At 32.8% G+C, this 72,089-nt stretch overlaps 3 protein-coding genes across 8 annotated transcripts; 1 reads left to right on the top strand and 2 right to left on the bottom strand.

Moving 5' to 3' along the window:
* The first annotated feature begins 17,759 nt into the window (after window positions 1–17,759).
* LOC130961608 (uncharacterized) lies at window positions 17,760–20,861 on the top strand. Its single transcript, XM_057887572.1, has 5 exons — window positions 17,760–18,018; window positions 19,225–19,369; window positions 19,472–19,579; window positions 20,017–20,091; window positions 20,359–20,861. The coding sequence occupies exons 2-5, from the start codon at window positions 19,236–19,238 to the stop codon at window positions 20,588–20,590; spliced, it is 549 nt and encodes a 182-aa protein (XP_057743555.1). The 5' UTR covers window positions 17,760–18,018; window positions 19,225–19,235; the 3' UTR covers window positions 20,591–20,861.
* A 552-nt stretch (window positions 20,862–21,413) lies between these two features.
* LOC130962034 (1-aminocyclopropane-1-carboxylate oxidase homolog 1-like) lies at window positions 21,414–25,212 on the bottom strand. The gene is made up of 3 exons (XM_057888121.1): window positions 24,625–25,212; window positions 22,715–23,036; window positions 21,414–21,769 (listed from the first exon to the last, which is right to left on the bottom strand). Exons 1-3 carry the CDS (start codon window positions 25,164–25,166, stop codon window positions 21,518–21,520), a joined length of 1,116 nt encoding a protein of 371 aa, XP_057744104.1. The 5' UTR covers window positions 25,167–25,212; the 3' UTR covers window positions 21,414–21,517.
* A 3,606-nt stretch (window positions 25,213–28,818) lies between these two features.
* On the bottom strand, window positions 28,819–36,098 carry LOC130962002 (pentatricopeptide repeat-containing protein At5g40400). Of its 6 annotated transcripts, none has more exons than XM_057888071.1 (4): window positions 35,654–36,098; window positions 34,400–34,807; window positions 32,993–33,233; window positions 28,819–31,159 (listed from the first exon to the last, which is right to left on the bottom strand). In XM_057888071.1, exon 4 carries the CDS (start codon window positions 30,964–30,966, stop codon window positions 29,014–29,016), a length of 1,953 nt encoding a protein of 650 aa, XP_057744054.1. In that variant the 5' UTR covers window positions 30,967–31,159; window positions 32,993–33,233; window positions 34,400–34,807; window positions 35,654–36,098; the 3' UTR covers window positions 28,819–29,013. The 6 variants fall into 6 exon arrangements, with proteins under 6 accessions (XP_057744054.1, XP_057744053.1, XP_057744057.1 ...); XM_057888070.1 differs by having other exon boundaries at window positions 32,993–33,226; XM_057888074.1 differs by having other exon boundaries at window positions 32,993–33,226; window positions 34,400–34,600.
* Between the last annotated feature and the right edge of the window lie 35,991 nt (window positions 36,099–72,089).

The raw sequence follows: 72,089 nt of genomic DNA, 5'->3' as shown, positions 1-72,089 counted from the left end.
ATTGAACCTGAGATGCAGAAGAAATATTCATAATCCTAATAAAAATCCTAATCCTAATCCTAAGAGAGAGGAGAGAACCTTTCTCTCTAAAAACTACATCTAATCCTAAAATTTTGAATTATGAGAGCATCTTGAGTCTCTGCAAGTTCTCTGACTTTAATATGTGTTTCTGGGCCGAAAAACTAGGTTGAAATGCAGCCCAGAATCTCTGCCAGCGACTTTTGTAATTCTGCAGATCGCTCACGTCACGTGATCGCATCATCCATGCGGACGCGTCATTTGCGTTTTTCCCTGCCACGCGTTCGCGTCGTCCACGCTTCCGCGTCACTTGTGCTTTTTCAATCCGCGCGGTCGCGTGAGCCATGCGGCCGCGTCACTGCGAATTCCTTTCTTCCACGTGGTCGCGTCGCTGACGCGTACGGTTCACTTCTTGCTGGTCATCTCCTTAATTTCTTGTGTTCCTTCCATTTTTGTAAGCTTCCTTCCTAATCTCTCATTCATTCATTTCCTATAAAGCCTGAAACACTTAACACACAGATCAAGGCATCAAATGGTAATAAGAGAGGATTAAGATTAGCTAAATTAAGACCAAAGAAGCATGTTTTCAATCATGTAATAATTTTAGGAAGGAAATATAAATGCATGCTAATTATATGAATAAGTGGGTAAAGACTATGATAAAACCACACAATTAAACACATTGTAGACCATAAAATAGTGGTTTATCAGTGGGTATTTGTGAGAAAACGAAATGAGAAAAATGAAGTTGTGCGCTACAAAGCCCGACATGTGGCACAAGGTTTTTTACAAAGGTCCGGTATAGATTATGAAGAAATGTATTCCCTTGTAGTGGATGCGAAAACATTGCGTTATTTGGTCAGTTTATCTGCATATCATAAACTACATATGCATTTAATGGATGTAGTAACAGCCTATTTGTACGGCTCATTAGATCGTGATATCTATATGAAAGTCCGGATTAAAGATATCTAAATCATCCAATGAATATTCGCAAGGGTTATACTCAGTCAAATTGCAAAGATCTTTATATGGTCTAAAGCAATCTGGACGAATGTGGTATAATCGTCTTACTGAGTATCTGGCCAAAAACGGATTCAAGAATGATGATATCTGTCCATGTGTTTTCATAAAGAAAACCGCATCTGGATTCATTATAATTGCTGTGTATGTTGATGATTTAAATATCATTGGGACTCCTGAAGAGATTCCAACAATTATAAAAACTCTGAAAGAAGAGTTTGAGATGAAAGATCTTGGAAGGACTAAATTTTGTCTCGGCCTGCAGATCGAGCATACAAAAAATGGGATCTTTATTCATCAAGCGACATACACAGAGAAGATCTTGAAAAGATTTTATATGGATAAGTCACATCCTTTGTGTACCCCAATGATCGTAAGATCTTTGGATATGGAAAAGGATCAATTCTGTCCTAAAGAAGAGAATAAAGATATCCTTGGTTCTGAAGTACCATATCTTAGTGCCATTGGAGCGCTAATGTATCTTGCCACTAATACGCGACCTGACATATCATTCGCGGTGAATTTACTAGCAAGATATAGTTTCTCTCCAACCAGAAGACATTGGAGTAGAATCAAACAGATCTTTCGATATCTTCATGGAACGGTTGATATGGGATTGTTTTATCCCTATGGATCCAAGTCACAATTAATTGGCTATACATATGCTGGATATTTGTCTGATCCATATAAAGGGAGATCTCAAACAAGATACATATTCACATATGGTGGTATAGCTATATCATGGAGGTTCACGAAACAGACGATAGCAGCAACCTCCTCTAATCATGCTGAAATACTAGCGATACATGAAGCAAGTCGCGAGTGTTTTTGGCTCAGGAGTGTGATTCAATATATTCTGTCATCATGTGGACTGATTGATCAGAAGATAGCTCCAACTGTCCTTTTTGAAGATAATACAGCATGTATTGCTCAACTTAAAGGCGGATATATCAAAGGTGATAGAACAAAGCATATTTCTCCCAAATTCTTCTTCACTCATGATCTTCAAAATCAAGGGATAATTGATGTCTAACAGATCCGCTCAAGTGACAAGCTGGCAAATTTATTCACAAAGTCACTCCCAAAATCCTCCTTTGAAAGATTGGGATGCGCTGATTTCGAGACATTAAATGATGTCGGCAAGAAGGGGAGACTATACTCTTTTTCCCTTGGTCAGGTTTTTTTTTTCCATTGGGTTTTTCTTGACAAGGTTTTTAATAAGGCAGTCCCCGTCACTAAAGGATATTGTACTCTTTTTCCTTCACTAAGGTTTTTTCCCATTGGGTTTTTCTTTAGTAAGGTTTTAACGAGGCAATACTCCTGAATGGTCATCCAAGGGGGAGTGTTGTGATAAGGATATGGATGACCATTGACCACGTATGACTTGGATGGCTTAACTTTCCTATAGTGAAGTGTCATTTTACCAAGGTAATTACATTTAATGAAAGAGGAAAAAGAGGACTCTTGTACATGTATAAGAGGTTAAGCCTCCGTTGTGAGACACACAAAAGCAATAAACAATTCTCTCTCTACTTCTTTCTCTCTCTTTATATTTCTTTATTTTATATTTGTTACCTCTTCTTTATTTATCTATTTAGTTATTTTATAACAAAAAGCAACTAAGTTATCTATATCCATTTAACTTTTCCTTAATTTTATCTACCGCTATTTCAAAGTAAATTCGAAATCTCTTTTTAAACAATAAACATGATTAAGAAAAAAAAACCTGACTTTTGAATTTGATTAACTAAAAATCTGAATAAAGGTATTATACCAAATTAATTTTAAATAATACAATTAATTATTAACAGGTTACAAAACTAATAAACCGATCATAAAAATAAATTTTGATTTAAAAAATAATTAGTTTTTTTAATTAAACCAAATTGATGAGTATCTATCTAAATAGGTCCTTCAGTGTAATACCCTACCACACTTAATCTTATGCTTAAGTAATAAAATTGAGGTGATGAGATATTACGACCTCTAAAAGCAAAAATATGTATATATATATATATATATATATATATATATATATATATATATATATATATATATATATATATATATATATATATAATAGTGAAAAAGATATTTAACTAAGAGCCTTGAAAAACGGGTAAGACAAAATCACAAAAAGTAAAAGCACAACGCTCAATAAATGAGATAACTTGCGTACTAAGAAAGCTAAAGTTCATAAGTTTAACTAAACAGGAAGTGAGAATAGAGAATTAAGGATATAAAAAAATTAGCTTCAGACTTAGCCTGCGAAGCCAATGCTATCTGGAGAATATTTACATACATATAAACGTATCCTAAAATTCAAAATACAAAAATAAACCCTAATTCTCCATAAACCTCTAAGAGGTACAAAATAAGATAGCTGTTCAGAGAGTTAAGTACATATATAAACATAACTATATATCAAAATAAAATCCAGAACTGCTCTGCTATAAAAGTCCAAATGCCTACCAAGGAGCCTCTCGACCTGCATCTGAAAAACAATAACACAATATGGGGTGAAAACCAGAGGTTTTCAGCATGGTAAAAGTGCCACTCACATAGTACATAAGGTCCTGTGAATGCCAAAGGCAATCTTAGAACGCCGACACTCAGATTATAAAACTTAAAGGATTTAAAGACGAAAGCCATAATCATTAATCAAGGTGGTCCACCAAGGTTTTTGATCTTTACCAAACACTAGCTAAAACCCTTAACAATTTTCCCTTCCTCCACAATCCTCCAAAATCACCAGCAGAATAGCACAGACAAACAAGGCAGATAAAGCAAACACAAGTAAAGTACAAGTAATGCAAGTAGCAAGTTTAGCAGGTAAGTATGATAAACACATAGGCAAGCCCAATTTAATTTACATTCAAACAAAGTACACATATGCATATGATGTATGTTTATCCCACTGGCCGTGAGCTCACGTGTCGGTTACTTTGCCAGAACCCGACACATCCGGCAGCTAACTTGGATATCGTCCTCTCAAAAACTGGTAGGCGGTACACCACCACGAACCCTACCATTGCGAGCGGTACACTACCACGAACCTCACAAGATCTTTAATTGGAAAAACAACACACACATGTGGGCGGTAAACCACCACGAACCCCCACAAAGCATTCACTTTTAAAACATGTGGGCAATACACCACCACAAACCCCACATAACATTCATTTTAAAAACATGTGGGCGGTACACCACCACGAACCCCACATACATCTCGACACTGGACAAGCGGTAAACCACCACGAACCTTGCCAGGTCAAGCTTAAACAATTTCTATTTCAAAATCATTATACATATTCATCATTCTCAATTCATTAATCATACATCATCATGAATTCTACACTTTTCCAACCCGAACTTATCCTTCCAACCTTTCTTCTCTTCCAAGTAACCTTGCTTTCCATAGTCTAATCTCGTCACTTCCAACCTTTACTTCATCTCCAAGTTACCTCTATTCCCCAACTCCCTTTTTATTACTAAGCTTACTATCCAAATTTAGAACTAAGAGTGTGAAAATAGAGGTTTAGGAGGACAAACTGGCTTGAAAACACAAAATATCCATTTGCAGAAAAATAGGGATATGCGTACACATGTCATATGTATGCGTTCGCATACATGCGATTTTTGCCCAAGTCACGCGTACGTGTGGGCCACGCATCGCGCACGTGTGAGCATGCATGTTGGCTCATTTCGCGTACGCATAGACTTATTCGCGTACGTATGTACACGAGGCAGTAGCTACCACATGCGTGTGAGAGGGTATGCGTACGCATGCATGGGTTTTTGGGTAAAATTTTGGTTAAGTTAAAAAGCTGTAGAATTCAATTTAAAACCTCAAACTTCCGACATGCATAACTTTTTCGTTTCAAAACATTTTTCACCTGTTCTTTGAATGGCGTAAGCTTCACGGACCCAATTTTCACATAAAACAAGTTTGAAACCATTTAGGGGTTCGGAAGCCGAGTTATGGCTTGCCAAAGTTTGGCTCAGAACTAATTTTTCACAAATGCAAAACTTTTGTTTTCATAAAACCCTACTCAAAGCACACTTTCTATACAGATTTCCAGCACAACAACATACCATTTCAATTACCAAAACCTCCACATCCTACATCTATCACTTATACTCCCACATACATAATCTCATACCTAGATTCAACCCTTAAGTCAACAAAATTCATCACAAATACATGATCATCCTCATCCTTGTCAAACATCATCAATTCATCATTCAACATGTTAGCACCAACATCAACAATAGCCAAAATCCAACATTGTTAATCATATATCATTAAAACACTAAGCAATTCACATACTCATACTTTCATTCCTATCCAATGGTCGTCTAGCTTAAGTTTTCATAGAACATTACATATTAAATACGAGAAACCTAAACCATACCTTGATCGATTTCAACATATACCCCGAGACACCGCCAAGGCACCCAAGGCAACCTTCAAGGCCCAAAGCTTCCAAGGCAAGGTCTCCATAACTCCACCAAGATCCCAATGTCCACAATTCAAGTTCCCAATATATATACACCAACCTAATTCATACATTTGACACATACATACCCAAATTCAACACCCAACTCACATAGGCTAAGGAATTGCAGAATTTGAGAGTCCTCACCTTGTCTATGTCTTGATTGAGCAAAGACCCACAAGTTCCTCAAGCTAAACTTGGACCTAGAGAACCAAAATCACAAATTCTCAACATGGATTCTCACTAATTTTCAAAAATTAAGGGGTAGAGAGACTGGAGTGTTAGAGTGACTTACTAAAGAAATTGCTCTGATGGAATCGTAGAGCTCGACGCGGTGGTCGTGTGGCTGCAAACGGTGCAGCGATCGGACCTCGGATTAGCAAGATATAGTAGTTTGAATGTGGTGTTAGGGTTTGTTTTCTCCCCCCCCCCCCACCATGAACATTCCTTCAGCGTTGATGCTGAATGAAAGGAAGAAGAAGGCTTCTTCTTAATGTATTTTGGGCTGTTGGGTTGGGCTTGGGCCCATTCTGGGCCTGATTCAACCAGTTCGCCCCGTTTGGCTCAATTTTCGGCCAAATTCTTTGAAATTAGTGTCGAAATTCTTATTTTAATTTTCTCTATCATATTAAACCATAAAATCACATTTCTAATTATCTTGATTAATAATTAATTTATTGACTAATCATTTACTAATTTTTTGGGTTTTACACTCAGTATGGACATTTTTGTTTCAAAGAAATTTTATTACATTGAGATCCTTGAACTTTACAAAACTAAGATATATAAGTTTCTATCTTAGCATGACCCATTATTTTCACTTGGACAAATAGGTCTTTAAAAATATGACAGAAGGACCTATATATCTTATTTTTGTAAAGTTCAGGGACCTAAGTGTAATAAAATTTTTTTGGAGATGAAGACATCCGATGTAAAATTTCTAAGGGACCTATTTCGATATATACTCAAAATTAATTTTATACAAAATCAATTTTAATTTATAAATTAATTTTGACAATTTAAAACAAAAAACGGTGGCAGAGTCCGAATTTTAAAGGCGATGCTGCCGAACTTTCTATAAAATCTAAGGCTTTGTTTGAAATGTTATTTAGTAAATTGTGGATTTAAGAATTATATTAGTTGGTTTTGAATTGGTTAATAAAATAATGAATTATGCTTGAGTTTGATTTATTAAGGAAAGTATTATATCTTGAGTAACTTGATTATAATTGTTGAAGCGAGATGAAACATGTTTGATAAATAGAAAGCATTTGAAATTTAAAATGTCTATGGGGATCGTGGTTATTTACCGCCCACCAGATTTGATATGAAATTGTTGTGGGGATCGTGGTTTTTTACCGCCCATGTGCTTGTTGTTTTCCAATTGAAGATGTTTGTGGGGATCGAGGTGGTTTACCGCCTGTAGATGGTGGGGATCGAGGTGGTTTACCGCCTGTCGGCCTGTAGATGTTTGCTCTAGTGTGGTACTTTGGTTGATTGAGTATTGCTGCTGAATTGATGATAGTGTTGATTGATTCGTGGTTAGTTTCTAATTAAGATTTAGTAAAGTATGAAATACAAAGCCGGTTCAGCATAGACTTAATGAACCTATATTTGGAACAGGTTGGTCATTCATATTGTTAGGAAACTTTTAAGATTCTTTTATAAGAAAAGTGAGTTTGGATTTCTGAATAATTAACTGATTTCTTTTAAAGAGGTTTTGGATTTTCGGATGATTAAATCGTCGGTTTTTAAAAGATTCATAAGACAACGATAATCACTGAGTTTGAAAATAATTTTTCTCATTAAATATCTTCTTATGACATTTCTAAAGCAATGATAGTTTAGTTCATAGACCTGAGAAGCTAAGTGCAAGATACAAAAATGCCTTATATCATGATGTAAATACATCAATACAAAAAATAGCATACTATAAACGAATTTATAGATAAATTTAGCATGGGATAAATTCTGTTAGAAATATTTATCTGTAATAAATAATTTTTTAGTAGTGCATGTTTTAGTTAGTTGTTAGTTCGATATAAAAAGTTAGTGCAGTTAGTTAGAACGATTGCTTTTGTGTAATTACTAATTATATAAGACAAGCATATAATGCAGAAAATGATGATGAATGAATCATAATCTTCATCTTCTCCAATTTTCTCTTCCTCTAATTCACATTTCTAATTACACTAATAACTTCTTTATTTATTCTTCCCTCCTTGTTTTATCTCCTTCGCTTTCTTCTCTAAATTCTTCACCCTTTACTCACAAACACACTCAACAGAGATTGATGAGAGTTTAATTCTCTCTAACCATGCAGTTTTCACACGGTCCAGTGAGCGTAGAAGAGAAATCGTAGCTGCGATCAATGAAATAAAGGTGAAAGATCTGAATTTGAAATCAAACTAGATTCATTGATTACCTTTAAGTTTTTGCTTGCTTTTCAACTTGAAGCTGTTATTACTAATTTTTTTAAATCACTTCTTGAATCCATATCAATTTCTTAATTAACGATAGGCACTAATAAATCAAATCATGCAGCTCCTATGGGTTCACAATCAATTGCAAATTTCTTGAATCAAATTTCTGTAATTCAAGCTCATGTAGCTAGAACTACTAAATTCGATGCAAGATCCAATAAGTTCCTATTTCATTTATCTAAGTGAAAGTCCGAGTAATCCTCTCATTCTAATTATGCTGAATGCAAGAAATTATAGTTCGTGGAGTAGAGTTATGCTTTTGGCTTTAAAATAAAAAAACAAGTTAAAGTTTATTGATGGATTCATTATGAAATCAAATGAGCTTGATCCATTGTTTGAAATTTGGGAAAGGTGTAACAGTTATATGGTGTCGTGGATAACTGTGTCTCTCAGTTCAGAAACCTTAGAAAAAGTGATTTGGAACAACAATGCCTCATATTTATGGAAAGAATTGAAACGAAGGTACTATCAAGATGACAAATTCAAAGTTCCTAAGTTACAAGAGGAGCTCTTCTAACTCAATGTGTAAATCCCGTTAAATTAGTAGATAATTAGTCAATAAATTAGTTTTTAATAAAGAAAATTAGAAATGTAAAAATAATATTAAATTAGGATAGAGCTCATCGAAACGAGAAGTGTGACACTAATTTCGAAGAAATCAGTCCAAAATTGGATCGAGCGGGCCGAACTGGTTGAATTCGGCCCAAACCACGCCGTCGGTCCAACCGGACCAACCTATTAAATGAACCCAAGCCTTTCTTCTCCCTCATTTCAGCAGAAACACAGCTGAAGCATTCATAGGGGAGAAGAGAAAGAAAAGCCTTCCGAACCCTTACGATAAATCCAATTTGCCGTAACTCCTCCGTCCGAACTCCGATCGCCGCACTATTTGTGGCCACGCGTTCACCGCGTCGAACTCTACGTTTCTACTGGAACAATTTTATAGGTAAGTCATTAAATACTCCCAGCTACTCCTTTCCTCCAATTCTTGAAAGTATGGTACGGGTATTAAATTGGATATATATGTGTTATAAATGTGTATTAGGTTGAAAATAAATAATTGGAGCTTGAAATTGTGAATATTGGAACTTAGAGAAAGCTGAGCCTAGAGTTTATTGAGTTTTAAGGGGCTGCCTTGGTTTTAAATAAATTGCTTTGGTTGCTATGTGAAAATCGGCCAAGGTATGGTTTATGTTTCTTGCATTTAATATATAATGTTCTGTGAAAACTTAGGCTAGATGACCATAGGATAAGTTGGAATGTAAGTGTGTATTGAATATTTAGAAATTTGTTGATGAACATGTTTGGTTAGTGCTCATTGGATAATTGATGATTTGAGTATATGGTGGGGATTGTTATTTATGTTGATGTTGGTAAGAAATGTGGTTGATTGGTTGATTATATGTGTACAAGAACAAGTGGCTGATTGGTTGATTATATGTGTACAAGAACATTGAATGAAAGCTTGATGGAATTGTTGAGGAATGAAATTGTTTAGTGTTATTGAATGGTGGTTAACGGAATGGTGTAGAACTTTGTTGAGGTTTGTTGCTGGCAATTATGTTGATATTGATAGGTTTAATATTGAATGGAATGGAAATTTTGAATGAACATGAGGTTTAAAGAGTTTGCAAAAACTTTGGTTTTGGGCTGAATTTCGGCGGGCTATAACTTGGCTTTTGGAATCCCGAATTAATTTCAACTTATTTTAAATGAGAATTGGGTTCATGAAGTTTATGCCGTTTGAAGAATGGAAGAAAAATGATTTAAAACGATTGAGTTATGCCCGTCGGAAGTTTGGATGTGGAATACGTAATTTTGCTGTTAGTTTATCATGGATATGCAGCTTTTTGGGTGATCTGCCAATTTTTTGAAGAAACGTACGTCCACGCGTATGCGTGGGACAAAATTTTGGCTGCGCAAGCGTGAGGAACTTTACGCGTATGCGTGATGGACCAGCAAGCATGTCCACGCGTATGCATGGTCCACGCGTACGCGTGACATGAGGTACCCACTTATGCGTACGCGTGAGCCACGCGTACGCGTGGACCCTATTCCAGCAAACATGATTTTTTAACATTTTAAACTATATTTCAAACCTCTACACCTCTATTTTCATTCCTTTAGTCATGAATAGTAGTATTACACCTGATAATCAGATGAAGTTAGGAAATGGAGATGACTTGGAGGTGATGTAAAACTGAAAAGTGATGAATTGATTATGAAATGTTATGGATGATCATGTATGATACTTGACTTGATAATCAAATGAATGATTATGTTTGAAACTTGGCTTGAATGATTAAATGATCTGAGATACGAGATTTCCTAGATAAAGAGCTGTGGTTTGCCACCACATGTACCAAGTTAAAAACTCGATACTCTATTGACCCTACGACATAAGGGTGACCGGGCACTTATAAATTTCCGGGAATGTTAACCCCCATTGAGCAATATTGATTATTTGAAAAAAAGCTATGCATAGACTTTTGGATATGCACGTCGAGGGATAGTCTAAGGCTTTCGGACTTGTCAGGTTGGCTGGATAATCGACAGATGAGCCTCATCAGCCATAGGACAGGCATGCATCATATGCATATTACTTGATTTACTTGCTTGTGCATTAACTGCGTGTCATGCATTAAAATTGTCCTTGAGATTCCAATTGCACCAATTACGTCCCTGAGATTGAAAAAAATGCACCATATTAGTCCTTGACCTATTTTCCATTAATGACGTGATGACATGGCATGATGACGTGGACTGTAAGTGACACGTGTCACTTCATGATTTGACCACATGTAATGGTATGATTATGTGGTGACCAGTGACACGTGGCATGCGGACGTGGATGGTTGTGCCACGTGTCACAATGTTATTTGGCCATGTGTCCATTTGTGTCATGTGTCGCAACAGTATTCGTCCACGTGTCATCCATTATGTCATTGTTGTATATGCACCAAATTAGTCCCTTACTTTGCATTAAGTGACTCATTTTAGTACCTTAAATTGAATGTTGTGCACCAAAGTAGTCCCTTCACCAATTTTTCTCATTTTTTTAATTTAAAATTTTAATATCTTAGATACACTAATTTCAGTTCTATTTTTTCATATATCATTTAAATACGCTTTCATAAAAATTTTAAGATTTTAGTTTTAATTATATAGTTTTTTTAATAATTTAACTTTGATAAATTTTGTAATATATAAGTATGTTATTATAAAAAAATAATTATATGATTGATTAGACACATTTTTTCATAAAAAATATGTGTTTTTAATAAGAAATTAATAATTAAAATAAATATTTTTTTATGAAATACACGTTTTCATTATGTATAAATGAGCTAGATTGAAGGACTTTAAGCACCCTCACTACCATTTTTGACCTCTGCAGTCTAGACGAAAGAGGTCGGAGACGGTAATGAGGGAAGCTTGAAATGCCTTCACGTCAACTCCAAGACGGCGATTATTAGGGGTATCCGCAAGAAAAAAATATTTTATAAAAGTACTGAAAGAGGTCGGAAACGGTAATGAAGGTGCTTGAAAAACCTTCATGTCAACTCCAAGTCGGCGGTTAGGGTATTCGCAAGAGAAAAAATATTTTATAAAAATATTTTTATTTGAAAAACATGTGACAAAATAGAATTGAAATTAATGCATTTTAAAAATATTGAGATTTTTGAATTTATAGAAAAAATGAGAAAAAACTGGTGAAGGGACTAGTTTGGTGCACGACATTCAATTTCAGGGACTAAAATGAGTCACTTAATGCAAAGTGAGGGACTAATTTTGGTGCATATACAACGATGACATAATGGATGACACGTGGACGAATACTGTTATGACACGTGGCACAAACATACACGTGGCCAAATAACATTGTGACACGTGACATAACCATCCACGTCAGCATGCCACGTGCCACTGGTGACCACATCATCATACCATTACATGTGGCCAAATCATGAAGTGACACATGTCACTTATAGTCCACGTCATCATGCCATGTCATCACGTCGTTAATGAAAAATGGGTCAGGGACTAATATGGTGCACTTTTTTCAATCTCAGGAACGTAATTGGTGCAATTGGAATCTCAGGGACGATATTAGTGCACGACGCCAATCTCAGGTACCATTTTGGGGTTTAACTCTGTACTTGCCATGCTAAATATATATTTGTTACCTGCAGTATTTGTAACCTTCTTGTGTTTGTCATTATCTATTTATCTGTCTGTGAAATACTGACGAAGATGGAGGTATGGAGGAATGGCAATAAGGGACTTAGATTTAAGGTTAAGTTAAGTTAGGCTTAAATACTCTTAGAAAATCACATTTTATGGCTTCTGTTTAATACTTTAAACTCTGTAATTTGAGTGTTGGCGTTCTAGGATTGCCTCTGGCATTTCTAGGACCTTATATATTATGTGTGTGGCACCTTTACCATACTGAGAACCTTCGGTTCTCATCCCATACTATGTTGTTATTTTTCAGATGCAGGTCGAGAGACATCTCGTTAGACGTGTTACCGGGTTATTTTGTTGTACAGTGATGTATATATATGTACTTAGCTCTCTCTCTCCGCATAACTTGTTCATTTGCTCCTCTTAGAGGTTTATAGAGAGGCAGAATTTTGTTTATGTACATTTGACTTTTGGATATGTATATATATACGTGTAAATATTCTCCGGCCAGCCTTAGCTTCGCAGGCTGAGTTAGGAGCTTGTTATTTTTTATTTTTGGCACTCTATTCCTAGTTTTATAATCTTATGTTTGATGGTTTTCTTAGCACGCAAGTTAACTCGTTTCTTGAGCGTTGCGCTTTTATTTCGCGATTTTTATTTCCCCTATTCTTTAAGGCTCCTAGTATATTACAATCTTTCTGCTATTACATATATACATTTTATTTTATAGGTCGTAATACCACACCATCTCTGTTTTACGACTTAAGCGTAAAGTTCAGTGTGGTAGGGTGTTACACAATGCAGGAGATGCAACTATAATAGCTTGCTACACAAAGCTACAATCGATTTAGAAGGACTTGAACAATTTCAGGTCAATTTCAAAATGCATTTCTTGTAAACAATCATGCACATGTGGACTGAATGTCTGAATGTAATGCGAGAATTCAGGAGAAAGAGTTATACAATAAGATTTTTGAGAAATTTTAATGATCAATATACTGCTGTTAAATCACAATTAATTTTGATGATTCTCATGCTTGATATAAACAGTGTCTTTTTTATGTTAACACAAAAGAAAGACAATTTAATAATTGCCAAGATACTAATTTAATAAAACATTGCCTTTATATCAATCGAATGATGAAAGAAATAGAGAGAAATACTAAGATAATGACAAAAGTAGAGCTACTATAATTCAATGTATATTCTGTGACAAATTATGACACTATTGATACATGCTATAAATAGCATGGCGTGCACATTTTTGTTGTTCATTTGTTCTTCTTTATTAGAGAAAAGAGAACAAAAAATTCAAGAGTGTATTTGTTTAGTTAGAAGTTTTATTTGTATATTATATTATATTATTGTGTTTGTCCTATTTTCTTAAATAATTTATGGGTGAGAATGACATATGAGAGTTAATATTTAAACTCCCGTGTCGTAAAAAGTTATTTTTTTTGCAATTCTCATTCAACAACAGGCAAACACATTTTCGCTTGCAAGAGTTATAAAAATGTTAGGGAAAGTGCTATGGTGTTTATAAAAAATTCCTTCAGTAGGTGAGGAAAAGTGTTGGCAAAATATAGAAACGATACATGTGAGATTTTGGAAATTATGAGGAGATAAATTCTGTCCAAAAGCAGAAGCTATAGGAGTTGTAGGGTAATAGAATTAGATTAATTCTGAAAACATAATTATAATTATATTATTGGGTCCTGTTAGTGTGAAGTTACAGTCCTTTTTTAGAAGTGTGTCAATGATATGGATTTTTGGGCTTCGAAAAAAATTGAGAATTCAAAAATAATAACAGTAAAAATTGCATGGGCTGAAACGGGCATTACTTATAATAATAGCATTGGATTTTAAATTAGAAGTAGTAATAAGCATCTAAAACTTTAGTATTTTTCCATAAAAACACATTTTTTATTTTATTTTTATATTAAAATAAACATTTTTTTACTAACTAACTCATTAGTTTATATTTATTATATTATCATATACTATATGTATTTATCGAAAAATAATATTAATAAATATTATATAATCTTAAAAAATATTATATTGTTATTAATAAAAATATTTGATTTTTTTATTTATACATATTTAATTACATTTATATTAATAATCATGACTAATAAAAAAATTAATTTAAATATAAGTTAGTCTAAAATTAAAATAATCAGTAACAAAAATTATTACATATATTGATACAACATATATTTGATCTTTTTTATTTAATTATTCCACAACAATATATATAATTTAGTATAATTACATATATTCATCCAACGTATATCAAACAAATTTCAAATGATTAATTTAATGTATGAAAATAATAACTGCTGTAATATAATTAAGAAAATTATTCATAATTTTATTTTTCACCTTTTTATATGTTATTAAGATATTAAATAATTATTTTAATAACAGTTTTTGGACTTCGATAAATGTAATATATTATTTTTGGACTTCGATAAACAATAATATTGTTATTTTCATACATTAAATTAATCATTTGAGATTTGCTTGATATATGTTGGATGAATATATGTAATTATACTAAATTATATATATTGTTGTGAAATAATTAAATAAAGAAGATCAAATATATGTTGTATTAATATATGTAATAATTTATGTTACTGATTATTTTAATTTTAGACTTACTTATATTTAAATTAAGTATTTTTTTTATTAGTCATGATTATTAATATAAATGTAATTAAATATGTATAAATAAAAAAATCAAATATTTTTATTAATAACAATATAATGTTTTTTAAGATTATATAATATTTATTAATATTATTTTTTGATAAATACATATAGTATATGATAATATAATAAATATAAACTAATGAGTTAGTTAGGAAAAAAATGTTTATTTTAATATAAAAATAAAATTAAAAATGTGTTTTTATGAAAAAATGCTAAAGTTTTAGATGCTTATTACTATTTCTAATACAATATCTAATTCTATTATTATAAGTAATGCACGTTTCATCTCATATAATTTTTACTATTATTATTTTTGAATTCTCATTTTTTTCGAAGCCCAAAAAATCATATTATTGACACACTTTTAAAAAAGGGCCGCAACTTCGTACTAACAGGGCCTAATAATATAATTACAATTATGTTTTCAGAATTAATCTAATTCTATTACCCTACAACTCCTATAGCCTCTGTTTTTGGATAGAATTTGTCTCCTCATAGTTCCCAAGATCTCACATGTCGTCTCCATATTTTGCCAACATTTTTTTCACCTGCTGAAAGAATCTTTCATAAGCACCATAGAATTTTTCAAGTGTTAGATGACTTTAGGATTTTTTTAAGACTATTAGCAAAAACAAAGACTCAAAATTTCACACATTTTTATTAGTACAAAAAATTGTAAATTTTGTTTCTACAGTCCATAGTTGATTGTAAAAATATAATTAAATATATAAATTAATAAATTTCTATATCTTGATTTATATAGGTAAATAAGTTTTTTGTTTTAAAAAAAAAAGTGCACACCATTTTATTTATCAAACTTGTCTTCATTCGGTTAGTTCGACTAAAAATTTAGTTATTTAGTCACCTGATCAGATTGAATCATGGTTTTAAAAATTGGATTGAATCAATCAGTCAAATCGGTTCAATTGAAAATCGAAAAGATTTGCGATTTGGCCTAGCAAGAGAAAACCGCTATTTTGAAAAGTTGCTTTAAAATTATTGAACCGGCCGGTCAGTTCGAACTGGAACCCGGCCGGTGTTATGAAACGGCGTCGTTTTTGCATTTTGTATAAAAAAGAAGAGCCGGTTTTCGTCCTCAGTCGCCTAAAGCCCGTGCCCCCCTCTCGATTATTTCTCCCCAAAAAACAACCCTAGCCTCCATCACGCTGCTGTTTGTCTCACCATTGCCGCCTGGTTCGTCGTGGTTGTTAGCCAATTCTCCTGTTTCGTCGTGCTCGAAGGTCCTTCCATTCCCCCAACGCCAGCATCTCTAGGTCCTGCTCCACCGTCGTCCCTCTATCGTGTTCGTCGCCAGCTCCCAGTCGTCCGTCGCCAGCTCGCCAGGGTTCGTCGCCAGCTTCTCGTCATCTGTGGCTCTCCCTCATATCCCTGGTCACTGCCCTCGCCGAAGGTAATGCCTCGGATGCTCTGTCAGTGCTCGGTGCTTTTTCCTGGTTGATTGCCTTTGCTCACTGCTTGATAATAAAATTTAACTCTTGTTACTGGCTTGTTCTTGTTTGTTCTGGATTGATTAACTGTTACTGGCTTGTTCTTGGTTGATTAACTGGCTTGTTCTTGTTTGTTTTGGGTTGATTAACTGTTACTGGCTTACTGATTGATGATAAATTGATACCGATAAATTGTTACTGGTTTGTTCGTGCTTTTATTTTTTTCTGTTATTAAATTTTGTTAAAGTTTCTTAATGATAAATTTTGTGCTCATTGTCTGAATACTTGAAATTTAAGTTAGTGCTTAATACTCTTATTGTATCACATAGCTCACTACTAGTGCCTGTTGTTCGTGTTTGTTTTTTAGTTCAGAAATTATCAAATTATATTGATTATTGAATGGCTCTGCTCACTACTGCTATGCTGTATTGTACTTTGGTTTGTGTCTTTTTCACTGTTATGTTGTGTTTTTTGGGTCTCTGCTGTCCACTGCTGAATTTTTTTGTGTTTAATTAAGTCAATTAAAACTATGCTTTAGGCTTAATTGTGCTTAGATTGTTAAGTTAGTTAATTTAGCATATGTTCTGCTGTGCTATTTTTGTGCTGATGTTTTGTGACTTGTGATTTTTCTGCATAGTGATGTGCTGTTGGAAATTGAATTGCTGTTGTTTTGTGTGTGTTTGTGTTTATTTTACTGTTTTGTGATTTAATTATGCTTAGATGGTGACTGTCTTTATGATTGTTTATTTCAGTTATGTAGGAATTTGTGATTTCTTTGCATAGTGATGTGTTGCTGCAGATTGAATTGCTGTTGTTCTGTGTTTGTGTTTTACGGTTTTGTGACTTAATTATGCCTAGATTGTAACTAACTTCATGATTTATTGATTTCAGTTATATATGATTTTGTATTTTTTTGCATAGTGATGTGTTGTTGGAGATTGAATTGCTGCTGTTTTGTTTTTGTGTTTTAATTTTGAGTTTGTAGTTAAATAAGTTTATAAGACTTTGGATGATGATATTTGTGTAGTGTTTTAAATTTAAAAAACATCTTAAGATTTATATTAGACTAAAATTATATTTTAGGATATTTATTTATAATTTATTTATTATTTTATTATAAATTTTTTTAGTTGGACCATAATTGAATTAATTGAACTAATAATTAATAAATAAATAAATTAGTGACTAGAGTGGTTCGATTTTTAAAGCCTTGGATTGAACCATTCTCCGAACTGTGGTTTAAGCATCGCGAAAAGAATTTTTCTGACTTATGTTTAAGCAAAATCGGAGACCCGGCCGGTTTTCATAACCCGGACCGGGTCATGCTTAATTTTTTTAAAAAACATTTGAAAACCACGGCGTTTTCTATTAAAGGAAAGCCAAAACCCTAATCGGCTGAGCGAACGTCTCCTTCCTCTTCCTTCTCGCACCAACCAGGCCACTCCTCAGTGTCTCAGTCTCGTCACTCTCTCATCTCTCTCACTGTCGCTCTCGCACTCAAGATCTCTCGTCTCCGGTCTCTCTCACTGCCTCCGATCCCGCACTCAAGCTCGTCGCCGGCGGCAGAAGCAGCACGTTCCGCAGCTGGTCGTCGTTGACGTCTTCTTGCTTCGAGCCTCGCCTCAGCAGCTGGTCCCCGATTTGGTGAGTTCCAACAAACTCCCCTGTTCTTTCTGGCTCAATTTTGTTGCTGTAATTCATCTCTGCACCTTGATTTTGTTGCTCAAAGTTGAATTTGTTGCTGAAAATATCAATGAACAAAATATTTTTGTTGCTGAAAATCGTCACAGTTGAATTTGTTACTGGTTATCATCACTGAAGCTTGAATATGTTGTTGTCACTTAGCTAATTTTTTTTTTGTATCTGTGAATCATCTTTTGAGCTAATTCTTTTATTGCTGAAAATTATCATAGTTGAATTTGTTGTTGAAAATGTGATTGATGCTCTCTGCAAATAAAATTGTTAAGTTAAATTGTTGTTCCCATGACCTCTGTTTTTTTTTTTTTTGCTAGAATTTTAAAAATGTCTTCGTCACAACTCAGTTGCTATTATGAATTATTCTTGGTATTGATTTGTGAAAAATACACAAATGTAGATATAGATGCAAATCAAAATGAAGGAAATGTTGGTCAAGCTTCAAATTTGTCCTATGAAGATATAGATGCCAACTTTGAGATCGTGCTTTGAATCTGATTTATTGATTATGTTATTTTTTGCTGTCTCTTTTGTTCATTTAAATTGAGAAAGTATTTTGTACTAGGGACTAGTTTATTATCTTTTTTTGCATCATTAATTATGTTTAAAAATTGATACTTGATTGCTTACTTTCCTTGAAATTGCTTGCTTTACTTGATTACTCAATAAAACGATTTGTGCATTTTTATAGGCTATTTCACTTGAAATTACTTGCTTTCGTTTGATCACCTGTTGCACTAAATTTGGACCTTAATCACATAATTCAAAATTGTCATAATTTTATGAAGGAAATTGTCAAAGTGTTATAGTTGTGGCTTGATTTTCACTTGGTATAGTTGTGGCCCGTAAATGATAAAGTTTCATCGGGTCAGGCTGGTTAGGGTTCAAAAATAGACCCGTGAATATTTAAGGCTGCTGGGATAGAACAAATTCAGTTTCACCTGGGACATGGCACCCCTACATGGTGCCAAGTGAAGTTCCAATTTTCTCTTTATCTTTTATTGTTGTTCTCTTGTTGCTTCATCTGCTACGTGTGTGGACATGAATCTAATTTGTTTACTATTGTTAATATTTGCAATTTACTTGACATTGTATATTATTAGTATTATCTTTTGTTTTATTTGATATGTGTCTATGTGACTGTAATGATGACAGTGTGATAAATAATGAGGAAGCTAAGGTTTCATGAGAAGAAGCTACTGAAGAAGGTTAACTTCTTAGAATGGAAGAGAGAAGGTGGTCGCAGAGAAAACCAAGTTATGCAGCGTTACCATCTTACTGGACGTGATGATTACAAAAAGTATTAACTAACTATTATTGTGCACATTTGAATTATATCTTATGTCGTAAATCATATCACAAGAATCTAACACGTTTTATGCAATTCTGGAAATATGAATAGATATTCGAGCATATGCGGCATGATTCAGAAGTTGGTAAATATATTGAAGCAAATGGACCCCAAGGACCCTTTCCGTGTTGACATGACTGATAAGCTCTTGGAAAAGCTGTAAGTAAATTCTTTCATGGAAGACTGAATGATTAATCCGCTTCGATTTCTTGATTTCAAGTTTTATACCTATGCTCTGACTAATGACTATCGTGTTTTTCCGTTTTGAAATAGTTATAAACTTCAATTTCGTTCTTAAATTCATCTAGTTTATTCTTGGTTTTTGCAATTTCCTTTGAATTGGACTTATTTAGATGGAAATTATAGATGAATTAAGAGATCATATATTGTTGAAATTGGTGTTTGAATAACCCTTCATTCTCCTAATGGCCAGGGTTTTCCTATATTTTTTACAAGTTTGTGTAAATTATTTGAGATTTTAATTTAAACCAAGAACATGTATGTCTTACATCTTTCAGATTGTCACAATTTAGGGTCACTTTCCTTTTTGTCTGTTCTAATCTTTCCTTAATTTCCCCCTCTTGTTTTGATAACAGTTACAACTGTGGTGTGATTCCAACCAGGCAAAGCATCACATTATGTGAACGTATAACTGTGTCATCCTTCTGCAGGTAAGAAAACTACGCTGCATTTGTTACTTAAGATGAAAAGTTTAATTATTGATTTTATTTGTTAGCACTTCGAACATAAGGTTCTGACTAGATAGCGAGTGAAAGATGTGACATGTATTTGTTAACACTCGAAATTGTGTGTTAGCCTGATAAACTTGCTACTGTTTCATACACCTAATCCAGTCATGGCATCGAGAATTCCTAGTTGCATTTATATATGCTACTATAAATGAAAAATTGAGTATATAATTTTCCGATATTGGGCAGGCGCAGGCTTGCAACTGTTTTGGTGCGACTAAAATTCGCAGAATATCTGAAAGAAGCTGTGACATACATTGAGCAGGGGCATATACGAGTTGGTCCGGAGACAGTTACGGATCCAGCTTTCCATGTGACTAGAAATATGGAAGACTTCATTACATGGGTGGATTCGTCGAAGATCAAGAGAAAGGTGCTGCAGTACAACGATAAGTTGGATGACTATGATTTAATGAATTAAGTAGATAGTTTTGATAGAGTCAAATACACAATGGGTTTTTATTCTTGAGTCTAGTTTGAGCAGGCATTCTTTTTCCCTTTAATGTCTTAAATGCTATATAGAAACCCCGAGAAATTTTGACCATCATACTAGGAATTTAGTAAATGATTGTGACATTAGTATACTGCTATATTTTGAATATGTATTTTTATTTTCTGCAATCAGTAGATGGTTATCTTTCATAATGCTTCGATGCTCTCAATTCTCAAATGATAGCGTATACATGCTTGCGATAATTTTACCTTTATATTAATAACTGTTCAATTGTAATTTAATAACCTTAAAGACAAGTGTTAGTGTTTGAATGCTATCTACAAATATTCTATAAATATTGTTATCTCAGGTTCAATTCATGCTAGAAATTTTACCCATATAAGATGTGGTATCCTAACGATTGTTTATATTACAAGTTATTTGCTGTAGTTTCCAGACCAAATAATAATGATAAAAATTACTTTACGTCAAAATTGACTTCATAGAAGTTGGACCAAACATAACTTTTTGTCTCATTAGATAAGATCATTTGTATAGATCAAATAATATACCAAATTGTTCTTAACACTACTAGCATAAGGTGGATTTGAACTCTATTTAATAATTTGTATAAAATAATATTCGAATTTTCACACTTATTTAAGTGAACAAGTGAATTAACCACGGTAAAAAATACAAATATATTCTTAAAAGACTTGTTGATAACATGACATCATAACACCATAATATTTATTTTTTGTCAAGATGGATTAAACAACTTTCAATCTTAGGCATCAAAAACTCACACATATTTAAGTGCGACATAGTATACCATATATTGTAACAACCAAAATCTCAGATGCAACAGCATAACATTATCACCATTTTTTCATAGCTAATGATGCACATTAATTTTTACACCCTAAAATAAGGGAGTGCCTTATTGCCATCTAACCCTTTGGACCTATAATAACCGAGATATTCATTTGAAGAGGTCTTCTTGTATTTAGATGGGCTTTGATTGGATGTGAAAGCCTCTATAGGCCCATATTGTTTGTTTCTATGTGTAGCACTTGGATAAATGTGACATGCTGCTGAAGCCCTAGGCCCAATTCTTCTAGCCAGCACTCTGTGCTCAACACTCTTGAACTTGTCATTAGTGATAAGCTGCCAAAAAATGTAAAATAGAATAAGTTTCTTTATGGTATGATGTACCAACAAAAAAAAATTATACCTTTATGGCATTGCTAATGCTAGATTCTTAACCATTTAACTCACTCACAACTTCACAAGACCTCTCTATTCATTTAAAAAAAAAGTAATGTATACTTAGAATGACCATATTACGTATTCAATTTAAAGGTCTTTGATAACTTTGGGTTTTTTTTTTTTTTTGTCTATTTGATAACTTTGGTTAAGTGTAATAAAAAGATAGGAGTTTCATGTTACTAAAAATTATTTGACTTGAACAATTTTAAGTTGTTTAAATAACATTTATCTATATATAATGCTAGAAATTTAGAAAAAACAAAAATAGTTGGCAAATAAAATAAAATGAAAATAATTTAGGATATATTTTTTTTGGAAGGAATAACGACAGTAAGAAATAAAAATTGAAAATAGAATTTTATTTTTTCCTCAAAAAATAAAACCAAATAGGCCTTTATTATTATTCATTTCACACATTTAATAATAAATCCTTGTTAACGGTCTTTAAGAGTAATTTCTCAATTCTAAAAATATGACAATAGAGCACACATTCTTTATGAAAAAACAAAAAGAAATTATAATAATTTCATATATTCCTATTTCATTAGACGAACTAGTCCTATATTAGATTGTTCTTCTATATAGAGGGACTAATCTAAAAAAAAAAAAAAAAATTAGAGACCGTTATGTTATTACTTACTATTATATAGAGACAATAACTGATTTGTTTAGTTTAACTTAACCAAAATTTGTCATGAGAATTAATATGTCTAATAAAAAAAGTTAGAGACTGATTTGATGATTAAAATTTATTAAAATCTAAATTGTCCGACTAAAATCTTTTTTGAGATTAATTTGGGATATTAGGTACATTTATTTGTAGCACAAGAAAAAATGATGTACCTGCATAAAGTCACCAATATTTGCAACCAATGCTCCATGAATGGGGGTTATATCAACCCATTGATCTTGGTGAAGAACTTGGAGGCCACCTATGAAATCTTGAAGGAGAATTGTTAGGGAAGACGGATCTGAATGCTTGCTAGTTCCTATTGTGAGTTCTGGTTCTGGACATGGTGGATAATAATGGCACACCATTGTTTCACTTTTCATGCACTCTATGCTTGAAAGATAGTCCCTCCTTAACCCTAATGCTTCTGAGAGTAATTCTGATAAATTCTCCCTTAGTTTGCTAACATGTTCCATGTATTTGCTCACTACATTTCTATAAGAAAAAGAAAATTAAAATGATATTTATTCGCAAAAGATTTACCATAATGTTAGGGTGACACAAAAAAAAATAGTTAGAATTTGTCTTATTTAATATTTATTAATTATCATGATAATTAATAAATATTAAATAAGACAAGTTATAGCTGTTTTTAACTGAGTTTTTTTTTGTTACTAAATACTTTTGAAAATTTATTAGTCCATGGATGATGGTAGCAATTTTTTTTAATTATAAAAATTTTTATTTTTTTGAGAATTTAAAATTTAGTATAATTTAGGATGTAGGATTAAGGGTTATGATTTATGATTTAAAATTTAAAATAAATAAAATAACTTTAAAAAATTAGTTAATGTTGGTTGAAAAAATTGACTCCCTGATATTACTTAAATGAGAATTAAGGTATTAAAATACTAGAATTACATCAAAATTTAAGGATAATAAAATAAGTGTATTAACATATATATTGAATGATAGTTTGATGTAAAAAGAAATCCCTTCGTTTTATAGTTTTCGTCTTTTAAGGTTACACATGAACTAGGATTAAAAAATGATTGTGTATAATATATAATATGTTTTCTTTCAGTCATTAGGGCACTTTTTCAACTAAAATTTAAAAGAAAAAAAATTACTCTAACTTTCTTTGAGGTTACACGATATGATTTTATTATTATACATGACATTCATTGGCCATTCCTTTGAAATACCATTACATTAACTTTTCATAAGATTCAAAAAGTACTACACATTTGATATCTTGATTTTTCTTAAGGAAAAAAAAAATTAACGTGATACCAACCTCTCTTATAAGCATACTACGCATTTCAATAATTTTTATAGCCACCTATATATAATTATATATCTTTATTATATGATACAAGAACACAAAACCAATTATCGTTAAGTAGTTAGAGATTGTATTCAACTCTCCACATACAAGTTATATTTTGGAATTATTATTAGCACTCCATGTAGTTTAACTAAAATTGACCAAATTCCTTAAAAGAAATTAAGGTAAACATGACAAATAAAAGTTTACTAAATGCAGTGAAGAGTATTTAAAAAAAAATGAGTGGTGTGTTTTTTTAAAATTAATAACTTGTTATTATTAAAAGTAAACTATTATAAATTCTAAATCTAAACCATTGATATAAAATATAAGAGTTTATCTATCTTATGGCCACATATTTAGTTTACAAATTAAAAAATTTATTAAAAATATAAAAATTTTAAATTTTCAATGCATTTGTTTTATGGATAATATTAGAAAAAAAATCAAAACTTGTCTTATTTAATATTTATTAATTATTTTAGGTAAGTTCTATTTTTTATTAATTTTTTTTGTTATTAAATGTTATTTTACATTCATTAAATGAAAACAGTTAAATATTTCCACTAATGGTAAGCTTATCATGTATTTTCAGAAGCACATATTAGCTAAACCCAAAATATAATAAGTGAAGATATAAGATTTGTTTAATTAATAAGAAATGCAATACTTTTTACTTAATAAAAAATATTTAAAAAATAAACCAAATATAATACCACATGAGCTTAAGATCAAATAAATATAAATAAAGAGTACCTGCATATTAGGGGATAGTCCTGAGGCTTAAGAGGACCATCTTGAAAATCAAAAGCAATGGTATCCCTCCAATTTGCTGCTTTAGAAACAAAGAGATCACCATTGCAATAAAACCTCACCTTCATCTTATGATCCCTTGAATACCACTCTTTCTTGACCTCACTAGGTTGCTCATGGAATTCTCTTATCACATTCAACAATTCATCCATCACACTAATTGGGACCCCATGATTCACCATTTGGAAAAAACCCCACTTTGATGATGCTTCTTTTATCTCACTCACTATATTAGACCTTCTAATTATCCCATCATCATTATCATCATCATAGCCTTTGAGATCTATCACAGGAACATTGAGGCATAATGATGATGATAATGATGATGGTGGGTTTTGTAAAGTCTCTTCTAAATGTATGAGGAATCTTGGCACTTTCATTACACCAGAATCTAATAGACCTTTGACACCAAGTTTGGTATCATCAAATTTCTTTATTTCCTTAGCTCTATCATATTGAACATCATCATCATCAAAGGAAGACATAGTTTTTTTTTTTTTAGTTATTGGGAGATAATTACTAGTAAGTGTAGTAAGGTTGCTACTTGATACAAATTTGAAACTTTGATGGCCATTAAATAGAGAATGACACAAGATGCCAAACATCGAACGTAGTCAAGGTAAAAAGAAAAAACAAATAGTACTAACAATATAAATATTGAAATGGCAAATCAGATGCTTTTATTATTATTATTATTATTATTATATATATATATATTAAAAAATAATGAGGCTTATCTTTAAGAATTAGATGCATTAGTAAATTTGTTGCACAAATAATAGGCCAAGTTCTTTGGAATTTAAAGGGCTTCAATTCTTAATTGGGAGAAAGTTATTTTTTTTTTTATCTCATAGCAATTGTAAGAATATTTTTAAAGATTAAAAGAAAAAAGAATTTGGCTCTAAACTATTAGATTAACCTCTTCTTTTTATTTTTTTAATTGCTAAAAAAAATTGTCAAAGACGAACTTATTCAAAGAATTTTATATAAATAACTTACTCTATTAGTTAAAATTTGAATTATAATTTATCATGTTTTAATCGTTCATTATTATAATATATACTATAGTAGAATTGAAATTGAATAGACCTAACTCAATTAAAAAAAAACTAACTCATAAAATAAAAAATACTTCATATTTATTATAAATTATCTAAATACCTTATCCTTTAACGATGTAGACTTGTAATAGCATTAGCTAAAGTTTCTAACTGATAAAAGCTTAAAATAATCTTAATACATCGGCAAGTTTTGAGCTTCATGTTTTTTTTTTCATGAAAAAATTCACTTTAAAATTATTAATAACTAAAAGAAATGATTGACAAAAGAGTTCAATTAGAGAACTAATTTTTTTCGGTTAACATGAACTAAGTTTTCTCACTTGTTTATGTTGATGTGTATTATGTTTTTTTATTATTATAATTTCGGATGTGTCTTGTCTTGTGCCTTTTGTAGTTTTATAGTCTTGTATTTGAGCCTCCTCACTTTTTATCAGGATTTGAACTATCAAAAAAAAGATTAACTAATTTTTTTAACTCTAAATTCTAGATTTAAGTTTTAAACTCAAAATCTTAAATTCGAACCTTAAATTTTAATTCTAAATCCTAAACTCTCCAAAAAATAAAAGTAAAAAAAAAATTACAATGAAAAAAATTAGCTAGTATTAGCTATTTAAAAGTTGATTTCCTATTATAGTACTTAAAAAAAATCGTAACTAATATGTTTTTTATTAGAAAAAAATCCAACATTATTCTTTTGACGACTACCTAATATTGTTTAAACAAGATTATGTGTGAATGTTTGATTCAATAAAAGCTGCAAAGAAAGGCGAATACGATGGGATACCCACTTTTGTTCTGTCTCCAACCATGACAATCATTGGACTTTGCCACAGAGTTTTTGAATTGAATTGAATAACAATAACCTTAGAATCAATGTCTTTTTCCTAAGATTGTATGGAGATGCTTTTTAAAGATGTTTCCAGTTTTTAGTCTAGTACTATCCAAATTGCTGCAAATGGTATTCACTTCTTAAAAATAATGGCAAAATAATGCTATCCCTTCATCAATTTATTCGAATTTTCAAAATGTCTTGTCATATATTGCTACAATAATTAACAAATGTTGATGGGAATAACTCAAATTCATTGTTTACGTACACATGTGAATGAACAAATTGACCATCACTCATTTGATGTTGGAAGGATAATAATGGAGAGATCCAAAATTTAGACAAATCTCTTTGTTTTATCTTTTCTTTTTTTTTAAGTTTAATTACTCTATTAATTCCTATAATTTTATTAAATTTATAATTAAGTTCTTATCATTCCTATGTTGCTTTTAATTTTGTAATTAGGTTCTTTTTGTGTCAAAACCATTAAAATTAGCAGAATATCTCTCCAAAAAATATATGGTCAAAGATCTAGTTAAGTTTTTAATTGTGAATACCTTCATTTTACGAAAAAATATTTCGTTAACTTTAACATTTGTTATATTGACAAAGACTTAATTACTAAATTAAAAACAATATATGAACTCAATTGAAAAGAAAAAAAAAATATATAAGGATCTAATTGTAAATTTAGTAAAAACTATAAAAGAATAATTAAATCTTCTTTTTAATATAAAAAGTAACAAACGATTCAACCATTCCATAACGTTTGGACTATTAAATAGTTCCAGTAAGTCAGTAACAACATATTTTTAAGTATTTTAATAATTGTCAAATAATCCTTATTTAATTTTAATTATAAGTTAATCCTTTATATATTCTTTAATTATAAAATCTATCCTCATTTTGTAAATTATTATTTTATTATTCATCTATCATATTTATTAACAATTAAAAACAAAAACAACAACAAAATAGATCTTCTATTAACCGTAACCTTGTAAATATATTGCTAAAAACTCATTGATTCAGATTGCTAAAATATTTATGGCGATCACCATTAATAGAAGATTTATTTTGTTTTTATTTTTGTTTTTGTTTCTAATTATTAATAAATATGATAGATGAATAATAAAATAATAATTTATAAAATAAAAGATAAATTGTATAATTAAATAATATATAAAAAATTAATTTATAATTAAAATTAAATAAAAACTATTTAACCATTATTAAAAAACTTAAAAAATATATTTTATTATTGAAACTATTTAATAATCCAACCGTCGAATTCTTTGCCATAAAAAAATATAGATACGTTTGATGCTAATGAATAAACAGATGAGTATATGATTTTGATCTCTAGCTCTTTGAGAATGAGGGTTAATCTTGGATCTTTAGGGATACATAAGCTCGAATCCTTTACAATCAGAAATGTGTAAAATGATAAAGGGATAAGTAAATAAGTAATCATCTTTTTGAATTATTTCAGAGAAACTCATCTATAACGGAGGTTATTTATCTTTGGGATAGTAAATCAACGATAATGACATTTTTCCTCCAAGCATCTTTTCCAATAATTTATCTTTTTTCCTTTTATGGAAATATCAAACCATGATTAAGGGTGCATTTGGTTTCGATTATTTTTAAAAAAAGCTGTTACAATTTGAATATTTATATAGTTGAAGGAAAACTGTAAACAATGATGTGAAAGAAAAAAAGGAAAAGCAAAGTTGAAAACTGAATTTAATCGGAAACTAATCTTTTTTTTTTTTTTTAAAGTTGAAAACCTATTTTTGGTTATTTTACAAAATTTATACAAATGTGAAACTGATCTTTGTAGTAAGTTAAACAAAAGAAGAGAAAAAATAAACAAACAAACAAACACACACACACATCTTGTGAAAAGAATAGAACTTTTAATATGTTATTCTTTAATTGAAACTTTTCTTTCACAATGATTGTACAAAATTTGATTAATTATATCAAGCACAATTAAAGTTACTAACGTGAATCATGCATGGCGGTATATTATGAGGAACGGGCATTTCAATAGTTTTGCAGGATTTTTTTGGGGTGACTAAAAGTTTTAGAGGATTAGATGCTCACAAAATATACTATTATATTTTTAATCTATAATTATATACTAAAATGAAATTTTTGGGACAGATAATATTGGTGTCAAAATTAAATTGAAAAAACTTAAGTTCATAAAAAATATTACTACGTCAAAAATAACTAACAGCATAATAATATTGCCATATAAACAATATATAGATAAGCATCTATATATCTATATATTCGTATAATTATGTTTATGTATCTCTCATAATTAAATTATGAATTTTGCTGAGACATTGTTAAGAATTGCCCTGGGGCATTCATGGCTAAAAAATTGGCCAAGTGGGAGGGGTACAATCCTAGATTAGGACAATACTATTACTAGGTTTCAAGCATGGTTTGGTCCAATAACTCATTATCTAGTACCATAGTTTTCTGCAATCCTTGGATCACATACTTACAAGTTAGGCTGTTCGGAACATACCCAACTTTGAGCAGCCTATCCTGAAGCTCCATCAACTCGGCCACATTACCATCCTCGCAAAAGACTTTGACAACTGCGTTGTAGCTTTCGGTATCATAAACTCGAAACTCCTTAGCAAATAAGTTCAGCAACAAAACAGCTTGTTCGACATTTCGTTCTTTGCAATAGCCATTTACGAACACTCGGCATATTTCTAGATCAGGGAGAATACCAGAACAAACCATTTCCTCCAACAAACCTTCAGCTTCCATAGTCTTGTTTGCCTCGCACAAGCAGCGTATAATAGCTCCATAGGCACTGAGATTAAGACTCATGCCCTTCTTTGCCATCTCAGATTTCAATGCGATTGCCTCTTCCACATTATTGAATTTACATAGAGACACCACAACTTCATTATAGGTACTCACTTTAGGTGTATAGCCACCATCCTCGGATACCCTTTGCAGAAGACTTCTAGCTGCAAACGGTTTACGTTCTTTACACAATGCAACTAGAAGATAATCGTGTAAATCTTCAGGAATCTTAACTCTGAATCTCTTAAGCTCCACAACCAAATTCAAGGCAGATGCCAACTTTCCATCCTTTACATATCCTTTAATGACAAGCCGACAAGAGATGTTGTCGGGACAAATCCCTTTTCCTACCATTTCGTGCAATAGCAATCTACACATTTGTGTCTTTCCTTCTCTGCAATAACCACCTATGAGAGTGTTATATGAAATAATGTCTGGATCTATCCCACTATGAACCATCTGATGGAAAAGTTGATGAGCCTTCTTGACCTTCCCTTCCTTACAAAGGCCATTCATCAAGGCCGTAAACGAAATCAAGTTAGGCATCACACCTCTAATGTGCATGATCTTATAAAGATAAAATGCATCCTCCAACCTTCTTTTCCTACAATAACTATTAAGCAGTGTATTATATGTCACCAAATCAGGTTCAAATCCTTCTTCCTCCATTTTATCCAGGAACCCATTCACCTTATCCGAATCACCATCTTTGCACAAAACATGGGTCAAAATATTGAAAGTATAACCATTCCCATGTATCCCAAGTCTTCCCATCTCTTCATATACTTCCCAACAATAACCATCATAGTTAAACTTAGACAAACCACTAAGTAAACAATTGCAAGCAGTTACACTAGGCACAAAACAAGCCTCAACATTCTTCCGAAAAGTTTCTAAACCCTTCTCAATCATACCAACCTTAACATAGGCCTTGATAAGCATATCAAAGATCACTGGATTCCAATTACAATTTTCAGCACACACAGCCAAATTCTGATGAATGTCTTCATTTGGGGCAAAACTCTGAACCTCAACCAATTGTATCAATTCAGACAACAAATTCATGGACTCAGAGAATATTCCAGACCATGCTAGTATGTGAATAACTATGCAATAGTTCTGAACAGTGTGTATAATACCCAAATCATGCTTAACCCAATTGAAAAAGGTGAGAGCTGAAGAGTAATCTGATTGGGACCTAAGTAAGATCCTTGAGATCTGATTGGCACCCAATTTGGGGAGAATAGCTCTGATATCATTCTGAAGAAGTGAAAGGTTGGGACTTTTTTGCTTCAAGGTTGAAGAGATGAGGTTGACTATTTTGTTAGGGTTTTGGGTATGAGGAAGGAGATGGTAGAAGGGACTAAAAATTGGTTTACAATGAGAGACATGATCAGGGACTAGAGGAGGAGGCGGAGGAGAAGAAGAAGATGATGATGATAATGATGATAATGATGATGTTGATAAAATTGAAATTTTTGAGAAAGGTGAAATTTTGGAGGTTGATAGTGAAAGAATGAACTCATTGGAAGAATAGGATGAAAGTCTACGAACCATGGGTAGCACACAAGCAGATATTAAATCTGAATCTCTGGAATATGAAAGCCGAATTGAGAATTCACTTGAAATGTAAAGGCATCAAACTTTGGCCTGAGTTCTTTTGTCATAGGCCCCCATACTCCATATCCATTGAATTTATGGATAGGAACACACAATGAACAAGAATCTTCACTTGTCATAACAGCATAACCTGGAGAATAATATAGAAAAGAACACCTCTCAAATAGATTACAAAATGGATCATAAAACAAAATTGTCAAACAGAAAAATTTTAATCTTTCTAGTCCCTAAATGACTGTAAACACTAAACAATAAAGAAAAACAACTAACATCATCAATTTTTCCAAGCCTGCAAGGAATAATCCTAAATCCTTAAAACAAGCACCATTGAAAGTATCACAAATAATTCATTAATGAAGGTGTTCACACAAAAGAATTCAAGGTAAATCAAGTATCATAAGGGAGTGCCTTCAGAATTTCTTAAATAACCACCAAATGCAAAGACATCTTTAAAAGTAACATATTCAGCACAAAGCAACCTTGTGTTATTACAGATTTATTAACTCAAGGGCTTAACACTATGTCCATCAGGCTACAAAACATAAAGTTTAGCATCCTCAAGAAAGATCCCATAACCAAGAATAACTCAACTCCCAAAGAGATGGCCCCACGATAGCATATCAAAAGGCTAGTTTTTGTAACCACCCGTGCTCTACCCAGGAAAGCCAATAACTTGAGAGCAACACTCAGAAAACAAAAATCTTTACCACAAAGATTGGAAGATAAGTAGTCCACGTTACAAAATCAAAATATTATACATTAATAGAAGGTACTAAAACTGGATTTTTACCTTTTTATTATCCAATTTAAAGGGACCACACAATTCATACTTATAATTAACTCCTCAGCAAGCCAGTATGTCATACATTAATATTTTTACTAGCTCACCTATAAGCAACCTCAGTCTTGTTTATTTGATCTCTCTGCCACTCACTCACGTGAATTTTCTTCACTGCACTGCACTGCACAAATAGTGCACAACTCACTTCAGTTTTCACACTCTGTACTTCACACACACAAATTGAGAGCACACCTCCACAAATGATAGCACTAGTATTACTACTTATTATTAGCTTCATAAGTTGGTGCTTGATATAAATTGTGTTGCTTGATTTTACATAGCATAAGAACAAATAGTTGAATAAGGATGACTCTAATCAACTAAGTATTTATTTCCTTGTTATTTCAGACAATCTGAATATCAGAAAGGCTATTTGATCTATGGCTCTAGCTCAAGTCAACCCAAAGAATCCTCCATTTGGATTTAAAAACTTGAATAAAGATTACTCTAATCAGCTAAATGTTGTATGCTTAACATGAGAAACACCACATGTAATATTATGCAAGCATTATGAGGCACTACAATTTTGGTGGAATGGTAATTAAGATCGGAAGGTGAGTATTCATTGTTGTCACTACTTGTTACATTGAGAGAAAACAAGTCATCATAGTTTTCAGATACAATAAGGAAACAAAGTAAATGACGTGACTTGCTTTTACAATTTCTTAGTCTAATCTAACACTTCTATGTTCCTACACATGAGGAATTACTATAACACTAGTCTTTTCTAGTGACTAACCACACTTCTAGATAAAGAGAGCCATAGACAAGAGAAGCAGAGTTCAATCATAGTGGAGAGTGAAAATTCTCCTCATAACTTCCCTGACTCAAATCAACCAACTCTAGTTCGAAAAGCAAGGAAATAATAAATAATTGTGTAATGCAATCACAAAACCATGACAACCACAAGCATATTTTTGCAATGCATAGAGCAGAACATGTTTGATGAAATTCCCCAAATAAGAAATAACAGATAAAACAAAAACAGAGCACAATCAATCTTAATACTAACATCATAAGAATCAATTAGTTTAGAATAAAAACAATAAATAAGATGAAAAGAACAACAATCTTTGATGAAGAACAAGGAAGGAGCACGAACAACGAGAAAGGGGGATGGACCTGCGAGACGACAGCGGCAGCAGCTTTGTGAGAGGGAGAGATAGACAACGCAAGGAACCTGCGATCCTGATCAGTGGCTTCGTGAAAGCAAAAGAGAGAGACCATGCGGCGGACTGGCGAGCCTGCTCGGCAGTGGCCTCGAGATGAGGAGGAACGTGGCTGAGGAAGTACTAAAGAACCTCTTAAACTCTCTGATTGAAGAACCATATTCTCATTTGTTTTTAATTGAAACACCTATTTTCTCAAAAATTAATTAAGAATGGATAAAAAAGTCAAAATGTTATTCGTACACTAAAAACAGCTACCAATGTATTTGTATATAAATACATGTAGTTTAATTTATTTTCAATGTGTATTTGTATTTCAACATGTATTTTATACTGTGGCTGATTTTGGTGACTGATTTTGGTGTACACGTAGCATAATCATAAAAAATTGTGTAATTCACGTTTACTGTATCATGGTGTGTTAGGCATATTCGTAAGGACCAAACCGTTAATCGATCCGATTATACGACTGGGTCACTTGTTCAACCGATAGGTTACTGGTTGACCCGGTTAATCCGGTCACAATTAAATATAAATATAAAATTACAAAAAATAAGCTTAAAATTCAAAATTCAAAAGCATGCCTCACAACCATATTAATAATAAACAAGTATCAATTCTTAAACATAACTAATGATGTAAAAATAAAAAATAAACTACTCACTAGTATAAAATACTTTCTTAATTTAAATGAAGAGAGCAAAACATAACACAATACGTAAATGAAGTCCAAGGAGTGATCTCAAAATCGGCATCTATATCTTTATATCGGACAAATTTGGAGCTTGACCAACATTGACTTCTTTTTTATTTGCATCTATATCTTCCGTAGCCTTGTTACCAACTAATTAAAAACTAAATTCAACTAATTATACCAAATCAATATTGCCTATGTAAGAATCAACTCAATTAATACTAAAAATCAAATCTATTCTTCTGGAAACAAATTCAGCTCATTGATAATTTTCAACAACAAATTCAACTATGATAATTTTCAGCAACAAAAAATTTAGCTCCCAAGATGATTTACAGCGGCAAAAAATTTAGCTAAGTGATCATTTCGACAAGACTGCAACAAATTCTAGGTTCAGTGATCCTTAGCAACAAATTCAACTTAGAAATGATTTTCATCAACCAAAAAACTATCCCGCTGATATTTTCAGCAACAAATTCAACCTACAACAACAAATTCAGCAGCAAATTCAACTTACAACAACAAATTCAACAATTCCTAGTTCATTCATGATTTACAGCAATATTAACATCAACAACAAAGCAAATTAATTGAGTTTAGCAATTCAGCAACATCTCAAAATACGGGGAGAAGGAAAATATGGAAAAGAGATCACAGGGGACTTACTAACAGTCCACGGCGACGACGACGAACAGAAACCAGAAGACGGCGAGCAGAAACCAGAAGACGACCCCACAAGAGGCATGAAGCAAGCTACGACCCCAGGAGTTGCCTCTGCCGCGGGCGACGAGGAGCCTAGGGACAAGACTTGAGTGAGACGACGAGGAAGGCCGCGAGACGAACGACGAGACGCCAAGTGAAGTGTAACTGAGACGAGACTCGGGTAAGATTGAGAGAGAGACTAGTGGGATGGGCAGTGAGAGAGAAGATAGAAGTTTGAGTCTAAGAGGGAGACGTTCTGACTTCTGAGGGTGTTAGGGTGTTAGCAAGGTTCTGAAAACCGGACTGGTCATCGAATTGCTTTAGCTACTGGTTCATTAGTTTATTGGTCCAACTGGTTCAACTATGGTTCAACTGGAAAAATCGTTTTATAATAAAATAAAAAATATATTATAAATAAACACCTCAAATATAGTTATAGTCAAATATAAGCCTTAAAATGTCTTCCAAATTTAAAATACTACATCAATCAAAATTTAATATAACTTTTAAACTCATCAATTATTAACAATTTGTCATCATTAATCATTATATCACTATTGAACTCATTAATAAAGTCACAAAAAACAAAAGAAATTCATTGAATTAACCAAACCAATAACAAATATTCGTTCATCTACTCATTTAGTTAATTGAGTTATTTCAATTCATCTATTTCTTCATTAAAAACAAATATGACAAATTTATTTCTTCTCTAACAAAAGACTGATCATACAAATAAAAGCTCCGACAAAATTTTAACAAAATTTTTAATATAATTTTAATAAAGATTAACAAGAATTTCAGCCAATCACAATTTTAGCAAAATCTCAGCATAATTTTAACAAAAGTTAATAACCTTTTTCCAAAAATTAACAAAAAAAAAAGCATTCAATGATTCAATAACACCAAGAATACAGAGTTCAGAACAACTAGATATAGAAGGGAATCATAGCTAATCATTCAATCTTGCTAGAATCAAGCAACAATTCAGCAATCACCAACCACAATTTCAGATGCAAAATCAGCAACAACAGAAATTAAATGATTACAAATTAGTAATTACAATGAAGCAGCAACACAAATTCGGCAACAGCAGAACCAACTGCATCAACTAAAAAACTTCATGCCAAATTTGGAAAATCAGAAATGCAGTGGAAGAAGTAAAAGAACTACACATTGAAAGTTTAGACCTAAGAAATTCAATTGAGCAAAACTCACCGGATCTGTTGTCGCACGGCGGAGCGAAGCAATGGCACCAAGGTCGGTGCCTCGGTGAATGGCAACAAGGACGGAGGTGCGACGAACGGTGGTGGCGCGATGAACGAGGGTGGCGCTAATGGTTCTTCGGGTGTGCTCCACCGCGACCCCGCGAACAAGCACGGCGGTGCTGTCGCGACGCAAAAAAGAGACAACGCGAGCACTGAGAACTGGCCTGCACCGAGCAGACGACGGCGACGGCGACCAGAGGGGAGACGAGGATGACGGCGACCATAGAGCAGAGTGGCAGACGAAGACGAACGCGACAAAAGGAAGACGAAGACGACGACGAAACCTACCACGACGAAGACAATGGCGGTGGTGGAGGCTAAGGTTACCGTTTGAGCCTTTGAAGTTTGGAGGCTAGGGTTGCTTTCAGATTCAGGAAGGAAGGGGCAGGGGTCACGCGAAGAGACGAGAGTGAAAGTCTGAACTCTAAAGGGAGCTTTTCTTCTTTGAAACGGCGTCGTTTCCTTCGAACCGGCCAGTTCCTACCGGTTCAAAAGTTCTCTGCCAGTTTTTATCAGAACCGTTTTTACATGTAAATCAAACCGTTATAATTTTTGGTTTGCAGTGAATCAGTCCGACTGATCAATCCGGTCTAATTTTTAAAACCATGGATATTAGTGTACGTTTGAATTGGGGTTTATGAAATTGGAGTTTAATGAGTGTGATTTTGTAAAATTGATTTAGAGTAGAAGTGAGTTTGTGCCAATATGATTTATATTTGGTAATTTTAAATTAAAATTAATTTTTATAAAATAAATTATTTGGATAATATTAGTTAAAATTAGATATATAATTACTAAAAAATATATAATATTAAATTATAGTGTTTTTTAAGTATATTTAATTTTTTTATACTTTTTTAGTGTTTTTTTATATAATTTTTTAAAATTTTTTTAGTATTCTTTTTTAGTATGCTATAATTTTTTACTATTATTATTATTTATAATTAATTTTTTGTTTAATTTGTTCTATCTAATGAAATCAATAAATCATATTATAAAAAAATAACAATAATAAATATAATATACAAAAACTACACTTATAAAAATGCACAATATCAAATAAAATTTAACAAAAAGGAGAGCTCATATAAAAGATAATACGAATTCCATAAATAAAATAATAAGATATATGAAAGATAGGATTGATATAAAGAAAATAAAATTTTAAGGTCAATAGTTGAAGCTAATTAATGAAAAAGGGGATGCTACACATCCATGTAACCATGTAATCAAGTTGGCCAAACACTAAAAAAATCCAATACCATTAAATGAAACGAGAAATACACGTGCCCACTACACACGAAATCGCCCAACGCTTTTTCTCCCACACGCTTCTTCTTCTTCTTCTTCTTCTCACGCTCGTTTATGCACGGAGCGTCTTCTTCTTCTTTGCCTTCTTCTTCGTGTTCCTCCTTCTCCTCCTTTTTCGCGTTTCTTCTTCTTCACGTGTTTTCTCCTTATCGTCATTCTTTTGTTGTTGTTGCTGTTGTATTTTTTTGTCTTTTCCTCCTTCTCTCTCTGGTGAAGAAGCAGTAGAAGGTGAGGAAGAAGAGTTTTGAATAGTGCAAAATGAACCGAACACAATACTCATGGTGAACCGAAATCTTAGTTATGGTGAACCGAAAATAATACAATTGTATAGTACTGAGTGAACGAAACATAATCCATTATATAAAATCAAATTCAAACAGCTTTCTGGAAAATAAACCGAACATAGTACTCATGGTGAACCGAACATATTACTCATGGTGAACCGAAAACAATACAATTGTATAGTACTTAGTGAACAAAACATAATCCATTATATAAAATCAAATTCAAATAACTCTGCCTACAATTTACATATTATCAATTCAATTCAATTCAATTCAGTACACCTCCGTCCATTAAATTCAATTCAAATTAGGTGGTTAGGAAGTTATATCTGATTTGTAGTGGATTTAGGTTGAACTTTTTGGTTGCTGCTGATGCCTGGAATGAACGGTTTCAAATTGTATAGTGCTGTTTTATCCTTGTTAATGGCTGATTTCATGCCTTGTTTTGATTGAGCAATGATGATGATGGCATTATTATGCTAACTTTTTATATTGCTACTGATTGTCATTTTTGCTTGCTGCAGTTTGATTTTAGTGCTGATTAGTGATGATTTGATTTTAGTGAGTTCAAATGGGTTGATTTTGCTGTTTGATTAAATTCAGAAACGTCCTATTTACTAACAGAGTACTGTCAAAATTTCTAAAAATTTGTGTGTTAATTGAATTCCAATTTGTGAATCGAATTTGGTAATTTGTTACTTTAGTTTTGTTTTGTGACCAAATTCAACTCAAAAGGTTACTTTAATTTGTGCTTTTTTTTTTCAACTAAATATCTTATAAATTAAATCAATAATAGGGGTGGTATATAATTAGTATCTTTGTATAGAGACAACAGTGAAGAAAACACCTCCTTCTTTCCATTTCTCCTCTTTTCTTCTTCTTCCATTTTTGCCCTCCCCTATCTTCGCAACCAAAACAAAAACGCCACTGTTCTCCTATTTCTGCGCTCATCCTCCACCGTGCACCACCAGTAGCCGCCTCTGGGTCGCCACTGCTCTGCCTCCATTCTCCCTCCCCTTTCCATTTTCTGTTTCTACTTCTTCTGCAGGTTCTCAATTTTTTCCCTGTTTATATTTTTTTAGTTTAATTAGTTTGTTCAGTTTTGGTTAAATTAGTCAGTTTAGTTATGCATGTTTTGTGGATTATAGGTGGTTAGGAAGTTATATTTGATTTGTAGTTGATTTAGGTTGAACTTTTTGGTTGCTGCTGATGCCTGGAATGAACGGTTTCAAATTGTATAGTGATGTTTTATCCTTGTTAATGGCTGTTTTAATTTGTTCTTTTTTTTCAATTAAATATCTTATAAATTAAATCAATAAGAGGGATGGTATATAATTAGTATCTTTGTATAGAGACAACAGTGAAGAAAACACGAGGACCTACACAATGCTTGAAGATTCATGTAAGACAGTTGGAAGATAGAGAAGAAATTACTCTAGATATTGAAGGAGAGGCAATTGGTCCTACTGATGAAGCTGTAAACAACTTGAGCAAATTTTTGGACACAGTGGCAAGGAATTTAGATTTTTGTCCATTAATTTACACAAATGTTACAGAGTAAAAGTCATGAACTTGTGGACATGATGACTATTTGCTACTTAGCTATTTCAATTCTCATTTGTTATTATATTTTTTTTAAACTTAGATGATATTATGGACAACAATTTTTATAAGTTAAATTTGATGGAAAATGTTCAATTATTTTTCTTTAGTGACTTGATTCAAGTAGTTTAGATTATTTATTGACACTAAATAATTAAAAAAACAGAAATTAATTTCATTCACGAGAAAACTATTGTAAATAAAAAATTATATATTACAAAAAAACCGTTGTCAATAGTTATAAAAGACAATGGTGTTAAAACCGTTGTCAAAGATGACTACATAATAAAACCGTTGCCAAAACACGACTCCAACAGTAACGCTTTAAAACCGTTGTCTTAGATGACTATAAAATGGCTATGGTATTAAAACCATTGCCGAAAAATGACATCAATGGTAACGCTTTAAAACCGTTGTCCTAGATGACTATAAACTGGTAATGGTTTTAAAACTGTTGCCGAAACCTGGCACCAACGGTAATGGTTTAAAACCGTTGGCTATGTGAATAATAAAACTATAACAATTTAAAACCGTTGCCTATCCAATTACGGTATTAAACCGTTGTCATATTAATAGGAACGGTTCTAAACCGTTGCTTATCGAGTAACGGATTAAAACCGTTGTTTAAAATTTTCCATCAAAACCTTTGTCTATGCCACTAACTGTGGCAATGATTTTTCTGTTACCGTTTCCTTAGGTAAAAAACCGTTGTCTTTGAGCATTGGTAACGGCCGCATATACCACAGGTCAAAAACCGTTACCAAAGCGTTGCCTAAAGTTTTGAAAACAGTTTTTCAATCTACGGCAACGGTTTTTGACCGTTGCGAAAAGCCTTATTCCATTCAATTCAATTCAAAATTGAATAATCTAAACTTTGTCAGTTTGATTCATTTTAGAAGAGTAATCCAAATCGCTCTCCTGTTTACCAAAAAATTATGAACCCCTAAACCCTAAACACTAAAACTAGAATCCTGAAGACTGAACCCATAAACCCTAAATCCCTAAAACCTAAATCCTAAATCCTACATCCTAAAACCTAAACCTTAAACCCCGAAGCTGAACCTAAACACTGAACTCTGAACTCTGAATCTTGAACGGTAAACCCTAAACCCTGAACCCAAACCCTGAACCCAAACCCTGAACACTAAACTCTAAACCCTAAATGATAAACCCTAAATCCTAAACCCTAAACCCTGAACCCTACCGTAAACCCTAAACCCCTAAAACCCTGAACCCTGAACCCTAAACCCTAAACCCTCAACCATGAACACGGTGAACCGAAATTAATACACGGGGCGAACCGAAAGTTTGAAATACACTGAACCCCTATACCCTGAACCCTGAACCTATAAACCCATAAACCCTAAAACCCTAAAACCCTAAACCCTGAAACCCTATCGTCATTCTTTTATTGTTGTTGCTGCTGTATTTTATTGTCTTTTCCTCCTGCTCTCTCTGGTGAAGAAGCAGTAGAAGGTGAGAAAGAAGAGTTTTAAATAGTGCAGAATGAACCGAACACAGTACTCGTGGTGAACTGAACACAGTACTCATGGTGAACTGAAATCTTAGTTATGGTGAACCGAAATCTTAATTACGGTGAAACAATTATATAGTGCTTAGGGAAGAAAACAGGACATATTGATCTAATTTTTGTTAAACTCCTTTCTGCGGACCGAACCGAAAACATGAAAGTGATGAACCACCTCTTTAGTACTTATTGAACCGAAAAGTTACTCACATTTACTCAGAGTTACTCATAATTACTGACACTCACAATTACTCACAGTTACATATTATCAATTCAATTGAATTCAATTCAGATGTAGATCACCTCAGTCCATTCAATTCACTTCAAATAAAATTAGAAATTATTAAATTCGATTCAGAATTCAATAATCCAAACCTCATCAAATTGATGCGTTTAAGAAGAATCATCAAAATCGCACTCATTCAACTGATTTAAAGTTGATTCATTCATTGTTTCAATTCAAAAGTGCAGATCGAAGAAGAAAATGAAGAAGATGATGAACGACGAAGATAATTACATTGAATCAATCCAGATCCATATTGCAGAGAAGAAAAATGCAAAAGAGGAGAACAACGAATTTAATTAGGTTGAGGAAGAAGAAGAAGAAGAAGAAGAAGAAGAAGAAGAAGAAAGAAGAAGAAGAAGAAGAAAGAAGAGGAAGAAGAAGAAAAAGAAGAAGAAGGAGAAGATGAAGAAGAAGAAGAACATGAAGAAGAATGCGAAAGAGGTTTACGTTGTATGAAAAAGTTAATGTTGAGAAACGTTGATAACGCAAAATAAGGATTCGTTATATAGGTTATAAGAGGCACGTGTAAAACAAACGGGGGTATGGGGCATGGAGTGAAAGTTACTTGGATACCATCCATATAATTTTTACATGGATGTAGAGCTTTTCTCATAAAAAAATTAGTAGCAATTTTTCAAAAAATAAAGAGTAGTTGAGTTGGCTCAAATACTTTACTATAATTTAGAGTATCTAGGTTCAATTCTAGTTTTAGAGTGGGCCTTTGTTGGCTTTCACAACACGTCAAAATTAAAAGATAAAATCAAATCATATAAAAAAAAGTTATCTAACAAAAAAAGATAAGAATAAAAAAAGATCATCTAACAATCAAATCAAATAAAATAAGTTATCTAACAAAAAGAGATAAGAATAAAAAAAACCATCTAACAAAATAAAAAATAAAAATCATCATTATAAAAAACATGACCAAGTGCGGATTGTATAGAATGGCTGGGTCACCGATTTTTACAAAATCCAGCGGGCGGACCCGCATCTTTTTGGGTCTAATCCTTGGGCACGAGTGGCTCAACTTGGCCAAAGAACCAGGTTAGCGGATTTTCGGTCAAATTAAACCTATCGAGTTAAGTTTGATAACAATTGTGTTAGATAAAAATATAGATTTAATCTTTAATATATCTGCAAAATTCAGACTACAATTGACAGAAAGAAATAGAATAAAAAAAGAAATAACATACAAAACGTAATTTAAACTCTAATTTTTAACTGTTTTTTGCCTCAAACAGATCAAAATGCAGCTTGTTTTTTGTAACATTTAGACAAAAAGAAATTTGCATTTTGCAAGTGTGCAAAAACGTGCTTGTATGATATGTATGAGTGAGGAGATTAAATTTGGCCTTTATATAACCCACTCCGTCCGTATTTTGTGCAAAAAAAAAAAAAAAGTTGATAAAGAGAAGCATGAAGCTTATTGAGATGGAGAGGAGAGTTTTGTTATACTAGTAGTGAAAGAGGGAGTTTTTGTACGGTAATTTTTTTGTCTAAATTTAATTTTATTAAATTAGTTCGTGATTTTAGTTTAACTGACAATATATTATTGGACATATGTATTATTCTCAATGTATAAATATTTGTCTATTTTATTCGTAAATATTTTTATTTGTTTATTATTATTATTCTAGTTATTATTATAATTTTTTTATATAATATTACTATTATTATTATTATTATAATTATTATTATTATTATTATTTTAAATACTACTGTTATTAACATTATTATTATATTATTATTATGATACTGTTATTATTGTTGTTATTATTATTATTATACTATTATTATGATGTTGTTATTATTGTATTATTACTATTATATTTTTATTATATTATTACTTTTATTATTATATTATATTATTATTAATATATTGTTATTATTACTATTATACTGTTATTGTGTTATTATTAATATATTATTATTATTATTATTATATAATTAATATATTATTACATTGTTATTACGAGGGAAGTTACAACTATATTATTATAATAATACTATTATATGGGTATTATTTTTATTATTATATTATTAATATTATTCCGTGATTATTATTATTATCATTGTCTATTGCAGGTTACTAGAATTTTATTTTCCAAAAAACTTAATCCACTAAAAACTTACAAAGAAATCACTACAGTCACTCGTAACAATCGGGTTCATTTATGTCTTGCGAATATGTGAAGTGAAATGACACTCTACACTGTTATCTACTCTAAAAGAACGATAAAGGTTCAAAACTCACATGTTTCACCTTTTATTTGGTAAAGTCACATAACTAGAAAATGAATAAATACAGACAAATTTACAGACGGATTTAGTCTTTATTACAGACGGATTTTATCCTTCTGTAAAAGTCCCGTCGAAAATTATTTACCAACGAATTTTTTTTCCGTCAAAAAATTACAGACGGATTTTTACCAATTACCAACGGATTTTTTCTCTGTAAATTTTCTATCCATTTCCCAAAGGCGACGAACTTTTCGACGGATTTTTCGTCTGTAATTACAGACGGATTTTCAAACGGATTTTCTGTCTGTAATTACAGACGGATTTTCCGACGAATTTTCCGTCTGTAATTATAGACTGATTTTCCGACGAATTTTCCGTCTGTAATTACAGACGAATTTTCCGACAGATTTTCTGTCTGTAATTTGAACTTTGGAAAATCATTTCACGTTCTGATTACAGACAGAAAATTCGTCTGTAAATCCGTCAGTAAGATAAAATAGAATTTTTTTTATTTTTCTAATTGCAAAATAAACTTGTTTTCATACAAAATAAATATAGATTTAATACAAATTTTTATCTAATTTGTATTCGAATATTTATAATATTTCAAAAAATAAACAAATTCATCGTATTATCAAACTAAAAGAAAAGTACTATACACAAGCAAGTCAATATAATTCAAAATATAAACAAAATGTATTGATACATCAACTATAATAATAAGTAACAACCATACATCAATTATAATTTAAAACATAAACTCAAAGTGTATTGGTCAACTATACCACTAGTTGACCCACATGAATATCAAGAGACTCATATGTGTCCTGTAATGTGTGAGCACCTTCAACTTCAATCAGTTCCAATGAGTGGCCTTGAATCCTGAAGTTGATTGATGTTGTTAACCTAACATTGGACACTCTGAATTTGTAAGTCTTCCCTGCAAATAAATATAGTTGATTTAATTTTTATTTAGTTTCAAATAGTTAATATTAATGGAGATGGAGAGATGGTTAATTAATAATTATTTATTACCTGCTTGACCGGTAAAGACAGCAGAATCTCTTTGCCCATTGATGAGAAGAGCATCAGGAGAAGGAAGTTTCTTGTCAAAGTCCAATAGTCTCCTTAGTACCTGCAAATCAAAATTCTTTAGCCCATCTATGTTTTGATCATCAATAGTTCTTTGATTTCTATGTTACTCATTCAGCATCAAGAGCAGGTTAGGGAATAGAAATAACAGATATTTGGGCAATGTTAAGTGCCCCAAAACCAATAATAAGTACAAAAAACTTAAATAATAAAGGTAATAATAATAACAATCAATAGTGTAAATCAAAGCGGTGGTAGCCAGAGATACCAACATCATGAAGGATATTCAATAGCTTAGAAACCTACCAGGTGGAGAATTGGCCCAGTGGTGGAGAATTGGCATGAAAACAAGTACAATTGGATCCCAACAAGAAGTAAAACTAATTAAAGTACTCCAAAAATATACCTTCATGGATATATATATATATATATATATAAAGTACTTTGTTATTCTTAAAACTTTTTGACAAGAGATGAGAGATCAAAGTATTTATCATCCTGATTTTATTATTATACACATTTAACTAATTAAAAAAGACATATTAAAAAGTATTTTCAGTATCTTTTAGTCTACCAATCCTATGGTGTAAATAAAGTGAATGAATACCCTGAGTTTCATGGAGCCTTTAAGAGTGGCCTTGACTTTGTCAAAGTCAGAATTGATGCACCTAAGGAAGTGATCTGATGGGTTTCTTAAAGTAGGGCATGGAAATCCAGCTTGTGCAAAGAACTGCAGATATACTTATTTTATTATTATTATTAGCAAAACCTTATTAGGGAAAAAAAAGTTAAAAAATACAAGAGTGGATACTGAGGCAGAGTTTAAGTTTCTTGCCTCATATTCTGCAAAAGCGTGGCCAAAATAGACAGTTTTACCCCCCGAAAGCAAGTACAATTGATCAAATAGTTCGAAAACTTCACTGCTAGGTTGATGAATAGAAACTATCATGGTTTTTCCATCCCTTGCCAAGGCACATAATGTTTGAGTCACAAAGAAAGCTGATGCACTACCACAAAGCACAAAATTCCCATTAAGGGAGCATGATTTGAATAATTGTACTTCATAATACATCAACTGGATCACGTAATGTTACTTACCTACAATATAAATACAAATCTGATACCTAATTAATCACTCAGACTAAAGTAGGTAGAAACTATAAATGACTTATTTGACTAAAGACATTAAATTGTTTCTCCTTGAATTTGGAGGAATAGACCTTCCCATAAGAAAGGTATACTTACCATGTATTAAATCAGTATTCACTAATAATATATTTCTATACTGTCTATTTGATTAGAGGATGAAAATAAAGGTAAACTTTATCTATAAAATTCATATAATAAGCCAATTCTTTGTTGTCTTTTATTTTGGTATTGAACCGACCAAACTTACTTTTTAAAACAAATGTCAAATACTAAAACATCTATTAGTTTTTGTATCTTTTAAATCAAATATTGACTATTTTTAGTAATTTTTTTGACAAATTTAGAAACCCAATATTAAGCATGAAAACAAGCACAATTGGATCCCAACAAGAAGTAAAACTAAGGGTATGTGAACCTGTCAAGTCCACTTGTAGGTTCATCAAGGAAGAGCAATCTAGGCCTCATCAAGATCTCCAAGGCAATGCTAACCCTTCTCTTTTTTCCACCACTTATCCCTCTCAAGTGCCAGTTCCCAATCACAGTGTCTGCACAATCCTAAAGCCCCATTAAATAAAGTATTTGTATCATTAAATAATACAATTTCTTGAAACTTGAGGCCAAAAAGAAAATGCAAAAAATTTCTCAGCAAGAAATGTTGGCAGCAGCAGAAAAGCTGTATTCAAAAATTCATTTTATCTTTTACCAATTTGGAGGGGTTTGGGGTTTGGGAATGGTGTGGTCCAAGGTGATAGATATCAAAGTTTAAGAAATTGAACCTGTTTTGCTTTTTTTTATGGTGCATGCCTCCTTCTCTAAATAGTTGCTCTTTCTCTCTTCATCAATACCTGAAAAAGGAAAAACCTACTCACATACTCACACTCACCAGAAAAAATACATATAAAAAATTAAAATTGTATCAAAATTATCATGAAAAAGAGAGAGATAGAGATAGAAATTAAATGATAAGATGAAACTCTTGTATTATTATTTGAACCATTCTCGAATGTGATTCCGTTAGCTTGTGTTAAAGTTGTAATTAACTAGTCCAGGTGGTTTCTACCTTTTTCATTGCATGACACTATCCATTTTTGCTTTTGCTTTTTTTTAATCTTATCTAAAAGTTATAATTAACTAGTCCAGGGGGTTTCTACCTTCACTTTTGCTTTTTTTTTTAATCTTAGTTGTATATTAACCTGAATTGCAGCAGAAGCAGGTCCAAAGTAAACTGTTTTGCCAGCAGAAAACAAACAGAGATTATCAAAGAATTGAAAAACTTCAGCACTAGGCTGATAGATTGATGCAATAACTGTCATTTGAATGGCATCTTGATGATCAAGGGATTTAATTCTTTTCATGACATAGTAAGAAGCAGCACTGTCAAGTCCACTTGTTGGTTCATCAAGAAATAAGAGTGTTGAGGAGTCTTTTAAATACAAAGTAATTGTGATATAAAAAATGCTTTACAAATCAGAATTTAACACATGCAAGCAATGAAAACAAATCTAATAAGCATCGACATTAATGAAAGACAAGAATTGATGGGAAGAGGAATTAGAAAGAACGTAGCGGTAAAACCTACCTTTAACTTTGTAAGAAAGCTCTCCGGAAATGAGGGCGCCAAGTAGTGAAAACAGAGTATATCTTCTTCGTAGCCTCTTCCTCACACATAGTTAGCAGAAAACTCAAAAATCAAAATAGGAGGAAAGAAAAAAGAAGCAAATTAGGCATTGAGATTGAGAAAGAAGGACCTTCCAAGAACTTGAGCTAGTTGTTTCATATGCTATTTATATAAGCTTTCTCTTGATCTGATCTTGAATAATTCCATTAACCATATGAAATGAATAGTTTGATGAGGAAATAATTTTGCTACACTTGACCACCATTTCCCCACACACCAGGCCTGAAAAACAGCACATTACTGCATATGAAAATCATGTAAATATTTTAAAGCTCATACCTTCCAAGAAGAACCTCTGAATTTACAGCACCTAGAGCAAGCTGAAACAAAGAACACAGTTTATTAATATCAACTGATATTTGCCAAAGTAATCAGATTTATGAGATGGTTTACGATATTGATAGGGCAAAAAATTATTGTTGTTAATCTCATTTTAATTAGTCACAGAATAATTTCAATCTATGTACTTAGCAGATTGCATTTCATGAACTGGTATTTATAGTTCCTTCAAATGTAAAATTCAAACAACAAATCTTCCAATTCCTTTTTCCAATTTAAGACTATGGTAATCTCTCCATCTTACCTCAGAAGCAGAACTGTGGAAGGCACAATACATTATCTTCAACGCAAAACTTTTAGCCATAACAATTAATGGAGCTACTTTCAAAACCAAATTCGAACCTTGAAGAAGATTCAAGAACAAAAATCTAAACCATAAAACAAAAGTGGAACAGATCGAGTTTTAAATGCAACAATAACGTATGAACATTTGAATTCAAAAAAAAATATAAATTAATAGCAATTCCAGAATCTAAAATAGATAAAGACGTACAGGTAGGTTTCATATCTGGTGACACGATGACTCGACGAGGCTGTGAACGATGAGGATGGATGGCACGAGACAGAAAGAGACATAAGCTGAGAGGCGGCAGAGGAAGCTTGTGCAACGCGAGCAGCAGAGGAGGGAGCTCATGCGCACAAGCGGCGGCGGAGGGAGCTCGTGCAAGCGAGCAGTGACAGAGGGAGCTCGTGCGACGCGTGTGGCGACAAAGCAGAAGCGACGGAGAAGTCACACTTGTCCTATTTTCAACTCGAATCAAAGAGAGAGGAGAAGAGCAAGCTTAAAAGGAAGGATCGGAGAAGATGAACGGTGATTTGTGTTGAAAGAAGTTTTATCATGGTGTGTTTCATCAGGGTTTAACTTATTTTAAATTTGCGAGGGATTTAGTAGATGTTACCGAGGGATTTAGTTATTGGTGATAGTTTCAAATTTCAATTTCAATTTTATCGACAAAGTTACCGAAGGATATTAAAATTTGTCAGTAAATTTTGTGAAAATTTTTTTCCTTTTTTACCGACGAAAAATTTGTCGAAAATCCGTCGATATTTTTGACAGTAAAATTCTGTCGGAAAAATCTGTCTGTAATCTGCTATTTTCTAGTAGTGTCACTATTATCCTAGATGACGAGTATTTTTGGCCTGCCGATTAATGGGGAGCCCATGACGAGCATACCAAACAACAGTCATTCGTTCTTGGTAGAGGAATGCATGGCAGTTTTTGGCAGGCAGCCGATCCGCACGATCACACATTGGGAAAGGTAAACCTAGCATGGATTTAGCAATACAGAGACACTGAACTGTTAGACACCCACGAATCTTTCGAGCAATATGTCCGGTGTCACATATTCTGCTTACTTAAAACTGTGGTGTTTACCAACAAATCGACTAATTCGGTTAAGTCGAAGTTTTTGCCTCTACTTCGACAATTCCATCAGATTCATAATTATAGTTGGGGGAACTTGTCTGACACACCTATACAGGTCCTTGTGCCTTGCATTGCAATATAGTTATAAGGAAATGGATGGCCTCTTTATACTGCTGTTTGTTTGGGCATGGGAGCATATGTTGTGGATAGCACCTATTTTCCGCGATCAGCTTCCAATTGTTGGCATACCAGTTGTCAACGTTAATAGTTATATTTTCATGTGTGATTTCATCCTTTTATATATTTTGAAAATTGATTATAACCAATGCAAACTGATTTAGGTAGAGTCATTGGCACCGATTAAGAAATTATGTGTGAAGGTCTACAATACAATTTAGGCAACACCTAGATGACATGGGTGTGAATGACGTACGTGCTAACAATTTCTTTTAATATTATTTATGTTTAATAATTTAACTGATTGTTGTCGTATTTATTATTGTACAGTTTATATGGCGATCATACGTAGGACTTAATGTTTCTAAGGACCTATAGTTACCGTTGTGGATGTACTCTACAAAGTACCCGTTGGTGTCGTTCGAGTGTATCAAATGGCACCCAACAGAATGAGTGAGACGTTAATTCGGGCTTTCACAACCTCCATTAAATGACCCATTCAATTTTAGGTGGTTGACCGAAACGCAATGCCATGACTGGATGGAAAGAACAGTTATTGGGTTGATACGTAGAACAATCAACACTACCTTCAACTTCAAACAGGAGATGAAACTGACGACTTTTATCCCTCTCCAGTGTACCATGATTAGTACACACGATAGTATGCGCGATTACCTAAGGTTATCGGGGAGAGTTCTACATGCATACCCCAAGACAAATCAACCACAACCCTTGTCGCCAACACCTGGACAACAACAGCTTCCACTTTATGAGCAACAACATCAATTTCCAGTTTATCCACCTCCCCCACCACAACATGAGTACCCTATTTTACTGCAACCAACACCTTAGCAATATTAATTTTTCTTTTACCCACCGTAACAACCGCTTCAATAACCACACTTCACTGTCATTGAATGATATCTACCACCACTGCAACCCAAGCCACAGATTAACCCTTATTATTAACCACAACAACTGGTACTAGAACCATCTGTTGGCCGGAGATATGTCAATACTTGAGCCAGTGCCTTTGTGATGGACCCACTAAAACAGAGCCACCATTTACATAAGGTCAACCCACCATGTACATCTGACCCATCGTGTACGACATTGTTTGATTTGAATGAGTGTGCGTAGCTAGAAAAAGAGTTTGGAGAAGATGATATCCAGCATGACGATGGGAAGAGTAGTCAACTGATTGGCCAAGACATTAGTGTTTTTGGGATTTACGACAGTAGTGGAGTGAGCGCCTAGGATATGAGTGCTTCTGGGATTTATGAGGGTGGTAGAGTAAGTGATCAAGATATAAGTAATTCTGAGATTTGTAAGGGTGGTAGAGTGAGTAGCTAGGACATGAGTGCTTCTGAGAGTTATCCATATTTTCTCCAGACAGATACTACTCCACCGAAGAAATACACTCCATCTCCGATTGTGAAGATGCTGAAGAAAAGGAAGAAGTTTGTGGGGGGACAAAATGGGAAAGAAATAGATTGGTGGAATTTCTTATTAGCATTTAGTCTTTTATGTGTTGTAGTTCGTTCTTATTCTTTTTGCATGTTGTACTTATTTTTCTTTTTCTATTTATTTTTGGCTATGTCTAATATTTATTTTTCTTTTACATATTTTTTTATTTATTGTTGTTATGTCTCGTATCTTTTGCTTTTATATTGTAATAGTCATTTTCTACTTTTTTACTAAGAATATTTAGCACAAACAAAAATAAATACATGAAAGATTGTACATGCATAAAAATATAAAAGATTGAAAAAAAACATAAGTCAATATATAAAAGATTGCACATGCATAACTATATAAAAAAGTTACATAAAAACGTGAAAAAGACACTAGTAATCATCTTGATCTCCACCAGAACTCAAACCTACGCGCTGATAACATCGACTACAACTATGACCCTCTCATTTACATTGAGACACCGACGAGGAGTGCGCATATTCTGTGAATCCATTTCATTCAAGTAGCGGGTTGACTTTGGTCGTCCTTTAGCCGTGGGCCTCAATGTCTAATCGACGATGACCTTTGGACTATCATATCTTAGCCACATACCTGGGTCACCCATTGGTACAAATTCACCTCTGTCTGTCGAACCGGTTGACAATTATGTTTTCTACACATAAAAAATTTGCTTCAACTGATCGAATGGCAAACTCTGAATAGTTGAATTCATTGAAACACGCTCATGAGTAGGGGTGGCAACATGCACCATACCCACGGGTACCCAACCCGACCCAATCCGGTCAGGTAGAGTTGTCAACCCAATCCGCAACGGGTAGGTAGGGTACAGGTAGGATTCTCGTATGGGTCGGGTAGGATACGGGTTGAGCCTCAACCCTATCCGACCAACCCGCATCCTATATATGTATGTTATATATTTATATAAAAATATGTTTCAAGTAGATGTTGAACTAAAGACCTCTCACTAAATACAAAAAGTCTTTAGCCACTAGGAAAAGATCATTAATTGATAATTTAATACGTTTTTTTTTTCATAAAAGTTAATTCTATTTTAAATTATCATCAAGTTATATAATAATATTACATCTTTTTGGTAACCCGCAGGTTAAGAATGGGTAGGGTTAGGGTTATGATATTCTCAACCCGCGGGTAGGGTTATGGTTGGATCGAAACCTTACCCTCCCCTACCCATTGCTACCCTTACTCGTGCACCTCAATTCTAAGTAAACAATTCGTTTAGACGATAAAAGTATCTCTAACTATGGCAGTCACAGGAAGGTTGCACGCACCCTTAAAGATAGAATTTATGCACTCTACCAGGTTCATCATCATATGACCCCAATGATGACCTTCGTCAAATGCCAATACCCAGTTCTCAACACCGATCTTATTGCACCATTGAGTATATTCCTCACCCTGCACTCTAAGCCTTTGGTAGTTTTTGTTGTACTCCTCCTCCGACCTAGAATAACTTGTAAAATAAATCATATTATCATAAGCAGACACCACAAATTAACCATCAATAGGACTATAACAACCTCAAATACCTATGTTAACCACAAGCTTATGCAAGTATGGAGCCTTAAATCTCCTTAAGAAGATGGATCCAATGTGCGTGATGCAATACATGTGTTATGCTCCTGGCAATGGCCATGCACCGTTACTACGAGCTACTACTGCCTTGATGGAGTCATGACGGTCAGAAATAATACCCACGTTGTCTCGAGTAACAATATTTCTTTGCAAATTACTAAGGAAGAAGTCCCACGCATCTGCTGTCTCACCGTCCACGATGGCAAAAGCAATCGGCACATCGTTTTGTTTCTATCTTGTGCAACCATAACCAAAAGTACACCTTTATATTTTTCGTAAAGATGTGTGTCGTCAACTTACACCAATGGCTTGCAGTGCATAATGTTGTAATATATGGATAGAAACTCCAAAATACTCGTTGGAGAACTCTTACACCACTCACCTCATCACTCTCACAATAAACAAGCAAAATTTTTATTTGAACACGTGATCTTGGCATCTTGGCATACATTGCTTTGTACCACACTAGAAGATTTTGGTAAAAAACTTCTCAATCACCGAAGATTTTTTCAACAGACTTTTGCTTTTCCAACCAGGCCTTACGATAACTTACAACATATTTGAACCAAGATTGAACTTCTCCAATAATAGATTTCACCTTTAATGATGGGCCTGCTTCAACCAACAATCTGATAGCCTTTGTAATCCTGTCTAAGTGCAACTTGACATGATCTTGTGAAATCGTCCCTATGGTACAACGTTTCTTTTGAATCAAGCTAGCTCGAATAAGCCAATCACATGGTCTACTTACCACTTGCATTTTGCATAGAATATCTACAACTCCAACTCATACATGGTGTAATCGACTCATCTAGAGATAGTGTAACTTTTGATTGTAGAGATCATCGACTCTCTATAATGAAATTCTATTTTGATACTAAACTCATTGTCTTTTGCCACTGCATTGCTTTCACAAATCAAATGTGAACCATCGTTAGTCTTTCAAGGCTAAATGAAGAAATCATAATGGTAACTTTATTGAATAAACATAACATACCCATATTTGCATACTCAAGAAATTATGGAGTATGCATGGTTTCGATATCCAAAACTTGCATAAAAGAAAAAACACTAAGGCCCCGTTTGGTTCATGTCCATGTCCACTAGAGACATGGACACAGTGGAACGTGTATACTGTTTGTTTGTTGAGACACAAAATTTTGATAGACACGGTTACACACAGATGTACATAAAATACATGTATTTTGTGTATCTCCTTCAAGCTGTGATACTGAGACATAACCCATGAGACACAAATTTTTTCAATTTTATCCCTAGTAATTTTTTAAAATTCCAATTTTATCATTTACCCTATCTTCATAACTCTCCCTCTTCTTTTCCAATTCATTCTACCTTCCAACCTCTATTCTAGCCTTGCCTTCTCCTTCCACCATTGTCACCGCAACCACACCGGCGTCGCCACCGCCACCTTCCTTTGTCCGCCTCTCTTCCTCTCTTCTGCCTTCTCTCTCTTCTTCCGCCGCCTCCCTCATCTCCTTCTCAGCATTGTTGTCGTCACCATCGTTGTGCCGCTTCCCTGTCGCCTTCTGTCATCCCCGTCGTCGTGCCGCCTCCAGATCTGTCTTGGTTCACCTCTCTTCTTCGTCGCTTGTGTCGATACTTCTGTTGCCTTGCCTTGCCTCTAGATTTACCTTCACCCACCTCATTGTCTTTGTTGGTTTGTGCCGGCGTTGACGCCTCCGTTGCCTCTCCCTGTATATAGATCTATCTTCACCGCCTTCATATCTGTTTTTCAAATTGTGCTTATTTCTTGTATTTTTTTTTCATTATTCTTTTTCATTGGATATATTTTGTACAAGTTTCTTTTTTTTCTTGGATCTATGTTTTTGTTTTTTTATATATAAAAAAATTATTGATTTGATTATTCGATTAAAGATTTTGATGATATTTCATAGTTCTTTAGATTGAGGCTGAAAAATTAATGGCAGTGATGGTGGAAAGCAATGTTGGTAGTGGTGTTGTAGTGATAGGGGTAAATATGATATTTGGTTGAGATCAATGTGTCTTGTACATCATTACCAAACATAGCAAAAAAAATTGTGTATTATGTGTCTATGTCTTACTGTGTATTTGTGTCTATGTATTTGTCTTTCAAAGACACTATCCAAACACTGCCTAAAGGGATGCTGGTTGACAACTATTTCTACTTCATTTTGCACTGTCGGACTGTCTGACTCGTCACCATCATTGTTTTCATCATCGACTTCGTAGTTGGCTTCGAATTCTTCTTCAATGTCATTGTTTTCTTCTTCCCAAGCTATGTCCCTGATCTTATCTATATCTAACTCGTCGTCAACCGCATCCATGCACATATGTTATTCAAATTCAACGTACAACTCTATCATTGGCACGTGAAATCGAATTTGTTGATAAATATAAAATATCTGCTACATACATGCATCATCAGAGATGGTCATTGTTCGAAACTGTATTAGCCCACCAAATACAACAACCGGATTCCTATATAAAATGTTGCTCACCCTCTTTGAAATGTGACTTTGTATATTATTACAAAGATCGTTTTGTAACTCCGCCAAATTCATGGTGCATGGAATAACAAAAGAAAATGGAGATTTGCACACAAAAATCAGTCCCTCATGTGTGTATGGGTATGGTATCGCCGTTATAATACACTCGCAAATTTGTAATATCTTCCATAGTTTCAACCTCACCTAATTTTTTTTGACACTACTAATTGTCACAAAAAATTCACAAGCATGAAGAAATAAATAGCAACAATATTTATAGGCAAAACTCTCAGATTAAAATATTTAAATTCATCAAAACCAACTTACGTTTTTAAAAATACAACCTATGTTTTATAATTTTTAGAGTAAAGCGACAAATAAACCCCTGAAGATTTACATTTTGGATAGGTTAGTCCCTATTGAAAAAAATTACGAATAAAGTCCTCCAGGATAACAAACGTGGACAAGTTAGATCAAAATTAAGACCTTCTACCCTAATCATAAGGACTAATTTGAAGGTAGTATTTCCACATTTGCTATTCTTGAAGACTTTATTGGTGCTCTTTTTTCTTTAGGGATTAATCTGTCCGAAATGTAAATTCTCAAGAGTTTATTTTTCACTTTACTCTAATTTTGAAAAAGAAAAACAATACAAAATACAACCTGTATTTTGCAGGTTGTATAAAAATAATTAAAAAAATTACAAAACATATATGCATTTTGCAGGCAAGGAAAAAAATATTGTAGTACGCAAATCATAACCTATCTTTTGCATGTAAAGAAAATAAAAAAATAATATTTTACACAAAACATAACTTGAGTTTTGCTCTAATACTATATTAGTGCAATTACTCTATGCAGATCTATTTCAACGTGTTTTGCCAAATACTTTTTCATATTAGAAAATCAGCCCTATTTTTTTATAATAGATATATTTATATTTATATTTAAAATATTAAAATAATATTTTTTCTTAATTTGAAAATACTTTATAAAATTACATATGAATTAATATTAACTAAATATCTTATATTCTTAATTAATTAATTGAACCGTATTATAATTTCAGTTGACTAATGAATGTTAGCTAAAAGTTTAATATAATTGACTGATGTCCAACGTAATAAAAGGTATATTAAGTTCAAGTAACTGATTCATTTTGACTATGTTGATTTATTATAATCATAAAACTAGATTCATATTTTTGGACGTAGAGTTAACTTTTTTGTAAAATTAAAAGTATTATCATAAACCTAGATTATTTGAACCAGGCATAACTCATGTTTATGCAAGTTTAGTTAAGAAATTATTTTCTTTTGAATTTTGTTAAAAAAATTCAAGGTTACAAAATGCTTCCAACCCTAAGTAATATAATTTTTGTGTGCACTCTTCAATAGCTTCTATCTATAGAAAAAATATTTTTTGTATAACATAAAAAAGGTTATCTCTGATGTATTTATAATTTTTCGTTGTAATCTTTATCCTACGTTCTTCATAATTGTAGAGTCACCTACTACACACGAAAGAGCATTCAACCTCTCTTTCTATGATTATTAGAGAATTTATTAACTCAATTCAATTGCCAAGGAATTTCGATCCCTTTCCCTTTCTCTTCACTAGTAGTATATATTTTTTTTGGTATCGTCGAAATAAATTGATATTTAATAATGATAATGTGTTATATGAGAGAAAGATCTCTGAGTTGGCTACCTATTTGGCAAAAGATTACAGTCGAGCAAAGGAGGAAGTTGCTCAGGTGAGACATAGGTTAAAACTTTTATTAAAAAATATATTTGTTAGATCTCTCGATTCACTCTTACATAAAATTAAACACATATGGCACAATTATAGAAGAAGGTAAGGCTGCCTGTGATGGTGTACGCTCTCAGAGACCATAATAATAAGATTTTAGCCTACTTTAGTGCAAACTTGGGCCATGGTATAGTGACTATGGCAAAACTCTAGGGTATCCTGCTTGGTTTATACTTTGCCTTAAGCCTCGAACACATTCATATTTGTACAAAAGTGGACTCCAAGGTCGCAGTTATTCTGTCGTCAAGACTCATTGACTTGCATTACTCAAGAGCTTTGGTTCTAACTAGTAAAGAGCGGAGTAATAGATTTAGTAGTTGGAGCATCCACCATCAATATCGTGAAACAAATGTCTGCGCTGACAGATTGACATGGCAAGAACACAATCTACAATTGAAAACTTGGAATGTCATTTTTTCTTCTGTTTCCCTTGTATTTCTTTATTTTTTTTGCTGATTCCATTTGTTTTTACTTTCTTAGAATAGTTCCTTGTTAGTTTGTTTTTTTTGGGTAGTCACATCAAGTCTCGTTACTTATTAAAAATATGTAAGATGAAATAATAAGGACTTTTAATTTTACATCTAAACATACTTTTCTTCTAAAAAATACTAAAGCATCACCCGTGCATACCCTTGCTACGCGCGGGTACTTTATTTTTATTCTGTATGACTAATAGGTCCAAGCGTGAAAACTAATAATGAAGAAACTAAAAAAACATCTGGATTTGGACACAATGCTATGGCCATATCTGGGCATAAATCAATCGTTCAATTTGAGTATGTTATTACAGATCGAGAAGGCTTACTCCATCACAAATAGTTAATGCCTGGTTGATATCATTATAATGCTATTTATTTTTTTGTTTAAATTTTTTATTAAATTCTATTATTTTATTTGTTAGTGTATAATTAGATTTTTTTATGAAAACAAAATGGAACGTATGGTGGTTCAAAATAATTCATAACATTACTTAATTTTTTATTTATATTTATATAAATTATTAGAGATATAATTCTATTTCGTAATTTTTTAATTAATTGTATACTTAAATTATAAAAGTATCATTTAGCGTTTATGGTAGTATAATTATTTATTTTTTTATACCATTCTCATTTAAAAATTAGGATAATCGATCCTACATATATTTGAATAATTAATGTTTTATTATATTAGTATGGTAATAATTTTCTGTGCAATGTATTCTCTTTAATCTGATATTCCTCATTATTCGTAACACTCTAGTTGTTCCTATAGAAATAAATTCACGAAGAAAAGAGAACGATGATGCATTAACTCACTCAGGGGAGAGAATTATTAGTTTTTGTTATATATTTTTTTATGTCATGTGTCAACCCAATGACAAGAGGCCACATAAACTATAAATAATGTATTTTAATATTTCAATAGATGTCCACCATTTTTAATAAGTTTGGATAAAAGATAAGGGCGAATATATATGATCCTTTCTTCTAGTGGATCACAACTACGTCTCCACTATATCCTACCACCTATTAAAACCATGTCTATCTCCAATACATTGAATAAAAATAATTCTAACCTACCATGTCCATTGAATGGGCACTGCTAGAATCGAAGCCACATTATATATATAATGTATAGGTTAAGATACTTGTAGTCATCATTAATTTGAAGAAATTCATTTCTACCCTTCTATATTGATCGATCAGATTCAATTATGTATGTTGAATGCGTATCATCCAAAATGTTTGAAAAAAATCAGGCAAATGCTATCTTAAACACGATTTTTGGTTGAAGCTTGCATGCATTAGGTACATTTAGCGATCGTCTTGAATCTTTGGGATTTGCATTTTCAGAGTTTAATTTGAATAATCGTACAAAGTTATATGTTTTTTATGGCTTGATAATATTTGTTTTTAATTATGTGATCCAATTTGTTCATTTGCTGGTTTGTCGAACGTCAAATATGATCGGGTAAGATCACCAAAACTTAATTGAGCTGATGTATGATCTCCTTATTAATTTATTTTTTAGTTTTGATGATTGTTATTAGTATTATAGAACACAATATACTACCATTAACTTTTTGACCTCACTGATTTTGATATAAGTTGATGTTAACATTTTGTCTTCTGGAAAAATAACTACTCAAAAATGTTGTAATTAGTAGCTACCTTGGTGAAATTATGATCTGATTATACTTCAACTTTTTTAAACTTAATTTTTTGGTATTGTTAGTTTTGGCTTGTGTGCATTAGTGTGTTAATTTAGGGTGAAGAGTAATTTTAATGATGTTGTCTTCACCGTTGATATTGTTGAAGGTTCGTTTGAGTGAGAATGCAGCTCAGAAGATGAAAAAAAATTAGGAACTTATATCAGATCTATCGAGCTCTAATGCTACTTGTAGTCGTGTTGTACATGTGTTTTTTCTTTTTTCCATTAATGTTCATTGTTCTTTTTTTTCTCTCTCTTTTATGATGCTCATAAGAGTAATTTTGATAGTGTTGTTTTGGCTTTTGGTATTGTTGAACATTAATTTGAGTGAGGATGTTGTTCATAAGATGAAAAGGAATTGTGAAGTTCAATAAGACATTTGGATTTCTAATGCTATTTGTATTCACTTTGAACAGGTGTTTATACTCTTTTATAATCACTTTCTTTTGTTTTGCAAAACTATTTACAAATGTAATTTTCTAATTTGAAGTTGAATAAAAGCACACAGAATCTGATAATGGGGTGTCTTCTATGTTTACAAATGTAATAATCTAATTTAATATTGTTTTTTTTATTTCCATAAGGTTCGTGAAAACCTTGCTATTTTTTATGCTAAAAATTGAAAATTTCTCAATATTGGCTTCTAGAATGTGGAATTTGTGCTTCTCCCTGCCTAGTATATTTTTGTAAATTCTTATAAGTCTAATTTATTATCATGTTGTATTGAAGTCTAATTTTTCTCTATTTGATTGGTGAAATGTACAATGTGGAGGGATCACGTTGAATCTATTACAGTGAACTTTTACAACACAACAATCGCATACCTCTATATGTACTTAGTTCTCATGGTTATTCTTATCAGAAGGTAATGCTTCTTTGATGATGCAACTCTATTTCATTAACTAAGTCGGCTCGTACCTTCTTCTGTTAGCGTCTTTAGCTTAATATATACATGTTTTGTAATGTAAGTAACCATAGATGTTTTCATATATCAAACAAAATTATAAAAAAATATTTTATACAAAATACAATTTGTTAAAGTCTGAAAAAATTCATTCCATTTCAATTTTTTTATATTTTTATTACTTATTAATTTTCTGAATTTCTATTTTCAATTTTTTACCGTGTTGATGTATTCAAGTTAACTATTCAAAATGTTTAAAAACTTTCTAATATACGTACTTCTGTATTATGTTTTAATCGTTCTTTTTACAGCCTTATGATACCTTTAATGTAACTAATCAACTTTCTTGGTATCATTGCTTCTGTTACCCTACTATATATACTTATTAAAAAGTAATTTATCATCATCGATCTATCACTCAATTTTATTTCAAATCCATAACATTCAAATACTACAATAACTGTTTTTTTAGAGAGTGGTCTGTTTTCCACCATTTTTTGACTACTTTTGATACACACTCTTTTTAACACATTGGTCGTAGACTCTGATTGAATTTTTTGCCTGCGAATCACCCATACTATTTCCCCCCTTATATATTCATTGTCATTCCAATAACTACCACAACCAAATAATAGGTTTTGATAGTTATTTTTCACAACTGAGAATAATTATCAGTTACTTTTCTAAATGAATATAATGTTACCAATACTATAATATCCTTTAGAATTTCTTTAACTGCATCATTTCATCCTCCCATAGTTGTTCTCACCTTGTTTATTGTGACTTTGCAAAACTGTTTCCATTTTGTTTATATTCCTTATTTGTAAACTTAGTTATTGTCGACTATGGGAGCTCAAAATAAATTTTGTATGATTGTGCAGAGATATGAGTGATGTTGTGAACATAAACACTCGAAACACTGGTGTTATTACCAAATAAGATAACTACTTGTATTAATGAGTAGATACTAACATAAAACACTCTAGGAAACCATTTTAAGCATTGACCTAATATGTAAAACTCGGTAAATTAATAAATAATTAACTAATAAATTAATTATGAGTCAAGGATATTAGAAAAATAAATTTTATAATTTGAAGAAGTAAAAATAATTAAAATACGAATTAAAATACTAATTTTAAAAATTTTAGCTTGAAAATTGGGCCAACAGACTAAACTGATTGAACCGGGCCCAAGTTGGGGCCAAGCCCAACCTATATAATTATCACTTTGGAGCTTTCAGCTAATAGTTCATTAAAGAGAGGGTGAGACACGCTGAAGAAGAAGAGAGAGAGCCTTAGAGGAAGAAACACTATTCACTCCAACATTCAATTGCTCATAACTTTCGAGTCAGAGCTCCGATCTTCGCATTGTTTACGGCCACGCGTCGACCACGCTGAGCTCTTCAATTCTATTCAAATAAAGTGGTAAGAAACTTTGATTTCATGCCCAGATCTTCCTTCCACTCAGATTTACTTTTTTGTTTGAATATTGAGAGATTTTCATGATTTGATGGTTTAGGTGCAATCTAGCATTGGGTAATCGTTGGGTTTCACCCCCAAGCATCCGTAGGTAAGGTAAGTAATCACTAAATCCTTGTGATTTGATGAATTAGTAAACCCTATTATTTAATTTTGGTACACTGTATGATATTAGATTGAATTTATGTGGAATTGTAGCTGAATCGGTGAATTGGAGCACTTGGGATATAGCTTTGGTGGCTGGAACTTATTGGGATTGATTTGGAGTCTTGGAAGCTTGAATTGTGGTGTTTTGAACTTTGGAGAAATCGGCCAAGGTATGGTTTCGATTTTTTGTAGATAATATATAATGTTGTGTGAAACTTAGGCTAGTGGACCTTAAGATAGGTTGAATTGCATGAATTGGTTGTTAGAATAAAGGTCTGATTTAGTATGTGCATAAAATGTGATTGATGATGATTTTTGATGTGGTGGAATATATGTTAATTATTAGGTTTAATTACTCTGTTGGTCCCTATAGTTTTGCAAAATTTTAATTAGGTCCTTATACTTTTTTTCTTTTTAATTGAGTTCTTGCACCAAATTTTTTTTAATTGGATCCCTATACTTTTTTTTTCTCTTAATTGGGTCCCTGCACTAATTTTTTTTTCAATTAGGTCCCTCTTGATAGTAATTGGCTTAATTGTATAGGGATCCAATTAAAAAAAATTGGTGCAAGGACTCAATTAAAAGGAAAAAAAAAGTATAGAGACCTAATTAAAAATTTTGCAAAACTATAGGGTTTAACAAAGTAATTAAAACTAATTATTATTATTTATAATGAATGAGTTTGTATGATGGAGGTGGTGGTGATGTTATGGAAGAATGGTAATTAATTATTTGTGATGATGATTGATGGTATTGTAGGCTTAAGAGTAGGAAGTTGTTGAATAAGTTGAGAAAATGAAATTTTCGAATAATATAGCTATTGGAATGATTGAGAGGTAATTGAGAAATAATTGGTAATGTGTAGTAGTATTTTGATATTGATTTTTAGTTGAGGTTGATTTCGCTTTGGTTAGAGAGTTTTGAAAGCTAGAGGAATTGTCAACTTTTGGTAAAATCTTGTTTTTAACCAATTTCGGTAGATTATAGTTTGGCTTCTGGATCCTCAAATCTTGTAAAATTTATCTTGAATGAAATTTGGGTTTGTGAAGTTTATAACGCTCGAAGAACAAACTAAAAATGATGTTTTATGGAAAAATTATGTGTGTTTGAAGTTTGGTGTAAAAACTGATTTCTGAACTTAACAACTTTTGGAAATATTGATATGCATGCGTATGTGGACAATGCATGCGTATGCGGGTATTGTACTATGCCCAATGTAACACCCTACCACACAGAGTTTTATGTCTAGTATGTAAATCAAATGTGGCGAGGCGCTATGACCTCTAAAAATGAAAATACGTGTGTAATATAGTTGAAAGGAATTATAACTAGGAGCCTTGAAGAAAAAGATAAACAAAGTAATAAAAAAATCACATCACACTCATACGGATCAGCGTAAAACAGATACACAAGATTGAAAGGAAGGATAAACTATACATCTATAGAACAGAACCCCAAATGGAACTACCCTCAGCATCACCTCTGCCAGTACGAGGGATCTCTTGGTTGCATACACATACAAAGCATACAAGAAAAATACAGTTATGGATAACAAGTACAGCAGATAAGACAAGTAACAGTTAATTACAAATAAACGATTAGGCAAGCCAAAATAATGCACACTAAAACAAAACATACAAATGCATATTATGTATGCATGTCCTATGACTGATGATATTATTTATCAGTTATATAGCCAAGTCCGACATGTCCTGATAGCTAACCTTGGACAGAAATACCACCTCGCGGAGCAAGTAGCTCTGAGTCACAACCCCTCGTATACTACCCGCTTGATCCAGAGTAAGTAGATTGAACCACTACTACTGCCTATTATCCAGGCGAGTGTTTACGAACTCAACCCAGAGTAAGTGGAATAAACCACTACCGCTGCTACTGCCTAAACGTCACAATCACTAACCCAGAGTAAGTGGAACGAACCACTACTACTGCCACTGTCCAGGTATCTCATTCAAAAATTCATTCTCAATATCATTTTAATTCATTTCAAAATTTATAATTAAATTCAGTTCTCATCAGTCTTCATTGTCATAGCCAACCTCATTCTCAATCATATCTCATACAACTTCGTCACTGACCCAGAGCGAGTGGACAACACCACCACATCTTACCCCGCGTCTCAACTCTTAACTGGAGCAAGTAGATAATGCCACTATGTCTTATCCGATGGTACATCTCAATCAGGGTCACTTTCACTCTCAACTCCTTTCACAATATCATTTCAATTCATTTCAAAAATCATAACTAAAATCGGTCCTCATCATCACCATCAATCATATTTCTTTCAGCATTTCCAACACTTTATTAATTAAATTAACTTTCTTAGTAATTTCTCTTTTCCGCTATAATCTAAAAACTAGCCTTCGAAACTTAAATAGAAATTACAGAGATTCAGAAATCTAGTGGAATGGTTTAAAGCTAAAAAAACTAATTCTGCGAAAATTAAAGAGAATTTGTAAAAATTTTATTGTCATTAATATTTACAATAAATATTTAAAAATATGTACTGTCACTGATGAATATCATTCTTCTTTTATAAATTTATACAAATATATAATAAAAAATTATGCATTGATTAACATTATAAAAAATGGGAGCGGTAATAATAATTTTTTAAATATCGCAAAAACAATTATAAAGCAAATTAAATATTGCAAAAAGTGATCTCAACTCAATTAAAAAATAACATTTAAAAAAAATATTCTTATAACTATTTTGAAAGGCGGATCTAGCCTTATGGATTTTTTTATATTTAAATTAAATAAATATAATATTTATAAAAATATATAAACAATGAAATATTTATCGATACACATATGTTATATCTCTAGTATTATTGGCTGTGTTTGTTTTTAGAAACAGGACAAAACATGATATTGAGACTAAAACAATAGAACGAAGATACTAAAAATCATTTTTTGTGTATTGTGTTTAGATATGATGTACAAGACACTAATGTAATGTCCAGTATTATGTTTGGATACACATAAATAAGATTAAAATATTATATGAAATGACTAAAATAACTATGTGATTCCAAATTTTAATAAAAAAATATATAATAATATTTATATTAAAATAAAATTTATAAATATATTTATTTAATTTTTAAATTTATTATTAATATGTAGGAATACATATGATTAAGATTAATAAAAAAATAGATCTAAGTCTGATTAATAAAAAATTTTGTTTAGGTTAATAAGCCAAATTAATTTTAAATAAAAAATCAGTTTTAAAAAAGAATTCATTTTTACATGGAAAAAAAATTAGTTTTTACACATAAAAATCTATTTTTATTTAGAAAACATTTTTTATCTGAAAACTTATTTTTCTTTAAATTATATAAAATCAATTACAACTTATAAATTATTTTTTAGCATTTTAAAAGATTAATTTTACCTTTAATAATATTTATCTTTCAAAAATTTTAAGACTAATTATTTTTGTTATTATTTTTATTATAAATCAAATAATATAATATAAGGTTAAAATGGTATTGAAGTAAGAACAATAAGTACCTAAAAAAAAGAGAATGTAGAGATAGAGAAAGAGCAAGAGAAGAAAGTATCTCCCTGAGAACAACGTAATAGGAAAAATAAAAAGGGGTAATAGTGAAATAATAAAAAATATTTATGGACAAAAAGAAAAACAAAATTTATAAAAAAGTCCGTGTCTACAATTCTAAATTCCGTGTCCATCATTGTCCTTCGTAAAAGAGTGGTACAAAAATATAAAATACCGTCTTAGAGACAATGTGTTCAGTATCCATATTTCTGCTTCCAAACACATGTTAAACATATATTATCCATATCTCTGTGTCCTATTTTTGAAAACAAACACTACCATTGTAATGATATACCGATATTTATAAATAATTAGTACTATAATACGAGTATATTTATTTTTATTAAATTAAATTAAATTATTAATTTAAATTATAATCATCTAAATTTTAAATTAAATATTTTATAATTTTAAAGTTTAAAACTATTTGAATAAAATTAGATGAAATAAAAAAATAAAAATTAAACAAACATAAACTTATGTATGAAGAGGTTTTGCATATATTTTAGATCATTTTAAAATTTTAAATGATTAATTTTTTAGTTAACAAACTTAAATTGCTATCTTTTTTAAATAAAATATTTTTAATTAATTATATTAGTAAAATAATACGAATATATAATATTATAATTAAATAATTACAATAATACACATCATCCCAAATACCGAGACTATACAATATCCCAACCTATCCTAGGTACAGAGCCCAAGAACTCTTTGAAAGTATAGCTCGGGATTTTAATGTGCCTTTAATGTGATTTTTGGCCCGCTGTACCTGAGATATAACATGTTGTGAATAAATATTTCATTGTTTATGTATTTTCGTAAATATTATATTTATTTAATTTAAATATAAAAAATTCCCTAACCTTACACATATTGCAAAAAGTGATCTCAACTCAAATTAAATATTGAATATTATTTTAAATTAATTAACTAATTTTTTAAAATAGATTACATGGCATCCTAGAATCGTCACATAAGCTACTTTACATCAACCTCCAAAGATGTAATTAAAACATTTAAAATATTAAGAATAAAACTAAAACGAATTAAACAGAAATATTCTTGAAACTTTTCTGAAATTTTACATACAAAAAGATACTTTATTTTCAATGCATACCCGCACAATATTATTAATATACTTAGTGAGTCCGCTGAATGTAAGATTAAACTGCCTTAAATTTTTAATCACGTGTTTTCTGTTGTTGACTTGTTAGATTAAATTAAACTGCCTTAAACTACAGTGTCTAATATTTATTCTCTATTGTTGACTTGTTAGATTCTTGAGGAACAACTGTGTCTAATTTTGTTTTATTATTATTACTATTACTTGCATTAGAGGAAAGCAACAAATATTTCATTAAAAATTTGGACATATCAAATGGTTTGATTAGATAATGACTATTGCTTTTTAGAGTTTATCTTGGTTTACACTCTAAACCCTAGACTTTGAGTTGAGTATCAATCTAAGCAAGCAAAATTTGATCTAAGCAAAGACCACATGACATTTCACCATTGACAAGCATTTTGAGGCCAGCTTTAAGCTCTGGTATCTCTTCCACGGCTTGAGAGCATTCTGGTCCTAGTTTTCTACGCTTTTGTTGTATCGGCCGAGATCCTGGGTAGATTGCTAGCTTGTGGCACATTAACTTGGGATCTATACCTGGCATGTCTGCGGCCTTCTACGCAAAGAGGTCGACGTTGTCTCGTAGAAACTGTATGAGTGATTCTTTTATGTCTCCTTTCAGGAGTGTGCCGGTATTGGTCGTTTGGTCCGGGGTATCCCCGATCTAAATTTTCTCTATTTCACCTTCAGGTTATGGGCGGAGCTCTTCCCACCTCTGAACTCCACTGAGCTCAATTGTGTGGAATTCTTCTCCTCTGCCTCTGAGGTTTAGACTTTCGTTATAACAGCGGCGCGCCATTTTCTGATATGCTTTTATCGTAGTTATTCCTCCTGCAGTTGGGAACTTCATGCATAGATGCGGAATCGAGACTATTGCGCCGAGCTGATTTAACGTTGTCTGACCTATTAGGGCATTGTAGGCTGAACTTACGTCGACTACGATGTAGTCTATTTTGAGTGTTCTTGACTGACTTCCTTTTCTGAAAGTTGTGTGGAGCGAGATGTATCCCATCGGTTGAACTGGGGCATCTCCTAACCCGAACAGGCTGTCCGGATATGCTCTGAGTTCTTTTTCTTCCAGGCCAAGTTTGTCAAAGGCAGTTTTGAATAAGATATCGGCGGAGCTCTCCTGGTCTATCAACGTGCGGTGAAGATTTGCTTTTGCCAGTATAATAGTGATGACCATGGGATCGTCATGTCCTGATGCGATGCCGGAGGCGTCTTCCTTGGTGAAAGTAATTGCGGGGATGTCGGGTACTTCCTCCTTTCCTGTGACATGATATACATCTTTGAGGTGTCTTTTTCGAGATAATTTAGAGATTCCTCCCCCGACAAATCCGTCGTGTATCATGTGGATATGTCTTTCTGGTGTACGAGATGATCGCGCGGTTTGTCTAACATCTTCTGCTCTTCTTTTTTTTCTTTGCTCATCGTCACAGGTGGCCAGATATTGATCTAGCTTTCCTTTTCTTACTAGCTTTTCTATGATATTTTTTAGATCGAAACACTCATTGGTGGAGTGCCCGCGGATCCGATGGTATTCACAATATTCAGTCCGGTTTCCTCCTCCTTTTTTGCCTTTGAGTGGCCGAGATGGTGGTATTTTTTCCGTGTTGCAGACCTCTCTGTATACATCCACAAGAGATACCCGAAGAGGGTGTAATTGTGGTATTTTTTTATTTTCTCTCCATGTCGATCTTCCTTTTTTTTCGAATCTTTGTCTTTATCCCAGGAAACGAATCCGGCTTTCGAGGTCTCTCCTAATCGAAAGTTTTCCTCTATGTTGATGTACTTTTCCACTCGTTCCTGCACTTTGTTCAGAGATGTGGGGTATTTCTTCGATATGGATTAACTAAAGGGCCCTTCTTGCAAGCCATTAATGAGGCCCATAATGGTGGCCTTCGTTGGTAGGTTCTGTATATCCAAGCATGTCTTGTTGAATCTTTCCATGTAGTTGCGAAGAGTCTCTCGTTCTCCCTGCCTGATTCCTAATAGACTTGGGGCGTGTTTAGCTTTGTCTTTTTGGATGGAGAATTTGGCCAGGAATTTCTTGGCCATGTCATCGAAACTTGAGATGGACCTAGGAGGGAGGTTGTCGAACCATCTAATTGCTGTTTTTGTCAAAGTAGTTGGAAAGGCTTTGCAACGAACTGCATCTGAGGCATTGGTGAGGTATATTCTGCTTCTGAAATTGCTGAGATGATGGCCGGGATCTGTAGTGCCGTCGTATAAGGTCATGTCTGGGAGTTTAAAGTCCTTTGGAATTTTCATCTTCATGATCTCCTTGGTGAATGGGTCTTGCTCCTTGCGGGAGCTATCTTCGGGGGTGGATCGGCTGGTTTTAGTCTTGACATCGACTTCAAGTTTTAGGAGTTTGTTCTCCAATTCCCGGCGTCGCCTTATTCCCCTTTGTAGGTCTTTCTCGGCCTTTCATTGACGTAAGGCTTCTTCTTCAAGTTGTTTTAACCGGTCTTGAGATGCATCCATGGCTCCCTCGTTTGGGGAGTTCTTCTTGTTGTTGATTTGGGAAGTATCTTTTGGTGTGGGGTCCGCATTTTTATGCGGCGTTCTTTCCTCTAGATCTGAAGTATGGTCGTTGTCATGGTCGTCCGCCATGGTGATGGGATGACTTCCAGGTTCCCCGGCAACGGCACCAATGTTCTGAGGGTTACCTGAAACTATAGGTCGATCTCGGATGAGATCTTCTATACTGGTCGGAGTTGCTGTGTCTAACTTGTTGGACTTGGTAGCGGTGCAGATTCCTTCGTCCCCGGAAGGTGAGGGGTACCTGCAAGGGACTCCGATGCTTAAGTTAGCAAGGGTATTAAGCAGGTATTTAGTAGAATCAGAGTATGAGTTATACCTGGGTGCCCCAGTGTATTTATAATAGTGTGGAGTGACCTTTCTAGAGATAAGATCTTATCTTATCTTTGAGTGAGGTCATCTTATCTTCAAGGGAACCGCCTTTATCTCTACGGGCTTTGGGCTACCCTTAGATTCGGGATGTGTTCCTCTGTTTGGGCCCTTTATTGGGCTTTCCTGTGACTTGGCCGAGCTCTTCGAGAAGAGGTCGGGTCATCCTGACCTGAAGAGGTCGGTCGCTTTGTCTGTAGAACATCCCGGGTCAGACAGCTTTGACCCAGGGTATGAACACTAACCATGTGCTTGTGTCACATAGGTCCAAGTGAAAAGCTTGAGACTGAGTGGTTAAAGTCATGATCCAAAGCAAAAGAGTGTGCTTAAGAACTTTGGGCACCTCTAACTGGGGACTCTAGCAAAGCTGAGTCACAATCTGAAAAGGTTCACCCAGTTATGTGTCCGTGGCATTTATGTATCCGGTGGTCATACTGAAAAACAAAATGCTAAGGGTCACGGCCAAGACTCATAAAGTAGTTGTGTTCAAGAATCAACATACTAAACTAGGAGAATCAATAACACTATCTGAATTCTGAGTTCCTATGGATGCCAATCATTCTGAACTTCAAAGGATAAAGTGAGATGCCAAAACTGTTCAGAAGCAAAAAACTACTAGTCCCGCTCATCTAATTGGAACTAAGCTTCATTGATATTTTGAAATTTATTGTATATTCTCTTCTTTTTATCCTATTTTGTTTTTAGTTGCTTGGAGACAAGCAACAATTTAAGTTTGGTGTTGTGATGAGCGGATAATTTATACGCTTTTTGGCATTGTTTTCATATAGTCTTTAGTATGTTTTAGTCACTTTTGTGATATTTTTATTAGTTTTTATACAAAAATCACATTTCTGGACTTTACTATAAGTTTGTGTGTTTTTCTGTAATTTCAGGTATTTTCTGGCTGAAATTGAAGGATCTGAGCAAAAATCTGATTCAGAGGCTGAGAAAGGACTGCAAATGCTGTTGGATTCTGACCTCCCTGCACTCAAATGTATTTTTCTGGAGCTACAGAAATCCAATTAGCAGATTCTCAAATGGCTGGAATGTTAACATCCTAGGCTTTCCAGCAATGTATAATAGTTCATACTTTGCCTGAGATTTGATGGCCCAAACTGGCGTTCAAACGCTAACCAGAGACCTTTTTCTAGCGTAAAACGCCGAAACTGGCACCATAACTGGAGTTAAATGCCCAAATTGGCATCCAAGCTGGCATTTAACTCCAAGAATGGCCTATGCATGTGAAAGCTTTAAAGCTCAGCCCAAACACTCACCAAGTGTGTCCCGGAAGTGGATTTCTACACTTAGTTACTTATTCTCTATAATCCTTAGTAACTAGTTTAGTATACATAGCACTTTTTACTATTGTATTAGAAAAATAATCGGAGGTAGGCATATGCCATTGTTTACAATTGGGAGGCTAGCCATTCGACCATGCCTAGACCTTTTTCTCTCATGTATTTTTCAACGGTGAAGTTTCTACACCTCATAGATTATGGTGCGGAGCTCAGCTGTTCCTCATGAATTAATGCAAGTACTATTGTTTTTCTTTCAATCTACACTTACTTCTTCTCCAAGATATACTCTTGTACTTAATTCAGTTAAGTCAGAATGAAGGGGTGACCCGTGACAATCACCTACTATCTTTGTTACTCGCTTGGCCAAGATCCGCATGCCTGACAACAACAAGCAGTCTACATGATGTTCAACGTAGTCATTGGACGACAGCTAGAGTATAATCCCTTGGGTCTCTGATCCACAGATCGAGTTCGTGAGGTTAGAACTGTAGAACCTATGCACAATTACTCAAGAGGGGGGGTGAATTGAGTAATGCAACAACAATGAATCTTTTTTGCGAAAGTTAAAGACAATATACAAAAGCGTTATTGTACTAGTATTTTTCCAAGAGCTTAACTCAATTGCTAAGCATTTATAAGGAGCTTTTACTTTCCAATAGACACCAACTCAAATAAATTGATCAAGCTTTTCACCAATCGGACTTAAGCCACTCCTTAAGTACTTACGAAGCTACTTTACGATCACAATTTATTTGCTTAAAGGTAAAAGACAATAATATTGAAGAGATGAGTTTGGAGAGATGCAAACGCTATTTAGAGTGGTTCGGCACAATCCTTGTCCTACGTCCACTTTCTTTCTCAATCGCAATTGAGAAGTTCCACTATTGCCAAGCTTCAAGGTGCTCGCGCAAAACCTTTTACAATCCGAGTCCTTAGTTTCTAACACCTCACGGTATATGATCACCACTCGTATACTAACCCACTCCACTTAGAGATACCTTCTCTAAGATTTGCCTTGAGTACTTAGTATACCTCTTTGGTATCCTCACCGACTATAGTGTTTATAACTCTTGACTCAACCTTGGAGATCACACTCCAATTTACAAGGTGTACAAGAAAACAATTCTCAGAGAATTGTTGAGATAAAATGAGTACTCTCTAGAAGAGTGTATGATTACAAGTTTAGCACTATTGAACCAATTGATATTGCTCTCTCAAATTGTGTATTATATTACTTTAAAAATGTGTAGAATGAAAGAATATGAACAAGATAGTTTCCAAATACTCAAGATTGTGAAATAAGGCTTCAATCCATCCATTTATAGATTCCCCAAACCTTAGAAATGTTGGGGAATTAATGGGATGGAGCATTTATGTCAAAACTAGCCGTTTTTTATGTTTTTGAATTATTTGCATCGATGCATAACACTTTGCATCGATGCAAATGTGTCTTTGATGCTGAAATTTGAATTTTCAGCTAGGTTGCATCGATGCAAACATCTTTGCATCGGTGCAACAAGTCGTTGCATGCTTTGCATCGATGCAAGATGAGTGTGCATCGATGCAAACCTTAAAGAATGGCTTAAAATCACTTCAAATGCTTAGGATTGATCTCAAACTTGTTGGAGTCAATTCCTATGCTTTTGTACCTTTGAAAACAAGTTTTTAAACCATTTGGCTAGCATCGAATTGCAAGATGTGCATCAAAACATTTTGTGAGTGTGTGTTGAGAGATTTAGCAATTGGTTCTTAACAAGAAGTTACCTAAGTCCTAAGACACTATACTTGTCTTCAAATGTTGTGGACTTGAGTTTCTTGTTGTTGTTGTGTTGCTTTCAACTCTTCATTCCTCAACGTTGAATGTTGGTTGATCTTTCAATCATGCTTGTTCATTCAAGTTGTTTGTTGGTTTGTCTTTCATGTCGTTTGTTTGGTTTGTCATTCATCAAAACCTACGAATACAAACTTCGCATACAAGCAACATGATTTACAATTTCCCCCTTTTTGATAATGACAAACCAATTTTGAGGATATGTATTTATAAATGATTTTGAAAGTAACAATAATGCACTTTGTTTTATAGAAAGCTTTGGAGAAGACTTCACAAAAAAAATTTTGCAGGAGTTCCCCCTAAATATGTGCATTTGTTCTTTTAAAGGGCGTTTATCAAAGAAAACGATTTAGATATCAAAGTTTTTGCTTAGCGAAAGTCTTTTTGAAATCATTGTTTTGCAAACTTATTTCTTCTTTTCAAATCCTCAAACTTCTCTTCCTTTTTCAAAAGTTCAAAACTTCAAATATCCTCAAACTTTT

This window comes from Arachis stenosperma, chromosome 2 (genome assembly GCF_014773155.1).
Source record: "Arachis stenosperma cultivar V10309 chromosome 2, arast.V10309.gnm1.PFL2, whole genome shotgun sequence".
NCBI classification, from domain to species: Eukaryota; Viridiplantae; Streptophyta; class Magnoliopsida; order Fabales; family Fabaceae; genus Arachis; species Arachis stenosperma.
The sequence above is the reverse complement of the archived record's forward strand: the minus strand, read 5'-3'. Positions and strand labels throughout refer to the sequence as shown.

Excerpts from the sequence above, each read along its gene's own strand:
- LOC130961608 (XM_057887572.1), top strand. The coding sequence starts at position 19,236 with ATGAGGAAGCTAAGGTTTCATGAGAAGAAGCTACTGAAGAAGGTTAAC. Across the intron at positions 19,370-19,471 it reads GGACGTGATGATTACAAAAA|ATATTCGAGCATATGCGGCA; the intron begins GTATTAACTAAC and ends AAATATGAATAG. Across the intron at positions 20,092-20,358 it reads ACTGTGTCATCCTTCTGCAG|GCGCAGGCTTGCAACTGTTT; the intron begins GTAAGAAAACTA and ends GATATTGGGCAG.
- LOC130962034 (XM_057888121.1), bottom strand. The coding sequence starts at position 25,166 with ATGTCTTCCTTTGATGATGATGATGTTCAATATGATAGAGCTAAGGAA. Across the intron at positions 23,037-24,624 it reads GACTATCCCCTAATATGCAG|AAATGTAGTGAGCAAATACA; the intron begins GTACTCTTTATT and ends TTTTTCTTATAG. Across the intron at positions 21,770-22,714 it reads ATATTGGTGACTTTATGCAG|CTTATCACTAATGACAAGTT; the intron begins GTACATCATTTT and ends ATTTTTTGGCAG.
- LOC130962002 (XM_057888071.1), bottom strand. The coding sequence starts at position 30,966 with ATGGTTCGTAGACTTTCATCCTATTCTTCCAATGAGTTCATTCTTTCA.